The 58,784-nt window shown below is 33.6% G+C and overlaps 1 protein-coding gene across 1 annotated transcript; it reads left to right on the top strand.

Moving 5' to 3' along the window:
* Window positions 1–8,015: 8,015 nt before the first annotated feature.
* LOC110039236 lies at window positions 8,016–35,809 on the top strand. Its single transcript, XM_020744235.1, has 8 exons — window positions 8,016–8,440; window positions 8,514–9,110; window positions 18,489–18,798; window positions 18,871–19,150; window positions 25,607–25,714; window positions 33,443–33,721; window positions 34,430–34,573; window positions 35,308–35,809. The coding sequence occupies exons 1-8, from the start codon at window positions 8,206–8,208 to the stop codon at window positions 35,482–35,484; spliced, it is 2,130 nt and encodes a 709-aa protein (XP_020599894.1). The 5' UTR covers window positions 8,016–8,205; the 3' UTR covers window positions 35,485–35,809.
* Window positions 35,810–58,784: the final 22,975 nt, after the last annotated feature.

Genomic DNA, 58,784 nt, shown 5'->3' with positions numbered 1-58,784 from the left:
CAAGAACACTCCTCGAAGTTCCTCTGAATCTCTTCCTTTCTTTATAGCACACAGAATTCCTCTTCAAAACAGCAAGGAGGAAGAAATCTCTCACTTTCCCTCCACTCTTACAATCTCTCAAAGAATTCCTCACAATTTTTATACACTATTGAAACATTTCTAACCTCCAGGAACTCTCTCTCCTTCTCTCTATTTTTTGGCCAAAATAGTCTCTTAAAGTTGTGGATGAGCTTTCCCAAGAGTTGCCTAAGCATCCCTTCAAAATTTGGCCTTATCCAAAGCCTAATTAGACATAACCGTCGAGCTCACCGTCGGCAGCCTCAAGGGTGTCGTCGGCAGACCTTCTTAATGAATTAATTCTGGAGTCTCGGGAAAATCTCGTCGTCGGCGGGGTCGATGGTGCCGTCAGCGCCCCAATTCAATTCTGTACATTTTAGGCCTTTTCGCTCCAAATTCGCTCCTTTTTGCATCTTTTTGCTCCAATGACCCTAATTCATCGTTCCTGCAACAAAACATCAAAAATACCTTTCTTTAAAGTATAATATCATCAAAAATAATATAAAATAGGTATGAAAATCTCAACATTTTTTCATCTGGTCATTACTATTTTAAGCTTTGAATTCTGCTAGTAGTTAATAATTTAGCTTTGAGAGTATCTTAAACATTCGAAATTGGTGACAATAATTTTATTTTATTTCTGTAAATTTCCTAGTTAATTTATCATTTCAAATTTAAACCTTATTTGTGGGATCGATATTTGGGACTTAGATAGAATGTCTTATATTACTTGATAACAATATGTATACTTGCGTAGAATCCCAAAATTAAGTGCTTAACATTATTATTCATAAAATACAACATCAAGATTTTGAAACTATTGAAAAGCAGAGTCAGCTTTATAAATTTTACACAACTATATTTTCTCGGAATCAGAGCCTTAGGGACAAAATTGCAATTTCCACCTTTTCACCCTTAATTAAAATTTTGGATATGTTAAAAGCTTAAAGAGTAATATTTTGATCCTAAGAACATTTTAAGATGATTGAAATATGTGGGTAAGAGGTAAGAAACAATCAACCTCCAGTTTTAGAAAAGAAAGGTATAACTATAATTATTGAAATTGTTAAACTTTGGAAGAAAAAGTTAACCTGAATTATTTAAATGTTTGAGATGTGAATTAAAAAGTTGATAATTCACTATTTTGTTGTCCCAAAATAATGGTTGAGTTATAGGTTGAGCTTCTAATATGAATCAAACTTTTCTTTATGCAACCTTTTTCCAAAATTGCACATTTACCCTCTATGTCTTTTGAGCTTTGTAGTGAGAAAAATTTAATCTAAATATACTTGAGGGTTAGTTGGAAGATAAACCATGATTAATCCCCTTTAAATACTACAAGCTCAAACTTGTCTATCCCCTCTCTCATGGATTAATTGAGGTATAAAATTGAGCATAACTTAAACCTAATAAACTTCAGGGTGATCTACTCAACAACATAATAAGTTCAAATGAGCTCAAATTTAAAGGATTCTTGAATTTTTTTTAGGACTATGCCCCGAACAATTTTATAATCTTTTGGATATTTTGAAGAACAATTGAACTTATTATGCTTTGTTTAAAAAAATCATCCTTAAAACCTTTAGTGACCCACTAACTTATGAATTGTGGTCACTTTTGAATTTAAATTGTTAAGGCTTCATTACTACTTAGTTATTGTTCTTACTTTACACTTTGAAATATATGCATGATTCTGAATGCTAACTTTTAGCGGAGGCAATGAGATGATGACAGGTACACATTTACAATTTATTTATCATCATTTTATTACTGCAATTTACCACTGCTTTCATATATTATGCATGTTTGGTTGAAATAATCTTCAAAAGTTAAAACAAACAACTATCAAAATTAAGATAAACTCTTTTTCAAAATTAAAATTAAACTTTAACACTTTACAAAAAAACAAACATAATGCGTCCTTTTGAATTTACTGGAGTGCCTCAAATGAGGTAAACTACGGTTGCTAATGATATCTCCCTATAGTTTAAATGAGTTTAACAACTTATTTAGGCTAAGTAAATTCAAAAGAAAACAGTGGTAGCGGAATGAGCAAACTGCGAGATCCTAACCAGTTTTTCTCTTATAAGCTTTAGCCTCCCACACAATACTTGAATGATAATAAAACTTGACATAGAAATAATAAAATGTTAAACCTTGAACCTAAAGTTGTCACTTCGAAGAGGAGCTTGAAGCTAACACAGTGGTCGGCACGATAATAATGTACACAAGAACAACTTTGAGAGAGCAAGCAAATCTACAACAAAAAATCATTCCTTAGAATTAAATAACATGCCATAGGATTTCGATGTAGCCTGTCTAGTATGACATAAATCCTCAACTCATCTTTAGGCCTTTACACAATCATGTTGTGCAATTTAAGCCCTAACAAGCTTTAGGCTGTGAGGTTGTCATTAGTTACAACTTAAACTCTCCTATCATCCAAGCCTGTGGCATGCAAGTGTAATCCCTAAATAATAAAGCTGGCAGAATGAAACATCAAATAACATTTTCTTAAAATTGAAGTCAAATAGTAGGATAGCTTGAGAAGTCACTGATGTTCCCCTTCGATCAGTGACATCTCCTACCCTTTCATTCCTTTGGAATCTTGAAAATAACAGTTCCTACTTGATCCATTCCCTTTTGAATTTCCAAAGTCCAAACTTGAAAAATTAAACTTTAAAATTCTTGAAGGAAAAACCACTTATCTGAATTGAGAGTATCCTTAAGTGACTTCAGTCGTATAAGATGTAATTAACTATAGGGGTTTGCCTCTGGGGTTTGCCTCTGTAGGGAACTTTGGAACCTAGCTTAATATAAACCCTATTTAATCCTCTATATTAAATGAGGGAACTTATAAGTCAGCATAAATGGTTTCACATACTAGAATGAATGTCATAAATTCTATAATTTATTTAATTGAGTCTCACTATTAAGTAATGTGTACATACCTTTGGATAGGTACATCAGTTGCGGCATTACACTCGTTTATTTATGCTATCACATATATGAGATTGGTTTGGCCTTATATTTTCAAAAATTAAAACATTATTTTTTTTCAAAATTAAAACAATACTTTTTTAAAATCAAATTTATGTATATATTAAATTAAATTTAAATTATTTCCAAACAAATTACAACCGACAATCTCCCTATCTATTTGCACTTCCTCTCAGACGATCATAATGTCACTTTTCAAAGTTAAGTGTGATACTTAATAGTTGAATGAAATCATAGCACTCCCGGGTCATTACGTTTTGCAACGGATTTTAATATAAAAAATGACCAGTTTGAAAAGTTAACAAAGATTCAGAGAAAATACCATCACAGTTTTCAAAATAAATTAAATCTTCAAACCATTATAATCCCACACATGATTTTAAATCTCATCATATAATCCCACACATGATTAAATCTCATCATAAGGAGAAAGAGTAAGGAAAATTACTCACTAAGCATGGAGAAATACAACAGAAAACTTCTTTTAAATCAAAGAAAATTCACTAGAAAATTGTTTACAATAATTATAAAATAATGAAAAACACAATACTTGACTTTTTCCCATGAAATAAAGATGAAAATCCCTCAAACAAAGTGTAATGCTGATCCACGCAAAGTTCTTACAATTCCTTTCAGATATCTCTCAAAATCCCTCTCTAATCTGTCCTTACAAAAAAAAAACACACACACACACACATACACACGCCACACCTAAAAATCATGCTAAAAGCCTCCTCTTCTCCTCCTTTTCGTTCAGCAATTGGACCTTTTAATAAACCTTTGAAAATAACAAAGGGTTGCTTGAAGGACCCCTTCAAAATTCGTTCACATTCAATGCATCTTCTAGATTTTTTGTTACTGGCACTATAGCGCTGCCTTCTAGTTGTGCTTAGCACTATAACGTAAGGGCTGGCGCTATGGTACCATATATCTTTTTTCCATTTTGCTCCATTTTGCCCATATTTTCTCTAAATATTTATTCCTTGTACCTAGAACAAAAAAACATGTAAAATACATTTCTTTAAAGTGCAATATCATCAAAATATGCATGAAATGAGCATTAAATATATATTAAGAACATGTAATTTTTAGGTGTGTCATTAGGTACTGTAATGTTTTATACTATCAAGTTTAGGGGAGGGAGAAAAAATTTTTAATGTAAAACATTATTTGTCCTTAATAAACTTTATATTTTTAAAATTGATGTTAACATAACCTTTGGTATGTGGTGTAAGCTTTAGATAACTATATTTTTTATTTTATAAAAGTTATAGTAGACTTAAGTAAAAGTTTTTGGTAATAAAGGGTGATTCTAAAGTTAAGATATTTAGTGTAAGAATATAAGAATATGCTGTAATAAAGGGTAATTCTAAAGTTAAGATATTTAGTGTAAAAATATAAGAATATGCCTTTACTATTCAGAGTAGGAGGAGGTGTATTTTTGAAACACTGGGAATCTTAGATATACGCTTCAAAAAGAAATGAGACTATGATAAATCATTTTCAATGCTAATACTCATTATCAAATAAAGAATTATAAGAAGTTTTTAAATTTAGGAAAATGATAGTGAAGTTCAAAATCATTAGAGGCTATCCAGATATAGTAAACCTCACATAAAAAAGAAAAGAAAAGAAATGATTTAAAATGATCCTGAAAGAAAAAGAAAAGACAAATCAAAAGAAAAAAAACAAAAAGAAATAGAAAAGAAGAAATATGAGGGGAGAAGCTTGAAGAGATGTCTAATTAAAAATTTGTTTCACTTGAATTAGCTTAAAGGATAAAACTTATTTATATTTCTGAGCTTATTCTTAATTTTAAAAGTATTAGTATCTTCACTACTAGGTTCTCCTATTATTCTTTTCTTTTAATTCTTTTATTCTTCTAAGATTCCTAAGTTTGAAAAATTACAATTATTTTTGAAATAAATAGTAATTTAGAATTCCTAACTTGATTACTAGATATCCTTACGTTTTAGTTCCATCCTGAGTTATTGAAATTTTTTTCTAAAAGTTTCAGTATCACTTTTATGGGGCAAAACTAAAAAATTCTTTAAGTGAAACTCACTACCATGAGTTATTATATTTGGTTTATATACTACAAGGGTTTAAGTTTGGGGGAATTAACACGCCCTCAAAATACTTATTTTATATGTGTATTTCATGCTCATTTTTAGGGATATTGCACTTTAATGAAAATTATTTTGTGCGTTTTTGATTTTATGTATAAGAAAAGGAGTTTAATAGTAAAAGGAGTAAGAATGAAGCAAAAATAAGTCAAATGGAGCTCAAGAACAAAAATTGAAATGACTTATAGGCACCAAGATGTTCTAGAAGTCCAGCGCTTAGGTGCTACGATTGGGCGCCAAGGCGCCAGAAATGGTTTGTTTTTTATTCATTGAATTTGAACGAATTTCAATAAAGTGTCTGAATTGACCCTTGGTAATTTTCAGAGCTTTATCAAGAGAAAATATTTCCACACGAAATATGAGTCTTTTTTAGGTAGGTTAGACCACAATTGGAGTGGGCCGCCGCCATAGTTAGAGTGTGGTGAGTCTTTTGTGAGTGTGAGTGTTTTTTGAGTCTTTTGTGAGTCTTGTGGAGTCAAGATTAGTCAAGGAACTTGAGAGGATTGCTTGGGGAAAAGTTTGAGATAAATATTTGTATGTTTGTTTAAGTTTTATTTTATAAACTTGGTTTTTAATATATATCATGTTTTCTCTTATATGAATTTTGAGTAAGTTTCTAATCCTTCTCCATGAAATAAGAAGTAATCACGTGTGGAGTTAGAATGTTTTGAAGATTTCTTTAATTCTAAAAATTTGTGATGGTATTTTCATCAGTTTTTAATTTACTTTGCAAACTGGTCATTTGTGATGTTAAAATCTGCTGTAAAATATAATGACCCTGGAGGGCTTTGATTTTACCCAATTAGTGAGTACCACACTAAACCTTGAATGGAGAGGAGCCAAGTCCAAGGGGGAGCACAAATAAATAGAGAGATAACTTTTGATAGGCGTATAATTGCTGATTCTAGAGTGATGGACTAGAATCTTATCAATTTGGTCTTTAGTTCAAAACCTAAAGCCTGGTTGGTCCTAATAGAGAGGACACGGTGTGTAATCTAGAAGTGAGGGCTAGAATCTACTCAACATAACCATATCAATCAAGAACTTAACATTAGTTTAGTTAATGTTCTTTATGCACTCGGAAGAGGTCAAGAATATGTATGCTCTTATTTGTTACAAAACCTCATTATTATCTTTAAGCATTTCATTGCTACACTGATTATAATCTCTTTGCAAGGAAAAAGTCTTTTTTTTATAATTACTCTCCTTTATGCATCTGTAGTTTAGTAAATTTGCATTTACTTTTAACTTTAATTTAAAATTAGCAAACTTTAGTTTATACCATTTTACAAACAGTTCGATATTATTCTTCTACAAATTTTGTTTACAGTTTGAGTAGACATATTTCTAAATTAACATGGAAATTTACTTATTCCCTGTGGATTAGGTAATGAGGTTTTTAAAAAAAACTCTATATTAATTAAAACGATAAATATACTTGTGCAGTACCCCTAGTGTTTAAGTCATTAATCACCCTTAGTGTGTAAGTCATTAATCAATTTTATAACATATTTATTTTGCATGCTACCAGCTGAATATAATTTGGCTCAAGTTTTTTGTCATATTTCAAAACTTAAATAATTGCATAATTGCAGGTCGGGTCAGCCTACAGTCCCGACCACCCAAACTCCAAATAAGGGTGTTTGATCGCAACCAGTTGACCCACCGACTTTTGCTTCGACAGGCGCAATCGTCATTCGATCGGTCACCTTTATCTGCCGAACCCAAGCGAGTCAACTGTTTGTTTACCGCCATATTCAAATTCAAATTGTAATACATATTTGGTATAAGATCAACACATTTAATCATATCAAGGGTTGTTTTAATAGCTGCTCACTCCTTTTTGTAATTATATAAATACGTCTCTATAACTAAGAGATAAAAAATAAATAAAATACTTATTTCCCCATGTATTTGAAAAAAATTGCCTAATTACTCTATCTCTCTCGTTCTCTTCCCTCTTCTTCTGGCTCCAACGAGGCGTGTTTGTAAAAAACAAATAAGGATTCAACACAATTAATAAGAAGATAATTTATAAATGAAATAAACATCAGCAATTTACTTTATTTTACAATATGCAAATCATATCGATATCGATTTTGATATATTTAACAAAATAATGATACATACATTTTAGTTGCATCTCGTTGTTTTTCTATATGCCAACTTATTCCAACTAATTATCATTCTATGATTGGCCATGTTGTCATATATAATCCAACCACTTAAGAATTTGAAATCCCCAATCACTCGCGGTTACCGCAATACAATTTAGTTAAAAAGTGGCCGCTTCGACCAACCATGGTTGGTTCAAAGTCGCACCTCAATGTCAGGGCACTACACCAAACGCGCAGCAAAGCAACTACCGCCACCTCACAGAAATTATAACTGCGAATGCTTCTTGGTACAAAGGAAAACTAGCGGGTGCAAAACATGGTGCACATAATGAAACGTGCTCGTTATGATATTTTAATTTATTTAACAATTAATTTTCTAATGGGAGAACCTATTTAATGTTGGAAGAGTACATAAATATAACACAATTCTTGTATATTTATATGTCTAAATTTAAATTTTAGATTTTACATAGAGATTACATTATTAATTTGTGAAAAAAAAAGTATATTTTATTTTGAGAATTTAAAATTATTGGTGATGCTGATGTTGCAATATAAAAATTTTTAGGGGTATAATTGTAAAAAGTAGCTAGATATATAAATATATTGATATCAAGCCTTTGTAAATATATTTTCATTGGCCGGTGAGTTCGACCGTCCGGCACGGGTAGGCCCCATGCTTCTGCAGGCCAAACCGGTCCACTTGCGGGTCCCATCAAGGCCGGATTCGAAAGTAGCGGAAACTTCTGCTTCTCATCTGCCTTCACCGCTCCCCACCTTCAAAGCATGAGGATCCCGCGACTCCCGTACGATGCTCTTCCTCCTGTGCTTACTCAATCCTTACATGGGTTTCTTCTCTGGTTTGCCTCCACCTCCTCCGCTTCCCTAATGATCAGCCCCCTCTCATGGAGGAGCCGCAGGTGCACGCTGTGCTCAACTTCCTCACCCGCAACGGCTTCTCCAACGTCGCCTCCCTCCTCCGCGACGACGCCATCTCCCGAGGCCTCCATCTAACCTCCAATGAAGACTCTATACCTCCGCTTCCGCCATTAAGAACCACCCCCGTGGTCGTCGGAGCCCCTAGATCGACCTCCTCGTCTTCCTCCGGCGATTTCGTTAGCATAGGCGCATCGCCATCCGGTACGGTTCGATTATTCGTTAGATTTATCTTAAGCCATTGTGAAACCACTGACTAACTCTGTTTAACAACTAGAGTTGCGGAATCCGTACGGAATTTGGTCATCTGGATCATCGGCGAGGAACTCGGAATTTTGGACTGCGCGCGAGTGTAATGAACCATCTTTATTTGGGGACGCCGGTTGGTACGGCGATGAGTTGGGGGGATACTTCAACGATCCGTACTTGTTTCCGGCGAACCAGAGTGATGACAAGTTTGTGATGTCGATTGCGGGGGAGGAGAGCTTTCTGAAGCAGGAGGGCAATAGTTTTGATTATGGAGTGAAGACGGAAAGTTGTGTGGATTTGGGTTCTGGCGTTCTTTATGGATGTTCGTTTCCGCTCTGTGATTGCTGTAAAGGTAATGGCGGGGAAAGAGCTAGCAGTTTGAATCCGAGTTCTTCAATTTATGGAAGGTATCATATAATGGACGATAAAACGGAAAGGTTGGATGAGTGGGAGGCGGATGGGGCTCGGTTGAAGTTGGTTGACGATTGCACTGAGGTCATTCCATGGAGAGGTGAGTCGGGTGACTTTGATCAAAGAAGAGAGGATAAGGTTTTGGAACCCTTATCTGGGGAGAAGAGCATTCAGAAGCCTAGTGTAGATGAAATGAATAACTTTGTTTTAACAGGTGAGTTCTGAGTTCTTCTGTTTGGTTAATTTGCTGTCAAGTAGAAAGTTTTGACACCCACATGGCCATATTTGTTTTCCCGATTAGCTTTGAATTTGTTTTCTTCTTTTCACTTCATTTTTTTTTCGATCTGATGGAGTTTCCTAATAGTCGATAATTATTTACATGTTAACTCATGCTTGATCTTGAGTTGGATTAGAAAAAAATTGATAACTGTGAAAGGATTCATGACCTACTATTTAGAGGAGAATGTTGCCTTTTAAGCTCATAAATTCAAGCAACATATTTTATCGTTTTATTGTTCACTGTTAAAAAATAAGAAGTCATGCAAGGCAATAGTAGTGTAGCTTATTTTGTCTGGCATTTTTTTCGATTCCATTAACCATCCCACCTTATAAAAGTGAATGGATCAGCTTTGAGGAAAAAAAAATTAAGATTCTGTACATTTAGGAAATGTTGATGTAGATTTGACTATCAAAATGCACTTAAGATTCAGGGTTGTGTTTGGGAGGGTTTTTTAGCAGTTTTTTGTTTTGAATGCACAATGGGTATATTTGGGAGCTCGTTTTTTCATAAAATCTCATTCACATGCCCAAAGTTTTCGAACGGTGGGGTGGGGCTCGGTTACATGGAATGCTATGCGACGTTGTGGGGAAAATACGTCGCTGCCCTTCATCTTTTTGGCATATGCCCTATTTTATCTGCGATATCATCCAAGTGGTTTTGGCTTCGTATTCGCAACAAGCATCTCGGGTTAGGGCATACCATTGAGAGTTATTTTCTTGTCGGTCGTTATGCCTTCAAATCACATCTATGTATTTCATTGTTTCTCTTTGGTTTTAGTCACACAAAGAACCTTTCATGTTATTGTTCTCGTTTTTTCTTCACTATTGTCGGATTTACGGATTTTGACATTCTCTATATTGGCGAGTTTGATTGTTGGGTTTAGGTTGTGCATTCAATGCTATTTGAGTTCTGCATTCCGTGCGATAACTTTTGAATTTATGGATGGTTAAATTATTTTCAATTTTTGGGCTTTGATGTGGTTGGGCTTACTCTAGTTAGGGCTTTATTAGTTGCGGTTGGGTTTGCTCTGGTTGAGATTTTGTTGGATGTGATTGATCTTGCTGTTGTTGAGTTTTTGTTGGCTGTGGTTAGGGTTACTCTGGTTGATTCAGCTGGATGTGTTTGGAGTTGCTCTGCTTGGTTCGGTTGATTGTGTTTGAGGTTGCTCTGGTTGGGATTTTGTAGACTGTGGTTAGACTTGCTTAGGTTGGATTTTTATTGATTGTGGTTGGAGTTGCTCTGGTTGGGGTTCACTTGACTATTGTTGGGGGTTGCTCTTGTTAGGTTTTTGTTAACTGTGAATTTTGTCGGTTGTGCTTGGTGCTGCTCTGATTGGGGTTCGGTTGGCTGTGGTCCGGGTTTTCTTGGTTGGGATTTTGTTAGTTTTGTTTGATGTTGCTCTGGTTGGGGTTTGACAAGTTGTGGTTGTGGCTGTTTTGGTTTGGGTTTGGTCAGCTGTTGTTGGATTTGTTTTTGTATTAGTCGTGTTATATTTCCAGACTGACTTACAATGACTTTGGGATTATATAGTATGCAATCCATGTTATGTGAGTAGTATACATGATTTGTAATTTATTTTGGATTACTTTCTTGTGTTTGTACTGGATTTGGGTGTTGATGTTGTCCTTATAGGGTTTGTCAAATGTAAACTATGCTATGGGAGTGTAATTCTTATGTATTCACACATCAATAACCTAGATTATAAATTTTACATATAAAGAATTTTACTTATGCATTTAAATGTGTATTTCACATTTTAAAGTTAAAATGATGATCTTTTTTTATGTGATATGAGAAGTCGTAGGTCATATAAATGCTAAAGATTATTCTTGTCTATGTGGTTTGCGGACTTCTCTGCAATTGTAATTATATATTGTTGTATTTGCTATAAAAATATCAATATGCGTACTATATGTAATGTAGGTTTCGATGACGTTGGTTTTCGTAATGCTATGTAGATCAATGATTGAAAAAAAAAGTACAAAGAGCTCAACTGATCACCAAATATGATTCATACTATATTGCACTGCCACACACATGAGGACACAGACATAAACATGGGGACACGGATACCGGACACGTCAATTATTGAAAATATAGGACATACATGTGTCAGACACATAATTATAATAAAAATTATTAAAAATATATGTATATATTAAATAAATATAAGAGAAGAGTTAATAACATCTTTTAAAATTAAGCTATACAAAGGTATATCTTTAGTTTATTACATACAAAATGCAATCATAATAACATATATTATCTTGTATTACATAAAAATTTAACTCCGTTATTTCATCAAAAGAAATAAAAAGATGACCGACTCGTTTGACATGTACCTCTGTTACACGGGGGATAAATCTTAAAAGCTGAAACATAACCTTATAAGTAATAATTAATAAATTAATAATGCATCTCGAGAATTGTGAGACTGAGTGGTTTTTACTATAAAAATTTGGGTGTTTACATACACATCACTGAATTTTTATGTATTTGCATATCTTACACCTGAAATTTGATTTTGATATTCATGCCAACCAAATATTTCATCACATCAAATCATATGTAAGGTGGCATATATGAAAAAATTAAAATTTTGGTATTAGATACGTAAATACATAATAATTAAGTGGTATGTATGCAAATCATTCCTAAATTTTTTCATTTTTTTTAATTTTAATCATAAGAATATTTTCAATTTTTTTTTCTTATTCACTAATTCAGGACGGGCTTATTTGGAGAGTAGATGTTTTAGATTCGACTTATGTTAAGAAAGGCATAGGTAGAACTAGGAAGACTTGGGCTTATTGTATAAAAAAATAATCTTAATTTATTACATCTAAATGAAAATTTGACAATAAATAGGATACAATGGAGAAAAATGATTCATGTAGACCCCACGTAGTGGGATTAAGGTTTTGTTGTTGTTGTTGTTGTATTCACTAATTCAGGACATGCATGTCGGAATTTAGGACGCCCGTGTCCGACATGCGTGTCCCCTCTCTTTTAATATTAATTAATTCTGGCATTTTTGTGTCTTGTCTGATATGTGTCTTGGCCGTGTCAGAGATGTGTTTGTGTCCTCTACGTGTTCGACACTATGTGACTCCTTAATTTGGAGTGTCCCTGCAACATATGATTTATATAATTATCCTCACTTTTAGCAATCACAATTGATCATAAATATTATCTAGTATTAAAGCTGCATGACACAGTCAACCGTAGAAATTATCTGGTCTTAAAACATATATGATAATTAATTACAGATACTATCTGGTTTTAAAAGCTTGCATGATACAGTCAATCATAAACACTATTTGATCTTAAAGGACACATGATGTTGTTAATTATAGATACTACGTGGTCTTAAAGCCTGTATGACAGCTACCACAAACACTACAACACTAGTTGGTTTTACATAACACAGTTAACTGCATACACTATTTGGTCTTAAAATACACATGACAAATTTAATCATACATAATACTTGGTCTTAAAGTCTGCACGACACTATTAATCACATATACTACCTGGTTTTAAAACCTTTATGGCATAGTCAACCACACAATTTATATGATTTTCGAATGCACTTAGTGATATTTGTTGGAATAATCTTTGATAAACTAATCTCACTGAGTTTTATTTCGTTATATTATTTTTTAAAACCTTGTTTCAATTTTTTAAATTAATTTTTAGTTATAAACCAAATTTTATAATTTTTTCCAATTTTTTTATTTTGAAGATGCATTAGATGGGAAAACAAAAGGAATGTGGTATATCAACGAGTTGGGAGAGAGATATGAAAATTACTTTTTTTAATTTATGCTTGGAAGAGATTGAAATTAGCAGTAGACCAGCCATGCATTTCAATAAAGAAGGCACACCATAAAGGAATTTTTTCATGAAAAATTAGGAAAAATTTATGATAAAACTCAGTTAAAGAGAGACTACTAAATTAGGTGGAGTCATTATTAAGAAAATAGTAAATGCATTAGAGGAGTGGTGAAGAGAAAAATTTTAGTAATTATAAAATGTTATATGAATTCCTTATATTCACATATTAACTGAATTATGATTTTATCAATTATAGGTCTTGCCCAATGAAAAAAAAAATAATATTTCTGGCATATACCCTGAGTTGAAGGTGAAACTTGATTCTGTGGTTCTTAGTGTTGTGGCTACAAGCTTTACAGGACTTTACCCAAAACTTGAATGAGTCTGAATGTGCTCATTCAAGTAAAGAACAAGAGGAAATACCGCTTTGACTTAAGGAAAATTTTACAAGATGGTGGTGCGACCTACAATGCTTTATTATGGCTGCTTTATGGCGCAGAATGTTGGCCTTTAAAAGAGGAGCATAAAACAAAGTTAAGTGTTGCTGAGATGAGAATGCTTAGGTGGATGAGTGGCTTGACACTTAGAGACAAAATGCAAATAAATCTATCCGTGAAAGGGTTGGTATGACTCCAGTTGCAGAGAAGATTAGAGAGAGCCATCTTAGATGGTTTGATCACATTAAACGTCGACTATCTGATGATTCAGGTAGGAGAGTAGATGTTTTAGATTTAACTTATGTTAAGAAAGATAGAGGTAAACCTAAAAAGGCCGGGGCATATTGCATAAAATATGATCTTAATATATTAGAATTAAATGAAAATATGACACTCAATCGGACACAATATAGAAAAAAGATTCATGTAGCCGACCCCACTTAGTGAGATAAAGGTTTATTGTTGTTTTGTTGTTGTTGATATTTGTCCCTTATTCTTAGCCATACAATTCTACTTGTAGAACTAGAGTTATGATGAGTCCATCAGCAATGCTCCATTTCATCGAGCTTCTCATAGCCTTTTAATTGGTTAAAACCTTACCATGTCAACATAATTACATTCTCCTGTCATGTTGTATCTTTTCATCGAACTGAATTATGTTTTCCCCTCTTGTTAAGTTCATATTTGATACCTTTAGCCCATTGATAATGAATTGGGACTAAATTGATGGGCTGCTCTGATGTATTTTGCTATTGATGTTAAGGTTGAAAAGGGGTGACCTAATCTTGGTCATCATTGTTTCCCCTACCATGGGTTGCCTTACACAAATCAGCATAGGGTACATAGCTAAGACTACAAAAAAAAAACCGCATCGTCTCATAAACAACCTTTAGGAAACCCAAACTTGTTTGGCTAGATTTTTGCCTCTGGTTCCTTTTTCTTATCCATTTTCAACTCTTAACTTGGAACCTCCTCGTTATAGCTAGGCTATCTACAATCTAAAACGCTCAATAGTCCAAAGTCCCGTTCAAAACATGATTCAAAACATGCCATAGAGATGATGCAACTCAAGAGTGTGAATTTGAAGATTAAGAGACTGTAATCTTTCCCTTTCGAAGAGCTAAATATCCCCCATCCTCACATAGTGGAGATAGGCCACAATATTGAAACCCATAAAACTCTCTCTGTTGTCTTGTTTTCTACTCTCTTGGGTTTCCTTTTTTCCTTAGTAGTTAGATACCTTTCTCCATCAGGAAGTAAGGCAACCCGAATACATAGCCTTTACTTCTCTTTCTCTAGCCAAGCCCACTTCTACACTTTTCTAGTGAACCGGACAGAACTTGAACTCTATCTTTTTTATCGTTTTCTTCTACCACTTTCTGACATTACTCTTTTCTTCCTTCACTCTTTTGAGCTGCTAATCATAGATCTTGATGTGTCTTTCATTCTTAGGTGCTTTGAATCCTTTGTTGATTTCTTTTGACAGAATATTCTATTCCTGTTTCGACTTCATGAACTCTCTGAACTATGTCATGTCATCATCATAACACTCATATTTTATCAATCCCGTGCTTAATAAGCTTCTTCATTTCTCATGCCAAGTTTTTGTCAATTGTCTCCTGCTCATTGTTTTTAATAGGAATGGTTGATTGCACTTTGTATATTAACTGTAGACAAGCTATAGAGAAAGCAGTAGGGTATGGTCTTCAAGGAATATAACGAAAAACACCAGAGGAGGAACTGTTGCGAGAAAAAGCATCGGAGGAGGGTTTGCTGCAAGAAAATGTTCCAGAGAGTCTGTTGCAGGAAAAAAAACTACAGAGGGTATGCTGCGGAGAAAAGCTAAAATGGAAGGCTGCTGAAAAAAATTTGGAAAAGGTTTTGTAGCAGAAAAAAGCTCTGAAGGAGGGTTTGCTATAGAAAAAGTTCTTGAGGAAGACCTACGAATCGGTTGAAAGGTTCCGGCGGAGGAGGGCCTGCAGCAGAAGGATTTGGTTTCTATATAATTCTAACTTTATGCGTGCATTGGGCTTATGCCCAAGCACGAAATGTGAAGGAATTCTGGAAGCAACTTGCTGGGATGCCCTTGCTGCCATTTTCTTGAAGTCCGGCAACACGTAGGTAACTGCAAGCAGAAAGAAACGTTTCCACAGCTGTCCTTACTGCAGGAGTTATGGGAACTGCAGTCGGGCCTGCAGTTACACCCTGTAGGGGAAAAAGAAACTCCACGAAGGAAGACAATAGGAAGATGTGTCTCCACTAAGGAAGACTGCAAGAAGGACCACATTACAGTGCTGCGGGGATGAAGTCTCTTGCTGATATGTTGGTGACCTGCAAAGAGGAAGGTCTCACGAGACACAAGCTCGCAGGGAAACGACGGGAGAGGAGCTGCTGGAATCATGTTTTGGAAATTTTCTCTCGCAGCTGAGCTCTACAGAGGTACTAGCAGGAGATGAAACGGAAACTAGAGATACTTGTAGGAGGGAGAAGCTCTGATAAAGGGCTCACAGTAGGAAGATGTGGGCCTGCATCAAGGGATTCTCGCTGCAGGGAGGACTCTGGAGAGGGCCTTGGAATTACATGAAGAGTGTTGGCTGCAGGAGAGTGGAGATCTGGCCAGCAGAAAAAGATCCAGCTAGCAGGGTTGACTGCAGGAAGATCCAGCAGGAAGGAGACCCTGCAGCAGGTATTGAAGAGGCCAGCAAAAGGGTCTGGCTCCAAGAGGGATCTGGCTGAAATTTTAGAAGAAGGATTCGATTGGTAGTATAGGGATTTGGTTAGCATAAATGAGAAGTATGCCACCAGAACTTTCATGTTTATCCACATTTCCTCTCTCAGTTTGGCTAGTAGATTGCATGCAATGAGGAAGATGTAGTAATTGGCTGGATATGGATGCATGAATCCCCAACACGTCTTCTCACTTTCTCACGGACCGAAGAAGGGTCAAACTGAGGAAACACCTAAAGGCAGTTGGGAATAACATGTTTCCCTACTTAATCTTTTCCACATGAACAAAACCAAGAGGAAGGCATAAGCAACGGGCAAGAACTGCAACTTATGATGTTTCAAAATGTTGAAGAAGCTGGTCAATATACTGGTCTTCTGCAACCCCGCTAGATGCATTCAGCTTAAACAGATTCCTTAGCCTCTCATCTACACAACATCCAATGATAATCTGAAGATCTAACGCTTGAAGCCATTGCAAAATCCGATTCTCCACCTCTGAGGAAGGTTCAGAAATTCAACAGTTAGAGGTCCAATGTTCAGAATTTCTGCAGTAGGAGAACTTCGGTAGCTAGGGTATGATCTAAGGCTCTGAAACTACAGTCAAAGTCTCAAGTGCTAACTCCAGCAGCTAGAGAACTGCAAGTAGAGGAGTTTTGGCGGACAGAGAAATGTAGGGGAAGGATTTCCACGGGCTAGGATCCTGTAGGGATAGAGTTTGGTTGCTAGTTTCTACAGGGAGGAATTTCGGCGGCCAGGTCCTTCCCAAAAAAATTGGTGATTGCAGTGGTTAAGGAAGTTTCCGGCGGCAAGAGATCTGCTTCTCCTCTACTGGAGGCTCTGGGTTTTTTTTTCGAGGCTCTTACCATGTACTTTTTTGAGAATTGAGCCGGATATTTTTATTGATAGGGAGGGGGGTATAAATACATTTTAAATGAACTCTAAAATAGGAATAACATTGCACCCATGTCTCTAGGATTACAATTAATCAATTCCTAATAACTACCTGGAGATGAAGGAAAAACATAAAATAGTAAATACATAAAATAAGAAATAACTGGAATGAAAATAAATCAATATCAATAACTTCTAACAATATCTTTAATTCAAATGAGGTTAACTCTATGGGACCTATGGGCTATCAATTTGCAGCCAATTATTTGCTTATAAATATGCATACTATGAATATGGTGATTATCAGTCAATATGGATTCCAATTTTCCGTATCAATAGCTTTTGTTTACTGTTCTTTCTTTTTTTATTGTTGAACTGTATATTGATGTGGTTACTCACATGTTCTATTTTTTTATTAACATATAGTATTTAATGTTGATTCTTTGTTTAACTTACTGCATTGGCACAATTTTATATAAGAAAATCCTATCACAATAGGTGGAACAGTATCTTCAAATTAACTCAATGAAGATGAAACATAGGGGGTGAACTTCATTGAAACAGAAAAGAGCAAAAGAATGGTGGAATTATGTTAAAACCGATTGATTTGCACCCATCTAGTTACATTCCCTCCTGTTTTTTTTGCAAATATTACTCTCTTTGTGCCCATCGACCATCTTAAATCGCATTCTTTTTTCTTGCTAACTTTAGCCACCACAAAATTGGTGCTTCCCTTCAGGTTGCCGCCCAGACGCCCAGAAGTTGTTGGTTCCACTTCTGATTATTATTAGGGTCGAATATGCATGGAGACGACTTGGCAACATTGTGCCCTTCTCACTAGCTATCGTTGTGATTGTCTATAACAGTGGATGACACCTGGCATTGTCATTAATATTAACTTGAAACTGCTTATCTAGGTTTTGAGTTAGTTTAGCAATTGCTTGTCAGCCTAGCAGCAGCGTTCATGCATGAAAATATATTATTTTTAGATTGTGTACCAAAATGAATGCTAGTGTTTTGCTAACCTATTCTATATTCTGTTATTTAATTCTGCTTTTGTTCAACTTTTCTAAGGACCTTTATGCTTATTGATAAATATTGTTGTTTCTTATTCTGAATACTTGTTCCTTCGTTTTTGTTGCCACAATAAAATTTTTTGTAATTGTAATTGGATTATAATGTGAAAATTAACTGGAAAATATTACTGACTATGTTGGAAGGCATTATAAAATGGCTAATTATTTTACTTATGGTGTTAAAAAATGGGAAGGAAAATCATTTTGCGCCTATTTGGTCTGTGGTCATTCTAGTTGTTGTTTTTGTTGATTTGTATTTTAAGAACTTTTAGAATGTCAAATCTCCAATTCTAGTTGTTGTCCTTCCTTGCTACTTGTGCTGAATTAAATGCTTGTTAATGCAGATTGTCATGTACTTTTGCAAAATAAATGTGCAAGTTCAGACCACTTCTCTGAGCAAGGATTTTCAAAAAACAACAATGGCGAAGTTTTAGGAAAAACAGATTTTGCTGAAAAGCCTTTTTGTTGGAAGCCCTCTGAACTACATGCTAATGATGGCTTTGACTGGGCAAATATTGATGGAGATCTCAAGGAATCTGAATCTCTAGCCGCTGGAGGTGTGAATGATGACATTCCCGATGATCTTCAACTCCTTACTGCTAATGAGGATGAATTTGAAACATTTGATTTGCGAATTATACATCGCAAAAACAGGTTAAGAACCTAAAATCTCTTTTTATAATATGTTTTTAAAATGTGTTTAAATGTGTTATGCATTTACTGCAGAACTGGCTTTGAAGAAAATAAAGATTTCCAGATTGTGTTAAACTCAGTTGTAGCTGGTAGATATTATCTTACCGAGTATCTGGGTTCTGCTGCATTCAGCAAGGTTGTTCAGGCACATGATCTTTACACAGGAGCTGATGTGTGCCTTAAAATCATAAAGAATGACAAGGATTTTTTTGATCAGAGCTTGGATGAAATCAAGCTTCTCAAGTATGTTAATAAAAATGATCCTGCTGATCAGCGTCATTTGTTACGTCTATATGATTACTTTTACTATAAGGTATGCAATTGTTCAAAGCGAGGAGTTTGCCATATTCTTGTAATGATTTCTCTCATTTCGTCTTCATTGCATTCTCCAAGTGCTAGAGAGTGTAGGAGGGTTAAGATGTATAGTTGCATCTGTTTTATTACGTTTTATTTTGCTGATCATTTTACTTGTAACTTTGGGTCTTTGTAGTTCTTTTAGTTGGTTGTTTCCTTGAACATAACCAGGTGTTTGAAATAGAGAAGTGTTTTAGAATCTAAAAGGTAAGTTTTATAGAAGTTGGCCAACTTTGTTGTATTGATTTGAATGCTTAGCAATAATGAAATAATTGATAAATAAGTGATAAAAATTAAAGTAATTAAACATGACAAAACTAAGGGTCTGTTTGGGGGCAGTTGTAGCTTATTGAATAATCTGCTGATAAGCTGATTAAAAATAATGTGCTGATAAGCTAGGTGCGGTGGCTATTACAAATTTTTATTTTTTTTGGAAAAGTCAGACTGTTGCCAATAAGCTGTCACCGTACCTAGATAGGTGCTGTGTGAAAATGTTGTATTCTGCATTTTGAAAACGCATAAGCTGACAAAACACAGTTTACCCAAACAAGCCAGATGCATTTTCAAAACGTCACAACACCAAATAAGCTGCCCCAATCGGGCCCTAAGTTTTGGTTGGAAAGGATTATACTAGAGGGATGTTAGGAGTAGTACCTATTGAAGGCAAGGTAGTGAAAGTAGATTTAGGTGGCTAGGCCATTATCAATTTAAGGTAGATGATGCATAGATAAAATATGCATATAAAATTAATGTTGAAGGGTAAAGAAGAGAAACCGGTGGAATGAAGGTAATTTGGATTAAAATTGTGAAATGATATTTAAATAAACTAGGGATAGTAATTTATGAAACACTTAATAAAGATGAATGGATAAGACATTTCATAAAATTGAACCCAATTTTTTTTTTTTTGGAAATATTGCATGTTGTATTAAACTAAAGAAAAAGTATAAAAAGTATGTAATCAAGCATTTATAAAATGAGCCCTATCATCTCACATAAATGCAGAAAGAAGTTAACTATGATGTAACTGTTTCAAAATAACATTATCCCATAAACCTAACTGTGCACAATGTTGGGCTGCTCCATTGCTATTTGTGTCCGTGACATAAAAAAGAACCAGCCTGAATTGTGACCAAAAAAGGAAATCAGGACCTTAGAGGGATCTAGCCTTGCAAGAATTCTGTTTCATAGCACTCCTTAAGAAGTTGATGACATTATAGTTATTACCTTCAATAGATACCTTTGGTTTTAAGCATCCTGTGTGCTCCAAAAATTTCGACCGCCTCAGACTATCTGTCTTTGTTTGTTGTGTTGATAGAGCTTTAAGAGTCAAAATTTTCAGAAGACAGATTGAATTGTAGATAAGACATTACCCAGAGATTTCATTCTCATTTTGTGAGGCCTTTTTTATCTGGGGTTCAATGTTTGTCATAGGCGCAAGCCCCTATGGTTAATTACCTCTCTTGATAGAGAGAACTTCGATTAATGCTAGTCATTTAACACTAAATAATCGACATATAGTACAACAAACATATATTTTAAACAGTAAAATTCATTATTTGGAGCTTAAAACGGATGATGAGAGAAATGATGAGTCCGATCAATCTCATGGTTTCATCGTCACAAGTTATTGTAATATCTAATCTACTTATTCAGAGAAGGTAGTGATCCAACCTGACTGAAAGACCCTTGTTAGCAACCATGAATTGTGTCTCCTAAGAGAACCTTATAGATCTGGAGCAAATTTTTGTCTAAAGAGATAAATTTAAATCGACTTAAGCTAACATATGACTTTATGTCAATCAGATGTACCCTTATGATTCACAAATCAAAGTGTGTAAAGTTGTTGGGGGAACATACGAGTTGTGACTATAATCATAATATGACAACCACCCAGTGGAAAGGCTCTAATCGTGTAGCCTTTGGGCCAAACCATGCCGACAGAGAACTTGGGCCATGTCTTTACTAGCGTGAAATTACTTTTAGTGTGAATATAATGGTATACTTGATGTGAGTGTAGCTCTTTTAAGAGCTGAAGTCAATCAAATGTTTATCACCCTTGAAAAATTGTTGTTGAAGGTGGATGTGATTTGCTTAAATTTTTAGGTAATTAATTTTATTTGAATGTTTAATTTGTTATTTTAAGAATTTTTTTTAAAATTGGCCTATCCAATTGAGATTTATAATCAACATGGCTATGATCGGGGATTTGTTATTTAAAACTTTAATGTTTAAGATTTATTTAAAATTTGTCAATTTTGATATCTTTAGCATATTAGTCCAGTTAACTCTAATAAGGAGGATTTGATCAAATGATTTGGATTTGTAAATTTTATATATGTTATTTGGATATTATTGGAACTTGCTAGTCGGTTAACTCCAGTTTTTAAGAGGAGGATTGAACTAGGCAGGTGGACTTACAACCTTGCGCTCTAGACAGGAAAGCCAGCTCTAGACAGTGAGGCCCGAGCGAGAGCGTGTGTAGTTTAATTATCTTGGATTTGACTTTTAATATATGAGGGTTCCTTAATTTTAAAATAATTATATTTTTTTCAAAAGAATTTTGCATGCTTACCAAAAGCATTATTCATTAGATGATGGTGAGACTTGCAATGTTTTAGGGTGCATAATGCTGCTTATAAAAGAGAAGCATAAAACTAAGTTAGGTTTAGCTGAGGTGAGAATGCTTAGGTGGATTTGTGGCTTGATATTTAGAGATAAAATATGAAACGAATGTATCCGTGAAAGGGTTGGTGCTCTATTGGCCAACAAGATTAGAGTCATCTTAGATGGTTTGGTCACATTAAATGTGGACCATATGATGACCTGACTAGAAGAGTAGATGTTTTAGATTCGACTTACTGTTGAGAAAGGTAAAGGTAGACCTTGAAAGACTTGAGCATGTATAAAAAATGATCTTAATTTATTATAATTAAATGAAAATTTGATACTCCATAGGACACAATGGAGAAAAAGAATCCATGTAGCCGACCCTACTTAATGGTATAAATGCTTGTTGTTGTTGTATCAAAATAAATATTATTTGAGTGAATGTTTAATCTTAATCAGCGCAACTTTCTCAGACTTTTGAAATTTGGTAGAGCACATATGAGTTTATAATTCTTATGATCATATGCACATTTTAAGTGTGAGCCATATAAACACAGTAAGACATTTAACGTACACAAGAATTGCAATTACATTTTCTTTAAATGCTCCTCCATATCTTAATGCAATGTATTAAACATAGGAATTTCTTAAAAAATAAATTTAAAAGTCATTAAAATTTCTACAAATCCTTCTTACATCTTATTAGAATGCATACACATAAATTTATAATATTTGCACAACCACAGTAAAAGATCGGAACACTTTTGCATGAATTTGTCAATTTTGATATCTTTAGCATATTAGTCTAGTCAACTTTTGTCCTAATAAGGAGAATGATCGTATTAGATGATTTAGACTTATATATTTTATTTATGTGATTTGGATATTATTAGAACTTGTTAGACTCATAAACTCCTGTTCTTAAGAGGAGGATCAGACTATGTAGGTGAAACTTGCAACTCTGTCCTCTAGATGGGGAGGCCCGATTGAGTGTTTGTATAGTATAATAATCTTGGATTTGAATTTTAATATATGAAGGTTTATAAATTTTAAAATAATCTTAAAATTTTCAAAAGAATCTTGTATGCATATTAGAAGAATAATTATGTGAGTAAACACATTCTTAACACGTGTAGCATTTCAGACTCTTGAAATTTACACTACTCAATTTGTTGGAGCACACGTGGGTTTATAATTATTAAGATTGTGCATACATTTCAAGTGTGAGACATATAATAGGTAAGACATTTAACATATCTAGTAATCGCAATTGCAAATTTAATAAAATGCTTGCCCATATCTTAATCCAATGCATCAAACTTAAGGATATGCCTTTAAAAACAAGATTAAAAGTCTTTAAATTTCTACAAATCCTTTTTACATCCTATTAGAATGCATACAATTAATTTAACAATATTCGCACAACTACTGGAAAAGACCGCACGAATCTCAAAATATTGCCTGCAGACTGAACATTGAATTTGAGCTCATAAAGTCATTTAAAAATTTGGAAGCTTGATGTGTTAACTTTATATAAAGACGTGCACATAAACACATTGAATTTTTCAAAAAGACGGCTCATTTTGTCTACTTGCGAGTTAGAATTGCAAATCTGGTGGTGGCTTTTTAAATTTCAAAAGCCCCATGTTTGAAATAATTTCATACCCTAAAAGCTTAATTTTGAAAGCCCAAAATTCCAAAATATTTTTTAAACCCTAAAAGCCTACATTTTAGAAGTTCAGATCCAAATTATTTTTAAGCCCCAAGAGCCTACATTTTACAAATCCATGTTCAAATTTTATTATAAATTCAAATGATCTGCATTTTAAATTATTTTATAAGTTCAAAAATTCTAAAACTTTAAGTTAATTTTCACGCCCAAATCACTTAGAATTTCGACAGCCTCTCAGCGTCAATCCCTATTATGGGGTACGAGAGAATGCCAACCTTCTAAACTGTCTTAAAAAATTGGCTATTTAGTGTCGTGAGACACTACAACCGGGGTGCAAAAATATGTATTCAACTCATGGTCTTAAAAAACATTATAGACTTTCAATATATTTGTAAAAAGGGTTAAACCAGAAGCAAGCATTTCTCCGTGTAGTATTTTACTTTCACGAAAGGGAAAGTGAGGCACGAAACTTCGAATGGAGATGAAGATGATTACTGGCATGGGTTTCTTACGATTCAAATAAGAAGAGCGGCTGAGTTTGCCAGACAGAGAAAGGGAAGCGTTGAAGAATGTTTTAGTGAAGGTTACAAATTGGAAGAAGAGAACAATGGGGAAGAAAAACGGATGCAAGAGTTTCCGTCGTCCTTTACTGAGATGCATTTGAGCAGGGCAGCTGTAAAACGACCGCGGGGGGCAGAGAAATACTCACTTTGTAACCGAGAAAAAGATGGGAAATAGTTATTAGAATTGTTGTCGGCTTTAAATGGTGGCAACATGAAACATATTTAAGTTAATTATTAATTTTAATTTCAATTATTATTATTATTACTCTATTTTATTTATTTATTTATTTCTTTTCACGGTCAAAACATCATTGGCTCCACAAGTTTCTCAATAGCAAGAATAGCTTGAAGTTCAAATTGGGCATTGTCCCAATGTTTGAAATGTTGGTTAGCAGCTACCAAGCAACTTCTTTGTTCATCCCTAAAGTCGACCCCAAATAGTTGGGATAAGATTAGAGATGTTGTTAAACCTTAAAAAAATTGATTTTGAGGGGTATGGCATCTCCTCTTTTGCTTAATAAAAGTCCATTAATAGCTGCGAAGTCTCATGCTAGATATGGTTTATTACTTTGCAAGATAAGGAAAATTACATCAAGTGATGTAGTATGTATTAGGGTATAAGGCTTATAGTACAAATCTAATCTGAGATGTACAAAATCATGTACTTCGCAACTCACAGACCATTAAATTTACAATTATTTGTTACTCGCAATTAAAAAAAAGTTTCAAAGAGTTCAATGCAAAGGACAATCTCATAATTCTATTCTAGAAGCAATGTGCAGTAAATTGGTGCAATGGAAAATCAAGCAAAATACTTTCTGGTGCTTCTTCAAAAAATAGAAGTGTTGAGGGGGGGAGATTTATATAAAAATGTTGGGAGAGAGGGGATTTTATTGTAGTGCTTTAGCATGCAGTCGTTTACATGTTAAATTATTTTTATTATACGGTAGCATACTTTGTTGTCGCTTTTATTTTTCATTTTTGGTCTTAAAATATTATTAATCGATGCAATTGATTTTTTAATCAATGACGTTTTTACTTTTCTTTACTTGTTAGTTCTCTTTCTATTTCTATTCCTTTTATGCTCTCTCTCTCTCTTTATCACACAGACACATGCATATAGAAGATTATGTTTAAGTCTTGATGAAAAACTAGATACAAACCCTTGAGCCGGCTAATCTTTGAAATACTTATTAGATTTGTATATTTTTTTTTGGCTATCATTTCAACCCAATGTCTAGTGTTTGTAATATGATTGTGTGGATATTTATGTTCAACTCGCTGATTTGAGTCTATTGTATCGTTTTTTTTTTAAATATAAATTCAAGCTATTTGTCGACCATTTTTTATTTTTAAATCTGGAATGCACTTGATGCAGGTATAGAGCAATGTTTAGATTGACTCAATTATGACCACTATTTTGAGTAATTTACATTGATAGGAGCTTCATGTGCTTTGCATGCTCTTTTTATTCCAAAAATTTAAAAGCACTTTGTCATTACCATCATAAATAATTATTTGCTTTCATCTAGCCCATATAACAAAATAGTAACTTCAAAAATTTTTGCAGGAACATCTTTTTATCGTGTGTGAGTTGCTTCGAGCAAATCTATATGAATTCCAAAAGTTTAATCAAGATTCAGGTGGGGATGTATATTTCACTTTACACAGGATACAGGTACTTTTTTCGAGTAGTTTGAAATGAATGTTATAGTATGGTTTAAGTCACAACTCAATTCCTGAAAATTCTATTTTGGAGATTGACTAGTCGTTCATCATATGTGCTGACATGCTTATAGATATATTTGTATTTCAATTTGTATTGCGTCGAAAAGTGAGTAAGAGAGGATACCTACAGGGGAATTGATCTAAATGAATGTTTTTAGATGATTGAATTATATTTGGTTATTGTATGATCCATTTAAGTAGGCGACAATAATTAGGAGAAATTGTTCATCTAAAAATGAATATAATAATAATAAATAACCACTAATTCAGGCATGCTAGGCTTGCACGATGACACATTACGTTCTCGTGAAAGTAAGACATCACTTTCCCTGGACCATTTGCTTGTGTTCTCTTAACGCATGTGTCATAGCTTCTTCCATTCACTTTTTGCCTTCTACCATCTATTTCCTTTGATCTCTCTTGCTTTTGATCTCCCCTCACATTCACGGTCTTTGTTCAACTCTCCCTACATTAACTTGGTGTGCTAAAAAAGGTTGGTTACATGATACATGCTGATTATTAAATTTGTTGAAATGCACACGATTTATGAAATCATTGGTCGGTCATTATGTTTGAGGGGAGTAATTATTTTCCTATAATTATCTCTTATTGTGTTTTATTTCGTTTCTTTTTGTCATGATGATTTGAATTTCCCTTTAATTGTAAGAGGGTTAGCCTGAGTTGTATATATATTTGTTTTTTGTTTAATGAGAAAATAGTGAGTTTTTTTTCCTCCTAAATTTATATATGGTATCAGAGCCCTAACTCGTTCCAATTTGAATTGGCGGCCTTATTCCTCACAATGACATTGCATGAGCCTTGTTTGTAGCGTACAACGAGCTTCATCGTTCGCAGACGCTTCATTCGTGCTCGTTGACTCTTTTGCACGAAGACGCAACTTCATCTCCTTAAAGCCTTTGTAAGGAGTTTCCACTCACTCCTTCCTATTTGCAGAAGCCTTTGCACTCCCTGACATCCTCCTTTGTAAGGAGTTTTATCCTCCTTCTGCTTCCATTCAAATTCTTTCTCTAGTGGAAATTCCAAATTTGTGAGATTATCATTCTCGTGTCGACGACATACAATTTCTCTATCTTGTGAAAATTTTGTGTGGATAAACAATTTCTCTCTAGTGAAAATCCTCAATGAAGCTCCTGTCGATGCCTTATCATGATGGCTAAATATGACATGGAAACCACTTCCTTCTCCTCAGAAACTGAATCTGAACCCAATATGTTGGTTTCCACAGCATCTGAAATCTATTCTTGTATCATCAATCACAAAATACATGACAACAATTTTTCCCGGTTCTTAATTGATCTTCATGTACATCCATGGTCAAGAAAAAAAATGATCTCACAAAAAAAATTCCTACACTATAAATTACTGATCTTAAACATTGGGCATGGAAGATTGAAGATCACATGTTCATGTCATGGCTTTTCAACTCCATGACCACAAAAATTGGAGAAAATTTTTTTCTGTACAAAATGACAAAAAAAAGAAATATCGTAAGGAAACCCGTTCAAATGTTGACAACACCACTGAGTTGTTTGATATTGAAACTAGATTACATCTCCTTAAAGCCTTTGTAAGGAGTTTCCACTCACTCCTTCCTATTTGCAGAAGCCTTTGCACTCCCTGACATCCTCCTTTGTAAGGAGTTTTATCCTCCTTCTGCTTCCATTCAGATTCTTTCTCTAGTGGAAATTCCAAATTTGTGAGATTATCATTCTCGTGTCGACGACATACAATTTCTCTATCTTGTGAAAATTTTGTGTGGATAAGCAATTTCTCTCTAGTGAAAATCCTCAATGAAGCTCCTGTCGATGCCTTATCATGATGACTAAATATGACATGGAAGCCACTTCCTTCTCCTCAGAAACTGAATCTGAACCCAATATGTTGGTTTCCACAGCATCTGAAATCTATTCTTGTATCATCAATCACAAAATACATGACAACAATTTTTCCCGGTTCTTAATTGATCTTCATGTACATCCATGGTCAAGAAAAAAAATGATCTCACAAAAAAAATTCCTACACTATAAATTACTGATCTTAAACATTGGGCATGGAAGATTGAAGATCACATGTTCATGTCATGGCTTTTCAACTCCATGACCACAAAAATTAGAGAAAATTTTCTTCTGTACAAAATGACAAAAAAAAAAGAGATATCGTAAAGAAACCCGTTCAAATGTTGACAACACCTCTGAGTTGTTTGATATTGAAACTAGATTACATGACTTGCTGCAGTGTGAGTTGAATGTTACTCAATATTTCAACACTTTCCAAATGTTGGCTCAAACTAGATATGTTTAAAACATACACATGGAGGTGCTCACAAGGTTGCTCTTTACAAAATCATTGTTGAACATAAAAAAATTTCAAGTTATTTTTATGAATCAATAAGGAACTAGATAAAGCTAGAGGAAGAATCATGGAAACTAAACCTCTTCACTCAATTCATGAAGCCTTTGTTGAATTATGAAGGGAAGAGAGAAGAAAGAAACTCTTGATGTAAGATAATTCCAATACATCAAATGTTGACAACTTGGCTTTGTATATTCAAAAATTATCAATTGGCAATAAATCAATAATGAACAAACCGTGGTGTGAACATTGCAAGAAGTTTGATCATCTGAAGGTGAAGTGTTGAAATTTTTATGAAAAACCTACAGATTGTAAGTCAAATAGAGTTAAAGGTTATAGGGAAAATCAAACGCGACATTAAAGGAAAACAAACTTCATGAACATAGTTCATTTTGTAAGGAATAAATTGAAGCTTTCCAAAGGCTTATGGGACAATATTTTGAGCCTTCTGCCAGCCTTCTAGAATATTAAGGTAGTCTTTTATAAACTCTTATTGCTTTCAATAAGAAGAATCGGCCTTGGATAGTAGACTGTAGAACATATGATCACATGACAGATGATATCAGTGCTTTGCAATCCTTCCATCCCTACAAGTATCATGCTGCAGTTAAAACCGTTGATGACTCTCTTTCATCTATGGAAGGAAGAGGAAATGTGGAAGTCAAAGAGGACCTTATTCTTCAATCAGTGCTTTATGTTCTTAATTTTAACTGCAATTTACTATCTATCAGTAAACTTGCTCGTGATATGAATTTTGTTACTAAATTTTTTCTTAATGTGTGAATTTTAGGTGATTGACAATGTTGACATGTATCATGGACTTTATTTACTCACTAGGACTCTCACTTCAAAAAGACTGCCTCGCCATTCACAATCCTTTGAATCGAGTCTCGTATCTTAAGTATATTTCTCATGAGAGTCAAGTTATGTTATGACATTTTTGCTTTAGGTATCCTAACTTCTATTACATTAAAAAATTGTATACTCATTTATTTATCAATTAAAAATATAGTTCTTATTATTGTGAAACTTGTCAACTTACTAACTATACTCGATAAGTGTACCCAAACTTGAAATACAAAACAACACATTCTTTCCCCATGGTTGATAGGGGTATTTGGGGCCCTTAAAAATAAAATACGAATGAGGTTACGTGGTTTGTTACATTCATTGATGATTACACCAGAATCACTTGGACTTTTCTCATGAAGGAAAAATCTAAAACTGTCAACGTATTTGAAATATGTCACAACATGGTTCTCACCTAATTTCTGAGCAAAATTCAAATTCTCAAAATTAATAATTCAAAGGGCTATTACAACTCCACTCTCATCCCATATCTATCCAATAAATCCCAACAAAATGGTGTGGTTGAGTGAAAGAATAGCTCATTTAATTCTACTCACTAGCAATGTATCTAAACACTGCTGACAGGATGCAATTTTCAGATCTACTTATCTCATGAGTAGGACGCCCAACAGAGCGCTAAATTTTAACAAATCTTTCAACGCCCTCATAAAATTCTACTTTTACATTCAGTCTTTCACCTCTAACCTACGACTAAAAATTTTTGGTTGCATTGCATTTGTTCATCTCAATCAACTATATCAGAACAAACTAGATCTGAGGTCAATCATATGCATCTTTGTCGTCTACTCTTCAAACAAAAAGGTGTAAAGAAACACAAAAATTTTACAACTTTATGGATGTCGTCTTCTTTGAAAACTAATCATATTATTGCAAATCTAATATTCAAGGGGATTGTAGGAGAGAATATCAGATTTAAGGTACCATTTAGGAACCTCAAGCTCAACTCTTTAGTATCCTTAACGAACTCACTCTTGTCCCCACTATCATAAATCAATTTGAAAATGAACATACTGCTCCACTAAATCCTCCCATATCTCACACCAAGAACCAATAACTCCTTTTGTACACCAAAAAGAAAAAGCCCAGTGAGCATGTAGAATGCAAATCGTCGAAACCAACTCCATAAACCTCAAGTATTCACACAAAGGTTGGGTCATGGCATCATGAACACCAAGAGGAAAGAGCCACCCGATAGAAGAATGTGTGACCTATGAAAAATTATCACCCTCTTACAAATCTTTTATTTATATCTTTTGGATAATTTGCGAGTCACAAATTCAATCCAAGGGATCTTATCTATTTTTTCTTGTAAAAAGGTCATGGAACAAAGATTCTTGCCCTTGAAAGAATGGTACTTAGATCATAACAATTCTATCTTTTTGGAAAAAACAGTTAGGTGAAAATGGGTATTCACTGTTAAATATGAAGCAAATGGGAGCATAGATATGTTCAAGGCTAGAATTGTGGCAAAAGGGTCCACATAGTCCCATGAGATCGACTATTAGGAGACATGCACTAATTACGAAACAACTCAGTGAGAGTATTACTGCCATTGGGTGTCAGCTGAGATTGACATTAACATTAGCTAAATATTAAAAATATATTTCTTAATAGGAATCTTGAGAAAGAAGTGTTTATAGAGATACATCCAGGATTAAAGAACAACACAAATAATCAGCTGACGTGCAAAGTAAATGTTCACAAAGACTATTCTTGCCAATAGGCACTATCAGTGTCAGTCTGATTACACTTTATGAAATCAAATCAAGAATGTGTGATAGTCATCCTTATTGTATCTGTAGATGATATTATTCATACAAATAATAACATAAAAGAACTTAAGCAATTAAAGGAATAATGACTTCTGAGTTTGAGATCAAAGTTATTTGAATTTTAAGATACTTCCTGGAAATAAAAATACCTAGATCCAAAGAAGGTGCTGTCATATCTCAGAAAAATTTTATCGTTGACTTATTAAAGAGGATAGAAAATTGGGATGCAAACCAACAAATGCTCTTATGACTTTCAATCAACGAATATCAAAAGTAGAGGATAACACCCGAGTTGAAAAAGGGAGGTATCAAAAACTTGTGGGAAAACTTATTTATTTGTCACATACAAGACTTGACATTGCTTTTTTTGTGGGAATAGTGAGCTAGCATATGAACGATCCAAATGAATATCATTTAGAAGCGGTCTTTTGAATCTTGAGGTATCTAAAGATGACTCTAGGATAAGGATTGATATTAAAAAAAAAATTAAAAATTGTGACATTGAGATCTACACTAATGCTAGTTGGCAGGAGAACTGACAAAAATCTACATGGGTTACTGTTTATCTATGTGCGATAAGCTGATTACTTGGTGAAGTAAAAAGTAAGCTGAGGTGGTAAGAAATAGTGCAGAATATGAGTATCGTGTCCTGACCCTAAGAATTTGTAAAGGGATGTGACTAAAGAAACTACCGGTGAAACTTCATATAGAGAACCGAAGCATTATTAAGATGTTATGTAATTGTCAATCAACTATCAGTATTTCAAAGAAGCAAACAAACCATATACAAACCATACATTTAATGATTGACTGCCACTTCATGTCTGAGAATGTCAATGTATGGGCTATTTAACTAAATTATATCCCAACGCAGTATTAGGATGCTGACATTCTTACTAATGCTTTTCTTCGACACCATTTTAGTGATATCAATAGTAAGTTTGGGATTTATGACATATACAACCCAACTTGAGGGAAAGTTCTAATGTGCATACGGTTTAAGAAACTGTGGGTGTGTTGTTACATTCGAGGGGAGAAACTATTCTCCCTTATTTTTTCATTATTTTGTGATATTTATTTTTCTTTTATCATGATGATTTGAATTTTTCTCTAAAAAGGGTTAGTCTGAGTTGTATAAATATTAATTATGTGTTTAATGAGAAATCATTTCCCCTAAATTTCTAGAAAATTCATTGTCATGCTTAAGACATTTAAATTTTATAAATGGATCGATGGTCAACTTTAAATCAACTCAATTTTGTTGTCATGTAAAACAGATATGCGCGTCAAATATATATTTGCTTTTAAGATTTGCAAATGCATAGATATGATCTCAATCATTTTTAAGGATCGAAACACCACTATGGATCTCACTAATATTTATAAATAAAGTATGAAAACTAATTATGTGTTGGTGCTTGATAATCACATAGCTTTTTCAAAATATCTGCCAACATATTAGTGCTTTCAAATGATCATAATTCTACATTGATGGTTCCAATCCTCTAAGTAGCCTAAATGATATTTTTCTTCAAAGTTATAGTGTTAACTCATTTGATATATTAATGCAAATGCATATTTCAAGGAATTAAATTGGAATGTGGGTCGCGAATGACTGCTGCGAAATGAGGATGCATTTAATAAATGCACCCACGCCGCGGAAGCCGAACATCGAACATGGCGTTTTTGTGCCGGCCACAGTAAATAAGCTGTCCCAAACATACCCTAATTTAATTGATATATTAATGCAAATGCATATTTCAAGGAATGAAATTGAAATGTGGGTCGCGAATGACTACTGCAAAATGAAATTGGAACGTGGCGTTTTTGTGTCGCGCCACAGTAAAGAAGCTGTCCCAAACATACCCCAAGTTAATTGACATATTAATGCAAATGCATATTTCAAAGAATGAAATTGGAATGTGGGTCGCGAATGACTGCTGCAAAACGAGGATGCATTTAATAATGCACCCACGCCGCGGAAGCCGAACATCGAACATGGCATTTTTGTGTCGCGCCACAGTAAATAAGCTGTCCCAAACATACCCTAAGTTAAGTGTTGCTGAGATGAGAATGCTTAGGTGGATAAGTTGCTTAACACTTGGAGAAAATTATGAAACGAATATATCCATGAAAGGTTGGTGTAGCTCATGTTGTAGATACGATTAGAGAGAGTCGTATTAGATGATTTGGTCACATTAAAGTCGATCATCTGATGATCTACTAAGGAAAGTAGATGTTGCAGATTTGACTTATGTTAGAAAGATAGTGGTAGACCTAAAAGACTAGGCATGTTGCATAAAAATTGATCTTAATTTATTAGAATTAAATGAAAATATGACACTCAATAGGACCCAATGGAGAAGAAGGATAAATGTAGCCAACCCCACTTAGGTGGATAAAATCTTGTTGTTGTATAAATTCACTAGCATATCCTAACCATGAACCTCTACATTTTTTATTCTTCTTCACTGGGCATACAAGGGTCGTAAATATGATCTGACGTTGGTTTTCCTTGAAGAGAGAACATAAGTGCTGTTTCTTTCATTTAGGTTTGAATTTATGACCGTTATAACTGTACCTTTATGTTCTTGGAAAACAAAACAGGTAAATGCTATAAAATTTGCAGAACATGACACTTGAAAAAATCTCTTTATTCTCAGGCCATAGCTCGACAGTGTCTAGAGGCTCTGGAGTTTCTGCATCATTTAGAAATAATCCATTGTGATCTAAAGCCGGAGAATATTCTCATTAAGAGCTACAGTAAATGTGAAGTCAAGGTTATTGATCTTGGAAGCAGTTGCTTCCTGACAGACCAGTTATGTATATATGTGCAGTCCCGATCTTATAGAGCTCCAGAAGTTATTCTTGGTCTGCCCTATGATGAAAAAATTGATCTATGGTCTCTTGGTTGCGTCTTAGCCGAGCTCTACACTGGTGATGTATGTATGCTTTCTCTCTTAAATCAATCATGCTAATTATATATATATATATATATATATTGTTGGAAGATTTACATATATAGCACTCAATAGCTGCCATGTTCCAACATAGACTTTTTTTAAACCTGTTAGAAGCAGGGGCCCTTACAGTTACTTAAAGAACAGGCCCCTCGGTAATTTGCATTTTCCCTCCTGGTCAGACTACACAGATCATTTTAATTGCCATGCTTTTATTCTTGTATACGGAAGCTTTAAATAACAATTTTTTTCTTTTATTTCAGGATTTGTCTTTAGTTAAATTCTTCCATAGCTCTTTTTAATCATTCTTACTTTTATTATGCCCATTATAGCTTAATTTATACTAGGATATTTTTGGGACATTTACATGAGAATTGTGTAGATGTATATAAATGCCCATTTTTTTGGAAAATTTACAAAAGTACCACACAATTCTTGTGGACTTACATATCTAATGTCTAAAGTTTGATCTTTACATTAACCATTTGGTGTTATAAACCCATGCATTAAAAGGTGCATTTAACATTACAAGTTAATCAGAGTGGTATTAAAAGATTTGAGTTCTATGAATGTAAATATCAAAGTTTAGGTGTTAGATATGTATACACATAATCACTTTTGATATAGTTTAGCATATGCCAGAAGCAACAACAAATTTGCTGGATGACCGCTGAAATTTTCACTCTTTAGGTGCTGTTTCTGAATGACTCGCTGGTGATGATGCTTGCTCGAATGGTAGGAATATTTGGTCCTTTCGACACAGACATGCTCAACAATGGTCAGGAAGCGCACAAGTATTTCACAGAAGACTATGATCTGTATTACAGAAATGAGGTTAGCTTCAACATATCATCAATTGCATTATTCATCTTTTCAATCTCATACTAATAAGTCAACTTCCATTTACTGGATTAAGAAAAAAAGGGAAATTTACATACATACCACAATTTTTATGTATTTGTATATCTAACACCCAATGATTAGTGTTTACATATATAACACACTGGTGTCATAAACCTATGTATGAAAAGATATTTTTCTCTTCTAAAGTACTTGTGGTGGTATTCTCTATGTGAAATAAAAGATTTGTGTGGTATAAATGTAAAAAGTTTAGGTGTTAGATACGTAGATACATAAGAATTAGGTGTTATGTATGTAAATGCCCCCCCCCCCCCCCCCCCCCCCCGCCACCACAAAAAAATAAAAAACAGTTTTATTTGTTTATTCATTTCTTTTGTTTGGCAGTAAAGCACAGCTAAAATTATGCATGGTTATAAACATAGTCTAAACTCTCACAGTTCGTATGTTTGTGCTCCTAACATTCATTTCATAATCTGCAAGTAATGCTTGAAGATTTACTGATGAAGGCTAATTGAACACTGTAACGATGAATATTTACTGAAATTTTATTGCATTCTGATCTTCATACCTAGCTTTCAAACAGATTCCATGCAAATGTATTAATTTTAATATTTATCTTGATCAAAATATAATCCTAAGTTATGCATTTATTTATGCTATTATAATGAAAATGCATTCGCTTCATTTCTTTGGTTTGAATCACCCAGGAAACAGATAAAATAGAGTATTTAATACCAGAGAAATCCTCACTGGCCTACCATTTGCAAATTAACGACGCAGCATTTCTTGATTTCCTTGGTCATCTTCTCCAGTTAAACCCTAAGCGCAGATTTACTGCAACCCAAGCCTTGAAACATCGATGGCTCTCTATCCCCTATAAGTGAAGTCTTCTTATACGCTTCATTAAATATCTTTTTTTTTTTTTTTTTCTGTTTTTTCTTAACCTTCGGAGAAGGTGAATATGCTGCTCCATGGAAGAAAAAATGGCACGTCCGGATGGCCAATTGTCGGGCGTCTCGTCTCTTAGTAAATAGGACGCGTATGTTGATGTGGCACCTGGAGGTTGGCCGTCAAGACGTGTGGTGTCCGGACGTAAAATTTTCTCAATCTCATGAGTATCATTTTGTTTCTGGTCTCAGGATTTTTTTATTTTTGGTTTTATTCGTAAATGAAAATAGTTGTGTAAATATTCTGTTAAAAGTGGAAAAATGTGTTGTTTAATATCTCCTTTTTCTTATGAAATATTCATAGATTTTCTTATTCAAAGAAGAATGTAATGCACCCTCTGCTCGAATGTTCTTTCTACTATTCTATGCCGCAATTGTTCACTATTTTTTATGAAAAAAATTCTTAACTACGTGCTTAATATTACAGTATAGAAAATTTAAAATACTAAAAACATTTTATTTGGGAAGATTTTCATACATACCACTCCTTTCTTATGTATTTACGTATCGAACACCCAAATTTTAATTTTACACAGATACCACCTGGTCTATGCATGAAATTGTGCATCATTTTTAAGGTAAAATGGTTATATTTTTAATGTGATGAAAGTTTGGGGTGGTATAATATAAAAAGTGAAATTTAGGTGTTAGATGTTTAAATACATGGGTATTGGGTGAAATACTAGTATGCAGGTAAATGCATTAATAGGCCTATGGACAATTTTGGCCGGAAATTCTTGCTGGAATTTTGATCCGAATGGATTCCATAATTGTCTTTGAGATGATTAAAATATAAGTTTTGCTTGATTAATTTATATTTCAATTATTTTAATCGTTAATCTAGAAGATCTGAATATTTAATTGTTAATCTAGAATATCTTAATTCACTTGGGACAGTGTCGCCGTAGATTCACCAAAAATTTTCCTGAATATCGAAGTAATGGTGACGCAAAGTTGATGCTCGTGATGAAACGAGTGAGTACTTAGCGGAAGAAAACGGTTGCGAAATTTTGGATAAAACTATGAATATATATTGATATTTGATTAAAACTAATTAATAAGAATGATGGTTATTATATTTTGTTAGTAATAGATGGGTAGATAGATAGATAGATAGATATGTAATTTGCATACATGCGTAATTCAAATGCATTTACATATTCGAATGTGACTAATATAACTTTCTCAAAAAATTATCAATCATTTTAAAAAATCATAAATCCGTATATTTATCTCTGATTTGATAATGTATGACCAAATTAAGGTGGCACGAATCTCTATATAATGGTATGAAACATGATAAATGAGGTGGGTTTGTAGCTAAGATATGTCAGAGCGATTGGGGGAGTCAAATCAGATCATTCAGATAATCAACACTCAAATCTGAAGGTTATCCCATAATACCAATGGGTTGCCTGATTATATGACGAGCTGACTGATCTCAAGGCCAAATAAAAAGGCATCCATAAAACCGATTCAGCGTATGATATCCATCGTGAAGGGAAAAGCAAACCAAAGAACTGCGATAGGAACACAAGGGAAGCCAGACAAAAAGACCACACACCGTCATCACGTGGTTCGTCTAGCTAAAAGAAGAATGAATGAGAGCAAACCAAGCAAGTGAGGGGTCACCGCATCTGTGAAAAATCCATTTGTATAATGCATCATGAAAATTATCTTAGTACCTCTTAGTTCTTTTACATGGGAAAAATGCATAAAGTTAATTGTATATATAGAATACCTCACATACTTACAAATAGGAATCCCTTTCATGAAGAAAAACTTTAGACATTGTATTATATTACTTAATCCATTTTTTACTTATCCTACGTGCTCTACTCTTTGGGTTGTGATTTCTGAACATTTTTGGGATCAATCGATAAAATCATTGGAATAAATATCAACTACATAAATTCAGCTGCTTGTAAATTACTATAGTTTGTCGCACTTGGCTAAAACCTGTGGTTAAAAACACAACATAAGCAATGTTCTGTTAGTCAAACTTCATAAAAAAATTAAAATTATTTTACTAATAATCTTAAAATCTAATAATCTTAATTTTTTTATATTTTTACGATAAATACTTTTTTTATGTCTGATCCAAATGATACAATTGGGAGTAACGAGTGAACTTCTTTTCTTCATTAGTGTGCCAATGAATTTTTTCATAGTTGTTTAATTGGACGATTCATTTGAAGAGCAAGATGGCATCCCTTTCTGAATGGCGTACGCAAAACTAGACTTCAATAATCCATTATTTCGCCTACTACATCCAGCCTTCCCGAAACCCTAACTATGTGAATGTCATTCTCAAACTCCTCTCTAATATTTTCATTTATTTTTTGTGTTACTGTTAGGGCTGTGAATTTTAGCTCCAAGATCATTAACCGCTTGAAAATTGATTCAACTTTTGGCTTGGATCAAGACCGAACCGAAACGAGACAAAATTTTGGATCAAGTTCTTTTCAACCGAAACGAGACAAAATTTTGGATCAAGTTCTTTTCCAGTAGATTTTGAGCTGACCCTAGCATGGCTCGAAATCGACTCGTTAACAATCCTAGTTCTGTTAGAATTGTGAATTTAGTGAATTTAGCTCAAATATCCTTAATCCCTCAAAAATTGATTTAACTTATGGCTCGGATCGAAATAAACAAGCCTAGCTATGAGCCAAAATTTTGGATTGAACTTTTTTCGAGTGAACTGTTGATCTCACTTTTTCTTAGGTCTAGTCTTTCTTCCTTAAAAAGCCTAGGATCTAGCCATAGGATATTCCTGTTGACTATTCTAGAGGACTAGTAATGGAACCTTACCCCTAGAAATTCTAAACACCTCTTTACTCTTCTTGGAGTTCCACATGTTGGTTCTAACATCTAGCACTTAGTAGGATGGAGCCAAGCATGGGGGAGCTCAAGAGGAGTTCTCATAGGATTGTCTAGCCTTAGGGTTAGCCCAGGGTGGTGTAGCTTTGGTCAGTCTTGTACAGATACAATTGAAAACCTCACCTTCACTCACAAATTAAACCCTTAACCAAATATGCTTAGCCTTATCCCCCTACTCTTTTGGAAACTCATATGGGTAGTCCCCCAAAACCTTAGCCCCTAGCTATGATGGCTAGAACCAACACATGTAGGATCCAAGATAGGGATTACTTTGGTCTCATGGCACCACAGGGGTAATTTTGTGGTTGGTCTCCTCATTAAACCCCAATGTTACAAAAATACCCAATTTTGGCCTTTTGCCCTTAAACTTCTCTAAAATTAGCAAATTTCCCCTGAAGCCCTAAATTTCAAAATTTTCCAAAACTATGAAATTCTCTTAAAAAATTATCCCAACTATTTCAAACCACTCAAATTGCCCAAAACACCCCAAAATTTTCAAAATCCAAAACACCCCAAAAATTGCCCAAAACACCCCAAAATTTTCAAAATTACCAAAATGCCCCTCATGGCCTAAAAATTCCCAAAGCTTCCCATATCATTCCAAACATCCCCAAAACCATTCCTGACCACCGATTGGGCCCAATTTGACCAAATTGACCAATTTTGACCAATATCCCAATCTTACCCCTAAATATCCAAAGTCTCAAATTCACACCCAATTTCCACCAAATTGATTTCAAACTTCTCCAATTTCAAAGCCAAATCAAATTTCATCATGTCGCAACCCAATTGAAAACAAATGCTAGCCCAATTGAACCCAATTTCAAGCCCAAATCTTAAGCCTAATCTAAATGCCCCAAATTGACCGTAAGCCAAAATTTTACCAAATTGCACTCCCTAGCCTATTCAAATCCACAAAATTCATATCCTAAGCTCTTCATAGGATTCCCCTAGACAAATTTGAGCCCTCAATTGGCCTAGAAATAAACTCAAGCCTAGCTCAAATTCAATTTAAACCAAAATCCCTAATTTTTCCCAAAAATCCAAATCTCACCAAATTGAACCCCATAGCCTCTCAATTTCCACTCAATTGACTTCTCAAGGCCTTGTTACAATCTCCTACACCAAATTGGCCAATCAATTGTGCCAAAGCCAAACTCTAGCCAAGCCTAAACCCAAACCCAAGTCAAGTCCAAGATTTTGAACCCAACTCCTAAACCCACTTTGAGCCATTTGGTCTAGCCCAACTTGGACCACCAAAGCTGTCATTTGGACTCTACGGACTAACTTAGATCCTCTTAGTCCACCCTAGAGCTACCATGAACCAAGAGCTGCCACCCCAACCCTTTCGGTCGGCCTAGTCACCAAAAAACCCAAAATTGAGAAGCCTCCCCCATGGACCAAACCTAAATTACACCCATCTAGTGTGTCAACCTCCCATTGGTCACTTGTGTCAAATTCCTCAATATTATAGTTTTGAGATAAAATATTGATCATTTCTAAAATATTGAGATAAAATTATATTTTCTAACCTCCCATTAGTCACTTCTAAATTTTATCTCAATATTGAAAAAAAATATAAAAATGAAAAATTTATTTCTCTGAGTTCTCTACACTTGGAGAGATTTAAGAAAAATATAAAATGTAAATTTTGAAATTAAATTATATTTTCTATTTAATTAATCACTAAAATCACTAAAATCACATAATTCCAGAACTTTTTTTAAATTATTTAAACATAATTCAAATGAAGTCTCGAATACAGAGAAATCATCCATAAATACTTCCATTCCATGTTCAATCAAATTAATAAATATTGACATCATACATCTTTGAAATGTCGCAGGTGCATTGCATAGTTCAAAAGGCATTCTACGAAAAGCAAATGTTTCATAAGGGCTTGTAAATGTTGTTTTCTCTTGATCCTCAGGAGCAATTATAATTTGATGATAACCAGTATATCCATCTAAAAAATAGTAATATTTATTCACAACCAATCTATCCAACATTTGATCTAGAAAGGGTAAAGGAAAGTGATCTTTCCTGGTGGTCAAGTTTAATTTTATATAGTCTATACAAATTCACCAACCATTAACTTGTCTTATTCTAATTAATTCATTTTTCTCATTTACTTCAACGGTCACTCCTCCTTTCTTTGGAACACAGTGAATTGGGCTTACCCAAGCACTGTTTGAAATAGGATATATAATTCCAGCATCTAACCATTTTAAGATTTCTTTTTTAACAACTTATTTCATTATTGGGTTTAATCTCCTCTGAGGATCATCTTTAGGTTAGTATTGATCATCTAATAGAATTCTGTGCATGCAAATCGAAGAACTAATTCCTTTAATATTTGCTAAAGTCTATCCAAAAGCTTTTTATATCTTTTCAACATTACTATTAACTTTTGTTCTTGAATTTCTGTTAACTCAAAAAATACAATAACAGGCAAGGTAGATGAATCTCCTAAAAACACATTTTAAATGAGCAGGTAATATTTTCAGTTCAAGTTTAGGTGGTTTAATACTTGAAGGAATAAGATTTTTATTATCATTTTCCAAAAAATCTAAAGTTTCAAATTTGTCCTAAATATAATCTAAATTCTCTTCTTTTATTTCAATCTCATTCTCAAAATATTCTTCTTACCTTAATTTTTTTTCAAACTCTTTCTTAAATTACTTAGAAATTTCTTAGTAGTTTTCGAGGGTGGAAAATATTTAGCCAAAAATTTTTGTAATAGTTCTTCCTAAGTTCTGATAAATCCAGGTGCTAATGAATTTAACCAAGCTTTAGTTTTATCCCTTAATGAAAAAGGAAAAAGTCTAAGCCTAATAGCATCATTAGACACTCTGTCATATTTAAAAGTAGCACATATTTTAAAAAAAATAGCAAGATGTAAGTTAGGATCTTCAGTAGGTGTTCCTCCAAACTGATTATTTTGTACCATTTAGATAATAGCAGGTTTAAGATCAAATTAATTAGTAGTAACATCAAGATTTTGAATAGTTAAGTGAAGTTCATCTGTTGTTGGATTAACATAATCTTTTAAAGGTCTTCGTAAATTTCATTTATTTGATTATCTAAATTACTCGTCATTTCGTTTAAATTTTTAATTTCTTTTTGTTGTTTTTGAATTTTTCTAATAGTACGTTCTAATTCCGAATCGTAAGGTAGTAAACCTTCAGATTCAATATTTCGCATAAGAAAATATAATAAACAAAGAAATATTTCTTAAAAATACTCTTAAATATAGTTATATATATATATTTTTGATTTTTGATTTTATAAAATTTTTTAATTTATTATTATTTTTTATCTCTAAAATTCCTAATTTACCAAATCTATTTAATTTAACTTTACTTTCCCCGGCAACGGCGCAAAAAACTTCATCCCGGTAAATATAGTTGTGTAAAATTTATAAAGTTGACTCCGCTTTACAATGGTGCCAAAAAATTGATGTTGTATTTTATGAATAATAACGTTAAGCACTTAATGTTGGTATTCTACGCAAGTATATGTATCCTTATCAAGTAAAATAAGTCTTTCTTTTTTAAGTCCCAAATATCGATCCCACGAGGAAGGTTTAAATTTGATATAATAAATCTACTAGAAAAATCACAGAAATAAAACAAAATTACTGTCTCTAATTTTGAATGTTTAAGATACTATGAAAGCTAAATTATTAACTACTAGCAGGATTTAAATGCAGAGTTTAAAATAGTAACTACTGAACTATGTTTATGTGATGAAGTTTTCTAATATGAAAAGGAATCTTTCCCACTACAATGAGTTTTTGGTGAAAGGAGATGAGATAAATGGTTTAAATTTGTATTGTGCAAAATAGGAACAATTTTAATTCTCTACCCTAATTCAGTGTTATAGAAAATTATTGGTTAATCTTAGGTTTAGTCCCTAAATATGAGGCTAGGCCAGGAGGATATAGGCTCCCACTCCAGAGCTCCTACTTCACTTCCCTTGAAGGCTAACTCTCGCTTTAGTTCTTAAACACTAAGAACGAATTGAGGATTTTAGTCTATCACCCTTAAATCTCCAATTCTACACCAAACAATGTATATTTCCATATTTACTTGCACTTAATTCCATTATTTGCACTTAATTCCATGAACGAAATACTCCTTCATGGACTTAAATGTGATTCTCACTCTGTTGTAGAACTCATACTCTATTTCTCGGATCATATGTTTCACAACATATTTTAACATTTCAATTGGCCAGATTGAAAGGTAAATTAAAAGCGGAGTTGAAAAACCCTCACAATTTATTTTATATTTTAACATTGACACATCCAAATTATCTCTTTATTTCAACATATCTCAGAGTAGAGGGAAAGATAGAGGAAAATACTTAGACTTCATTAAGAAGATACAACAAAACACAAGTTTCATATATAAAAGGAAGTTCATAAAAGGAAGTTCATAATATAAAAGGAAGTTCATAAAATAATAATAAACAAACAGCACTTATCTGAAACTCTTTCTCAAAGAAAATCCCTTGTAGCTTCTCTTAGGAAATGAAGGAAGAAGAAATCTGTCACTTCTTTTCCTCTCCAACACTCTTTAAAGAAGAATTCACACTTAAACTCACCACAAAAACTCAAAACTATAAAGAAAATAAATGACTAATGGTGTGGAATGGCGTGGAGGGATGCAAAGGTGGTGACAAAAGAGCAAAGAGGAGATCAGAGTGAGCAGAGGAGCGCAAAAAGAGTTTTTTCTGATCAATTTTGGCTCTAAATAGAACATAGGGTCGGTTCTCCAATAGGTGCATCCAAAAACTCTTTAAAAAGTGTCCAAATTCATTGAATCCTATAATAAAAAGGTCAAATTTGTCCAAATTCGTCGTTGGCGCCCATTATGACATCGTCAGTGCCAGTGGCCACTTAATTAAATAGTGTTCTTTGTCAAATGATGCCATCGACACCCAGTTTGGCGCCATCGGCGCTGAATAAATTTTCAAAAACCTCTTTTTAAATTCAAAAACTTTTCATATTTCTTCACTTAACAAATTTATATTATCTTAAAGATTTCATAAAGTTTAACTCTTTTCTTCTTACATGAACCATTAAGATTTTTAATATTTCAAAAATACAAATTTTTTTACTTAAAATAGAAAAACATAGTACTATTCTCTTATACCAAATATCTTATTCTCTAAAATTAACCTTTATTATTAAATTTTTTTTTCTTAAGTTTACTATATATTTAGAAACATAAATATAGTTATCTAAAGTTAACCCCTAATACCAATGGTAATGTTAAATTTAATTTTTTTTAAAAAAATATAGCTAAGTGAGGACAAATAAAATTAAGTTTCTTTCTTTTTTTTAAAAAAAAAATTCTTTCCCTCCTAAACTTAAATTTTTAAAAGATTTAGCATGAAGAACTGAAAAATAAATGGTGAAAGAAAACATTAAATACATAAAGTAAAGACATACATATTGAAGGTTCTGATTTGGAAACTTTAATTTTGAAATACTGCAGGTGCTAATATAAAAAGCTACAAGACTTAAAACATTAAATTGCACATAATACATATAAAATTTCTGAGAAAGAGTTAATTACAATACATTTAATAAAATGCAAAAACTAACAACACAATTAAATTGAATTTTAGAAATGAAAATAGTTTTACAAACTACAGTTCACAACTCAACATAACAACAAAACAGAGTCTCATAATCTAACAAACAGTCTCAATAATATAACAAAAATAAACAACACAATAACAAAGTACAATCAAACATAAACTAAAAAAAAATCAAATCACCAATCATCATCATCTTCTTCTTCTACATCTAAATTCTGACGTTGATATGGAGTAAAAACAAGATGAGTAGAAAACTGAACTGGATGATCACCCTTCATGTATCTCACTAACGCAACATCATAGGTAGCATCGTATTCAAACTTTTGTCATATTAAATCATCAGTGGGAGCATTTCTGACATCCATGCTTTGCAACCTATGATCCATTCTTAAGATATCTCCCTATTGAATCATCATCTGTTTTAAAGGTTCTCGGATCAGGGGTCCTCGAAGTAGAAGGAATATCTCTGGTCTTACTTCCAAATCTCCAATCAACATGAGATTCATATGTCATTATATTGGCAGGCTCAATAGGTCTTAGAGGCTCAATCCTCTCTTTCACATGTCTAAAATCAACTCCTGCCTATTCACAGAGTGTAAAAATAAGTGCAGGGTGTGCCAATCCACCAGTGGTCTCTCATAAAGCAATAGATCTAGTGTTCATATAGATAATAGAGCCTACATTTATCCTCATCACCTGCTGAATATAGAAGTTCAGGATGGCTCTATCCTTGGTCACCTCACTATGATGATTTGTCAAAATCATTCTTCCAGAAATAAAGTTGTGTCAGGCCTTAAATACTACATTAAGCATAGAAAGAGGAAAGTTTACCTTAACACCATTTTTGACATTCCAGGTCCCTCTTCCATCAGTAAGAAAAGAAAATTCTTCCAGAAATAAAGTAGTGTCAGGCCTTAGATACGACATTAAGCATAGAAAGAGGAAAGTTTACCTTAATATCATTTTTGACTTTCCAGGTTCCTCTTCCATCAGTAAGAAAAGAAAGAACCCCATCTAAGGCCTCATTAGTAGCAAAAAATGATTTATACTGGCAACTGTAAACATCTTCCAACTGATAAAACTCATTAATTTTTCTTGGAGAAAACTTCACCTTTCTCCCACGAACAAGAACAAAGTCGTCAGAAGCTTCAATAAAGTTAGCATAAAATTCCATCACTCACCAATAATCACATTGGCAGTAAAATAACAGGAATTTTTCCACTGTTGAGCATTGATTAATCGCTCAACTTCTCTCCTGAATTTTTAAAACCACAATTCGGAATTACTTTTTTATGAGCTAACAAATTTTTATTCATCATAATCTACTTTTTTTTCCTTTGCTCGTTTTTGGTGTCATGGGAAATCTAGAGAAAATTTGAAAAAATTTGAATAAATTCTGAAAATTCTGAAAATCACAAAGTAAAACACTTTATACTAAAATCTACTAAGTAAGAGCTAAATTTTTGGATCTCGGCAATGTGAGATAAATCCTTGGTGAAAATCAAATTTTTTTTAATTCAAAGTGTAGCTCTTACCTAGAGAAGATGAAATCAAAAGTTCCTTTGCCTTAAAATCGTCTCAAATCGAAGCAAATGCGAGCTCTAGGTGCAAAAAACTGAGTTTGAAGGTGACTTAAAGGTAAAAATGGCGGTTTACGGTGAAAATCACGAATTGGGTGAGAAGGGCGGTTTACGGTGAAAATCACGAATTTTAAAGGGTTAAAGACTGTTCTCGAGTCGAGGGCGTCGTCGACGCCAATGCCGGCGCCAAAGGCCTAAAAATTCCATTTTTTAATTTTTTCAAATTTCAATTTCCTTTCAATTTTCTCCAAAGTCTTTTTAGTATTTTTAAACACAATTTTTATCTAACAATAATTCACAAACAAACATTTTCACAAATAATTATTTTCACAAACAACAACAAACTAACTTATATATATGAAAATACACTTTTACAAACATATTTTTCTAATCACACTTTCACACATATTAAGCAAACTAAATTATAAATTAGCGTTAAAATTAACGCTAACACACACAATTAAATTTCAGAATTCTAAAGCAAAGTAAACTAAAACAAATCCACACAATCACATTAAGTACATAAGTATTTTAAACTAGTAGAGATTGTCCAAATTCTTCAATTATTTTGCCTCATCTTCAGTACTTTCTCCTCGTCTGATATCTCCCATCGACTGGTAATGAACATACAGATTGTAGAAGGGTCGGTACGAGAATTGATCAGCTGAATTTTTTTTATCTCTTTTTTCCTTAAACATCCGCACTAATCTTGCTTCAAATATTCCAGTATGATCAAAATTATCTTTCATCCTCCAATCTAGGTGATTAAAAAGGTACTTAAGATCTCCTATTGCATTCATGATACTCTAAAGTTCTCTTTCAATTTTCTTCAATTTCTTTTCTACAACAAGTGAACTTCCAACTATTGGTGGCATCAATGGAGTTAAAGCATGTGATGAGTGATCTAAGATAGTATATAATGCTTCATTCCTATTCCTAACATAATTATCCTAAGATTGTAGAACTAGAGATACTAAGATAATAAAACTTTTTACAGATTGTAGAAGGGTCGGTACGAGAATTGATCAACTGAATTTTTTTTATCTATCCTTTTTTCCTTAAACATCCGCACTAATCTTGCTTCAAATATTCCAGTATGATCAAAATTATCTTTCATCCTCCAATCTAGGTGATTAAAAAGGTACTTAAGATCTCCTATTGCATTCATGATACTCTAAAGTTCTCTTTCAATTTTCTTCAATTTCTTTTCTACAACAAGTGAACTTCCAACTATTGGTGGCATCAATGGAGTTAAAGCATGTGATGAGTGATCTAAGATAGTATATAATGCTTCATTCCTATTCCTAACATAATTATCATCAACATGAATCATGGGATCCCAAGGTAATAAAACTTTTTCCCAACTTTCATATGGAACTTGAAATTGACTGCAAAGTAGGAAAATTGTAGAAGGATGCCCAAGTCCACAAATTGGCCCATTCATAATAATACCCATAACAGATTTAAATATGATATATCCTATATCAATGGGTTTTTCCATTTATATGCAATAGTTCAAAATAACACTTTCTTTGGTGACTCTACTAATCTTCATAGTAGTGAGTAATTTTGTAGAAATGAAGAAATGACGCTGCTTTGATATTAGATTAAGCAATGAACTAGAGATACTAAAAACTTGGAACGTTTTCTCAAATATCACTTTCATCCGTCAGAAAATTATAGACATCTTGCATCAAATCTCTAGTAGGGATAAAATTTGTATCATGACAGATTGGAACATTTTCTATCATATATAACTCATTGATTTGCGCAGGAGTAAATGGTACAACCTTACCTCGTACGAAGACAACTCCTTGGGTAATTTCATGTAAGTTGGCATAGAATTCCTTCACTACTGGTACAACAACTATAGTGGTAGTGTAGCACAGAACTTCCCATCACCTTTGTACAATGATTTTATCAATCAGAGAACTTGGATTAATCAATCCGTGATTGATAAAGCCTCTCTCCTTGATAAGCCTCTTCTTTGTAATAAATTTTTTGTATATTATTTGCGTGTCAAAACTGATAAACTCTCTTCTATTGAAAACTCTATACCTGGAAGTATTTTTGGAATTAGAGGCCCTGGAATTCAAAAATAGAAAGTTTCTGGTCGTCCAAGATAGTTTTTAGGACTTTAACAACACCTCCTGACAGTTATTATGGTGTGAAATCCTGCCAAAGTCTGCCAAAATTTATCCTAAACCGTCAAACTGCTATCAACGCCGTCAGTGCTCCTGATGATGCTTTCAGGGCTTTGGTGTGTTCGTGAGCACCTTCAGCGCCAAGGTTGGCCTTGTCGGTGCTAGAGGCCAAAATTACGTTATTTCATGTTTTCAATCAATTCAATTCCAAAAGGCCAAAATTACGTTTTTTGATATTTTTGATCTATTCGATTCCAAAATTTCCACTAATGCCAAAAATTGTCTTAATTTATAATATATAAAATTGTGTAAAATTATTATCTACTAACATATAAACACTTATCAAACAAAATAGAAATACATAAATATTTATATTTATATATGGGTTGCCTCTCATAAAGTGCTTGGTTTAACGTCGTCAGCCCGACATACCATTTAATTAGCTGGGTTGACTTAACATTAAAACTTCTTTAAATTATGGTCTGTGCCCTTCATAATAATGTTTCAATCGATGCTCATAATGCAGTATCTAATCTAACAGACCAATCCAATTTATAAGGATTTACTACTTTTTCTAAAATTTGTTTAATTTCACGATTTAATATCTCTGCTAGACCGATAATCTGAGGATGATAAGCAATAGAGAATCTATACATAATATCATATTTCTTAATTAATTTTTCAATTCTCTTATTCCTAAAATGAGATCCTCCATCAGTAGTAATTACTCTCAGCATTCCATATCTTGTAAAAATATTTTTAATTAAAAATTTAGAAACAGTCCAAGCATCACATCTAGTTACAGCAATGGCTTCAATCCATTTGGACATATAATCAACAACAAGTAATATATATAAATTTCCAAATAAAGGCATAAATGGTCCCATAAAATCTAATCCCCACACATCAAAAATTTCAACTTCTAATGTGTACTTTAGAGGCATTTCATTTCTTCTAAAAATATTTCCTACTCGTTGACATTTATCGCATGTTTTAATATATTCATTAACATCTCTAAAAGAGTAGGCCAATAAAATCCAACTTGCAAAATCTTATATGTAGTTCTATTTGTTCCAAAATGTTCTCCAAATTTAGAATCATGACATCTTTCAATTATCTGTTGAGTTTCCTCATAAGGCACACACATTCTAATAATTAGATTTTTACATTGTTTATATAGGTATGGGTCATCCCAAAAATAGAATTTTGAAAACCCTATATAAATTTCTTTAATTGTGGATTTTTGATATCAGGTGGTAAAACATCACTTACAATATAATTTACTATATCGACATACTACAGTACATTCATTTTATCAATACTATATAATTGTTCATCAGGGAAATTCTCTAAAATTTCATTTGCAAAATTAGTTAATATTTCTCTTTCAAGTCTAGACAAATGATCAGCTATTTGATTATCATTTCCCTTTCTATCAACTACGATAAAATCAAGCTCTTGCAATAGAAGTATCCTTCTAATTAATCTTGGTTTAGCATCCTTCTTTTGCATCAAGTATTTAATAGTAGAATGATCTGTATGCACCATACATTTAGTTCTAATTAAGTAAGGTCTAAATTTATCAAAGACACAAACAATAGCGAGTAACTCTCTTTCAGTAGTAGTGTAGTTCATTTGAGCATCATTTAGAGTTTTACTAGCTTTATATATTACTTTAAAAACTTTGTTGTGCCTTTGTCCTAACACAACCCCAATAACATAATCACTAGCATCACACATTATTTTAAATGGTTTCTCCCAATCAAATCGAACTATTATAGGTGCAGTGATTAATTTTTCTTTCAATAATTCAAATGCTTTTATGCATTCCACATTAAAATCAAATTTTGTATCCTTTTTTAAAAGTTGGCATAATGGCTTAGTTATTTAGAAAAAATTTTGATGTAGCGCCTGTAGAATACCAATAGAATTCATCTTGTCTTAGAAAACTTATAACCTCTCTCACAGTAGTTGTGAAGGCAATTTTTCAATAACTTGAATTTTTGTAGGATCTACTTCCATGCTATTTTCACAAATTTTATGCCCGAGTATAATTCCTCCTGCAACCATAAATTGACATTTTTCCCAATTTAGTACTATGTTGATTTTTTCACATACTTCGAGAAATCACATACTTCCAAAACTTTTTCTAAATTATTTAAACATAATTCAAACTAAGTTCCAAATACCACAAACGAAGTTCCAAATACCAAAAAATAATCCATAAACACTTCCATTCTATGTTCAATAAAATTGTTAAAGATTGACATTATACATCTTTGAAATGTTTCAGGTGCATTGCATAGTCCAAAAGGCATTCTACGAAAAGCAAATGTTTCATATGGGCTAGTAAATGTTGTCTTCTCTTGATCCTCTGGAGCAATTGGAATTTGGTGATAAATGGTACATCCATCTAAAAAATAATAATATTTGTTCCCAACCAATCTATCAAACATTTGTTCAAGAAAAGGTAAAGGAAAGTGATCTTTTATGGTGGTCATGTTTCATTTTCTATAGTCAATACAAATTTGCCAACCAGTAACTTGTCTTATTAATATTAATACATTTTTATAATTTTCTTCAACGGTCACTCCTCCTTTCTTCGGAACAAAGTGAATTGGACTTACCGAAGCACACTCTGAAATAGGATATATAATTTCAACATCTAGCCATTTTAAAATTTCTTTTTTAACAACTTCTTTCATTATTGGGTTTAATCTCCTCTGAGGATCAGCTTTAGGTTCATATTGTTCATCTAATAGAATTTTGTGCATACAAATAGAAGGATTAATTCCTTTAATATATGCTAAAGTGCATCCAAAAGCCTTTTTATATTTTTTTAACATCTCTATTAATTTTTGTTCTTGAATTTCTCTTAATTCAGAAGATACAATAACAGGCAATGTAGATGACTCTCCTAAAAACACATATTTTAAATGGGCAGGTAATATTTTTAGTTCAAGTTCAGGTAGTTTAATACTTGAAGGAATAAGATTTTTATTATCATTTTCCAACAAATCTAAAGTTTTAAATTTACCCTGAATATAATCCAAATCTTCTTCTTTTATTTCGTCCTTATTTTCAAAAAAATCTCCTTGCCTTAATTTGTTTTCAAACTCATTCTTAAATTGCTCATTACTTAGATAATCAGTTACTTCCATCCTAAAACATTCATTATAATTTTCTATTGTTTGATATTTCATAGATTTTGCAATATTAAATGTCACTTCTTTATCATTAACTCTTATTATTAATTCTCTTTTTTTGCACATCTATCACAGCTCTCCCTCTTGCAAGAAATGATCTCCCCAAAATAATAGGAATTTATTTATCTTCCTCCATATCCAATAATAAAGTCTACTGGGAAATTAAATTTATCCACTTTTACTAATACATCCTCTAAAACTCATTTTGGATATCGATCAACTAACTGAAGAGCTACAGTAGTAGAGGAAATCTCTCCTAAATCTAAACGTTTAAAGATCGATAAAGGCATAAGATTGATGCTCGCTCCTAAATCACATAAAGCTTTTCCAAAAAAAATTTCACCAATAGCACAAGCTATAGTAAAACTACCAGGATCTTTTAATTTTTCAGGAAGCTTTTTCTGAATAATAGCACTACACTCTTCACTGAGTGCAATGATCTCATGATCTGTAAACTTTCTTTTCTTGTTTGGTATATATATCCTTCATAAATTTCACATAACTTGACATTTGTTCCAAAGTTTCAACAAAAGGAATGTTTATCGTTAACTTCTTAAGGATTTCCAAAAATTTTGTAAATTTTTTGTCTTTGTTCTTTTGCTCCAGTCTTTGAGGACATAGAGGTAATGGTTTTTTTTAAAGGACCTTGTGTTTGTTCATTTTCATTTTTTTCACTTTGCATTGATTCCTTCTCTTCATTAACTTCAGTTTCTCTTTGGGTCCTTGTTTCAACTTATTTTCCACTTCATAATTAAATAGCTTTAATTTTCTCTTTATTTTGATCTTTTGGATTAACTTTCACCGTACTCGGAAGAATTTCAGAAGGTCTATTACTGAGTGCAGTAGCAATATGACCTAATTAATTTTCAATATTTCTAATAGGAGCCCCTTGATTCTGTATTTGATTTCCCAAGTTTAATATTACTTCTTCCATTGTCAACTTCCTTTCCTTAATTTGTGGGTTAGGATTAGAGTTAAATCCAGGAGGAGAATAAGGTCGATAACTAGGATTTCCTTGGTTGTTCAAATTTTCGAAGGGATTCACCGAATTGTTATATTTATTCCAACTAAAATTAGGGTTATTTTTCCATCCAGGATTATAAAAGTTAGAATAGAGATTATTATTTTGATTATTTATAGCATTTAAAGTTTCATAAGATAATTGAGTATCAATGTTTTGTCCTAGTGAATTTTCCTGTAATACTAGGGGTTTTTTAGAATAGTTCACTCCTATTTGATCAATCTTTTTCAAAATAGAAGCAATTTGAGAAGCTAAAACATACATTGCATTAGAATCATAAATACTAGCTACTCTCTTAGGATTTACGCTTTCAGCGGGCTATTGAAAATTGTTAGTAGTCATTTCTTCAATTAAAGAATATGCTTCATCAAAAGGTTTTGACATTAGAGATCCACCCATAGCAGCATCTATAATAGATCTAAGTGATCCTACTAATCTATTATAAAATGTTTGAATTATTAACCAATCTAGTAGAGCATGGTGTAGACATTTTCTAAGAAGATTTTGAAATCTTTCTCAAGCTTCATATATTGATTCCCCTTAAAACTGACAAAAAGATGTAATATCATTTATAATCTTAGCAGTTTTCGAGGGTGGAAAATATTTAGCTAAGAATTTTTGTGATAGTTCTCCCCAAGTTTTGATAGATCCAGGTGATAATAAATTTAACCAAGCCTTGGCTTTGTCCCTTAATGAAAAAGAAAAAAGTCTAAGCCTAACAATATCATTAGATACTCTGTCATATTTAAAAGTAGCACAAATTTCAACAAAACTTGCAAGATGTAAGTTTCGATCTTCAGTAGGTGTTCCTCCAAACTGATTCTTTTGTATCATTTGGATAATAGCAAGTTTAAGCTCAAATAAATTAGCAGCAACATCAGAATTTTGAATAGTCAAGTGAAGTTCATCTGCTGTCAAATTAGCATAATCTTTTAAAAGTCTTTATCGATTTTTGTTTATTTGATTATTTTAGTTATTTTCCATTTCATTTAAGTTTTTAATTTCTTTTTATTATTTTCAAAATTTTCTAATAGTACGCTCTAATTCTCAATCGTAAGGTACTAAACCTTCAGATCCAATATTTCTCTTAAACAATATTATAAGCAAAGAGAAAATACTTAAAAATAACTCTTAAATAAAAATATATTTTCTTTTTGGATTTTTTAATTTTTTAATTTTTTGTTTATATTTATCTCTAAATTTCCTAATTTACCAAATCTACTTAATTTTTCGTTACCTTCCCTCACAACGACACTAAAAACTTGATCCCACGAAAATATAGTTGTGTAAAAATTGTATAGTTGACTCCGCTCTGCAACGGTGCCAAAAGCATGCAATTTGATGCAATATTTTATGAATTAGAAATTTAAGTAATTAATGTTGGGATTCTACGCAAGTATACGTATCGTTATCAAGTAATAAAAGACTTTCTATTTAAACCCCAAATATCAATCTCACAGAGAAGGTTTAAATATGAAATGATAAATTTACAGGGAAATTCACAGAAAGCCAAAACAAAATTACTGACACTAATTTTGAATGTTGAGATATTATCAGAACTAAATTATTTAACTAATAACAAAATTGAAATACAAATTTTAAACAGTAACTACTAAACTATTAAACTATGTTTATGTGAAGAAGATTTTTTATGTGAAAAAGCATCTTTCCCACTACAATGAGATTTTGGTAAAATGAGATGAATAAATGGTTCAAATATGTATTGTGTCAAATAGGAGCAGTTTTAATTCTCTACCCTAATACAGTGTTATAAAAAATCATTGGCTAATCCTTAGTTTAGTCCCTAAATCAGTGGTTAGGTTAAGAGGATATTGGCTCCCACTCTAGAGCTCCCACTTCCGTTCACCTGAAGGCTAACTCTCGCTTTAGTTTTTAATCACTAAGATTGAATTGAGGATTTTAGTTTGTCGCCCTAAAGATTCTCCAATTCTACAGCCAACAAAGTATATTTCCCTATTCATTTGCACTTAATTCCATGAACGAAATTCTCCTTCATGGAATCAAATATGATCCTCACTCTATTGTATAACTCATACTCGATTTTCTAGATCATATGTTTCATAACATATTTTAACAATTCAATTGGCTAGAACAAAAGTAAATTAAGTTTGGAGTTGAAAAATCATCACAATTTATTTTATATTTTAATATTGGCAGATCCATATTATCTTTTCATTTCACCATATCTCAGAGTAGGGAGAAATATAAAGTAAACTACTCAGACTTCATGAGAAAGATACAACAAAACACAAATTTCATATATAAACAACACTTATCTGAAACTCTTTCTCAAAGCAAATCCCTTGTAGCCTCTTCTAGGAAATGTAGGAAGAAGAAATCTCTCACTTTTCTCCTTCTCCTACACTCTTAGAGAAGAGTTCACACTTAATCTCACCACAAAACTCTAAATTATAAGAACAATGGACTCTAAATGGTTGTGGAATGAATAATGGAAGAATGTGTCATGCATAGAAGGTTGAATTGGGGTGATGAGATGTTAGGAAGAGTCACTTTTCTAATCAATATTGGCCCTAAATAAAGCCTAAAGTTAGTTCTCCAATAGGTGCCTCCAAAAACTCTTCAAAAAGCATCAAAATTTGTCTAATCTTCTAGAAATAGGGGATGGACCGACATTGGCGCCGTCAGCGCCAGAGTTTTGCAATTTATTTTGCTGCTCTCTATCAAATGGTGTGGTCGACGCTGAACAAATTTTCAACTTCTTTATTTTTACTCCAAATTTCATCCTTTTTGCTTCAAGTCCTAAAATTTAACCTCCAAGTAATCATAAAAATATCTTCCATTAAAGTGCAATATCACAAAAAATGAGTATAAAATATGGGTCTAAAAATGCATATATTTTTGGTGTATCATTAACAGAGATATAGAGTTGAAGATTATGGTCGGCGGTACTAAGCAACAAGTCTTCATCTGTGAAGCTTATCCAAGCCTGTTCTTTCAACAAGAAAACTTCATCCGAGGATGTACTAGCCAAGTGGGCTAAGAAAATCTCTAGGTCAAGCAAATTTGTAACCAGTGACTCTCTCATCTCCTTTAACAGGATTAGAGCATCGTGGATGCTTAATTTGGCCGGCAAATTCTTCAGATGAGCTAGCACATTGTAATTCACTTCGTATGATCCTTCAATTTTCTCTTGGCTACGTGGTTCTTCCACAGATGAAGGTGGAGGTAGCTCTTCTTGAGTTACTATTTGCTTTCCTTTATCCATCAGAGTTGTTCTCGGGGGTAATGCTCTCCCGCTCCTTAAGTTCACCTTTGTAATTTCTTCTTCTTGAGATATCATTGTTGAATCTTTTGGTGTTTCTTCTTTGTTGGAAAGATCTAAGTTGATGGCAAGTGGTACCCCGTGGCGCTCGAGGATTGGTTCCTCACTCCCGGTGCTATCGCAATTGGTACTGTTGATGTCTTCATTGGCCTTGTTAACGAGTTCATCAGACTCAAGCACGATTTGAAGATTGTTTTGGGAATCGATACCAAGGTTGAGCGTTATCACTAGAAACAATTAAAACATAGCCAAAATCATAATCATTATATTCATAAGACCCTGAAGGGACAAAAAGATAAGCATACAAGGTCAGGGGTTCAAGGATTTTCTTTCTGAAATTCGAGGCAAATATTCTAGCAGAGGAAGCCCCTATCCTACCCCCGTGCCATCAGTCTTTGTGGTGGTGATCTTCTTCTTCTTCTTTAGTGGTGGCGGATTTCTTGGCAGAATCTTCATCTCTGGCTTGGCAGGCTAAAGACTCTAAATGGAAGCTTGTGCCGATGCATTATGGATTTGGTTCAATACACTCTTGAGCTTGTTCCAAGTCATACTCCATCCATTTTTACCAGCATATGGGTCAATCGGAAAGACTGGCTCATCTAAAATCATATTTGTAGAACCTTTATCAGATTCCTTTAAATATTCTTTCGGGATCGTTATATTTCCTTCCTTAATATTTTTCTCGAGTCAATCCTTAAAGACTAAACAATCCTCCATAGTGTGTCCAAGCATCCGGTGATATGGGTAATAATTTGGTTGATCTTTCTTGTCAACCTCTTAAGGTTTCTTTGGATCCGGTAATCGGAACTCAGGCTTCTTCATCATTTTGGGCACGACTTCATCTTTGAAGGAATACACCACTTTCCTTCATTCTAAAATGAACATTTTCTTATTCTTTGTTCGATATGATCCTCCCTGATGTGGTTGTTGGCTAGGCTGACCATACTATTGTGTCTGTTGTTGAGCATGCTGCGATGACGCCTGATGAGAATTCTCTGCATGTATCTTCATTGGTTGTTTTCCCTTATCGACCTTTGTCACTGTTCTGGACTTCTTTTCAAATACTCTTATCGTCCTAGACTTCTTGGCCTTCTCATGAGAATCCATATGTTTGAATTTTCCTTGAAGATTGCTAGCTTCCTTGAGTAGCTACTTGAAGTATTTAATGGTGAGTCCCTTGAGCATGAAAGCTACTGGCCCCTGAATGCTTTTGAGTAAGATGTCAATTGTATGATGTTCCTGTAGTTGAGGTTCACATTTCATGCTAAGGTTTTTCCACCTAAAAATATAGTCCACTAAAGTCTCGTTGGTCTTCTGCTTCTTCACTATGAGATCTCGAATAGATACATGATGTTGTGCTCTGACAAATATCTTCACGATCAATTTTTCTAATTCGATGAATGTCTAGACTGATCCGTTAAGTAATTCGGCATATCAATCAAAAGCAATCCCTGACAGGCTGCTGACAAACTTTCAGAAGAGCAAGGCTTCATTACCTCTAGTATTACCACAACTGGCTCAAAAAAGCGCTATATGTTGTCTAGGATTTCCAGTCCCGTCAAATATCTTAAAGTTTGACGACAGAAAATCCTTAGGGTAGGGTACGACATGGAATTTCTTTAGGTAAGGTCTACCTTTGAAAATCAATGTGCCACCCTTAGATTGGGCTAAGGCCTCCCGAACTTGCTCGACCATTTGCTTAAATTCTTTTTCTGGCATGGCACTTAATGGAAAATCCTTCTTTTGTTGATCATCTCTATTTGCTGAGGCAACTTCCCTCCTTTCATCTGTGATATGTATAATCTCTGTTGACTTCCTTCTGGGGAGGCTAACTGTTGGGGTTGAGATTGTCCTTGAGCTGTGGCCATGCCAGTCATGGCATCGACCATCTCTTCTATTCTTTTCCATTATTTTCTCTATTTGGCTGATTTGTTCATCCCTTAAGTAAAAAACCCTATGCAGCTCATCTACGGTGTTTTCTTCGATGAGAGGTTGAGCGTCGCGCGCAGATGCAGTGGCTCTAGTCTCGATGACATGGATATCCATGAAATTTTTATCGAGGAAATCATTGAAGTCAAAATCTTCATCATCATCATCAATGGAAACTCCATGTTCTCAGAGCAACTCAGAAATCTTGACCCTAAGCTTTTCAACCTTTCCTTCAATTTTTTATTCTTGTAGCACCGTAAGATCTGGAGAACTTTGCTAGACATCCTCTACTTGCTCATCCATCTCTCTAGCAATCACTGTGAAAATGTCAGATATTTCAGACCCTTGCTTCATTCCATGATCCTGCTCTATGGGCTTACTGGACCGTATTAGTACGGCGACCTTGGGAACCCATACCTTTTTCTTTGACAAAGATGTCTTAAGACGGAGTGTCTCAGCAGAAACATTGGCAAGTTGAAGAGAAGTATGGTCCCCATGGTGCAGGCCAGATACAGTACTGGGTAACCTCTTTGTCTTTTCCTTTGGAACTTCAAGAAAATCCATGTGGCTGGTAATCGGTAGAATTCTCAGGCCCAGACATATTTTAAATGTTTGAAGTTTTGCGGGTCTAGTGATGGTAGAATCGGTAGCAACAATGGTGGTATAAACTCTGCTTCCCAAGAGGAACCAGAGAAGAATGCGATCAGACAAAGCTTCAGTTGATTTTTGAGAACGTTTGGTAGATCTGACATTCCTTAAAATTTCATTCTTCATGCGAGGGGATACTACACACCTGATCCCGACTGTTTATATGCAACAATATAATAATGTCTTTGATGATATTTTTTACTTATGTTTCCTTACTTTGCAACAGAAAAAAAAATTTGATCCTGGAGAAAATAAGAATTTAATTTTTTTATTTTTATATATATTGGGATACTACGCAAGTATACATATTATTATAAAATTGTTGACCTCAATTTTTGTTGAGGTTTAGTTTTTCCTCTTTAGTAGCCTAGGGTCTAGCCATAGGACTTTTCCTGTTGACTATTCCTAGAAAACTAGACATGGACCCTCACCACTAGAAATTCCAAACTTTTCTCTACTCAGCTTGAAGTTCCACATGTTGCTCTCAACCTCTAAATACTTAGTAGGTGGGGTCACTGTGGGGGAAACTCAAGATGAGTCACCCTTAGGATTGCTGGACCTTAGGGGTGACGTTGGGTGTTGTTCTGGAGCTAAGGAACTCACTACACTTATCTGTACCCACAATCACTCACAACCCTGAACTCAAATTTCTAGCCTAGATCCCTTGATCTTTTGGGATACTCATGTAGATGGTTCCCTAAACCTACTAGCCCTATGGCTATGGTTTGGCTAAGACCACTATGTAGACGACCCAAAATGGGGTTCTCATTGGTACATGGCTTATTGGTGATGCTTGGTACCTCAAATATACCAAAATACCCATCTTGGCCTTTTACCCCTAAAGCACCCCCAAATTACCAAAATACCCCTCTTGGACCAAAAATCCCAAAAATTCCAAAAATTCCCATAAAATCC

Source organism: Phalaenopsis equestris, unplaced genomic scaffold (genome assembly GCF_001263595.1).
Source record: "Phalaenopsis equestris unplaced genomic scaffold, ASM126359v1 Scaffold235895, whole genome shotgun sequence".
Classification (NCBI taxonomy): domain Eukaryota; kingdom Viridiplantae; phylum Streptophyta; class Magnoliopsida; order Asparagales; family Orchidaceae; genus Phalaenopsis; species Phalaenopsis equestris.
The sequence above is the reverse complement of the archived record's forward strand: the minus strand, read 5'-3'. Positions and strand labels throughout refer to the sequence as shown.

Coding starts and splice junctions, on each gene's coding strand:
- LOC110039236 (XM_020744235.1), top strand. CDS start 8,206: ATGGAGGAGCCGCAGGTGCACGCTGTGCTCAACTTCCTCACCCGCAAC. Junction 18,799..18,870: donor ATTATACATCGCAAAAACAG/GTTAAGAACCTA, acceptor CATTTACTGCAG/AACTGGCTTTGAAGAAAATA. Junction 25,715..33,442: donor TCACTTTACACAGGATACAG/GTACTTTTTTCG, acceptor CTTTATTCTCAG/GCCATAGCTCGACAGTGTCT.